Below are 71,830 nucleotides of genomic sequence, written 5' to 3'. Positions count from 1 at the left end.
GAACCTGATCAAGAATATATATACTTTATGGGTCGGAGATGTCTCCTTCACTGCGTTGCACACTTTTGACCAAAATTATAATACCCTCTGCAAGGGTATAAAAACGAAGCACGAACAAACTACCGCTCTCCACTTCGGTAAGAGTACAAGGTCATGATCTACAACACGGTCATAAAGTGTTATTAGAAATGTGGCTGTGAACTTTTAAGGCAAGGTCATGTCTCTGCCGAGGACGCTGGCGAATTGTAGTCGGGCGGGGAGAAGAAAACTCCCTTCCTCAAATCACCCCAATCCAAGGTGGAACAGCATATGCCGAGGGATGCATGTCCGGGGGATGCACGGACGTTAATATGCGGCCGACCCCTCAGTTTCAATCAGGCTTATCATGATAAGCGGGCTATGTCATGATGGACGAACCCCTTCCCGCCTACTCGTGGGTCCAAACACGAATTCTAGAAACAACACAAACAAAAATAGTGGAGAACGGAACTCCCCAAGAAAGTCCGTAAATGTGATAATGGATCCGTCAATCTCCAAGGCAGATAGAGGCCAAAGAGATGCTGGGATGGCGAAGCTCCCCACTGAGGGACAACATCCGGAGGCGAGCGGCGCCGGTGTAGGGGGAGATGCCAAGGCACCGACCCCCAAAACGGGGCCCACTATGGGACCACCGAACGGGGGGGCAAGATCCCAGGATCGAGCTTCTCTCGCACCGGCGGCACCCCTAAGGAAGGCCGCGGTCCGACGACTGCTGGCTCCCTGCAGCGGAAGGGCTCCTATAAGGATAGGAGGAGAGCGGCCTTCATCCTGATGAGGGCAGACCCATCGGCGGAATCCAATCCCGATCAGGCTGAAATAATAAAGTGGGCGAGGGAAATCCTGCCTGACTTTCAGCCAGCAAGAGCGGGGGCCAGATTGGACCCAAAGAAGCCGACAGGAGTAGGCGACTCTGCCAAGGAGAGTGCACAAATTGCGAAAAGGCAGAGGTCGACCGACGGTGGAGCGCCCCTAGCTAAGAAGAAGAAGGTGCAGACACAGCAAAGGAACAGATCCTTCGCCGAAGTTACTAAGGGCAGGACCATCATTGGGGTCGTTGATAATGGCTCCAAAGATGGCCTGATTCCCAAGGAGCTTTGGCGGAGGGTGGTGAACGAGCTGCATGGGCGCTTCATGGAGGAGATGCTCAAGAACGGAGGACCTCCACCAGACTGCGAAGACGCAGGGTGGTACCAAGGTAGCATCAAGGTGATAGCGTGCCAAGATGCGAGGTCTGTAAGCCTCTACAAGCGCATGATTGCGTCGCTTGGGGAGGTTTACCCAGGAGCCAGTCTGGAGGCGGTGGACTGGGACAAGATCCCCAGCAAACCGAGGGCCCGCGTATGGCTGACAGAGAAGCCGGCTGACCCTGCCACCATTCTGGCCATGCTCAAAATGTGTAATCCCACACTCCCTACGGCGGACTGGAGAGTCGCCAAGGTGGAGGATGCAGTGGGACTGAGAAGGCAGGTTGTCCTCACTCTAAATGAGGAGACTGCGAAGATCCTGGAGGGTGCTGGTTGCCGTATCAAATACGGGTTCATGCACGTTGCGGTGAGGATCTACAAGTCGGATGCGAAGAGTAAGCCTGGAGGCATCGACTTGGAGATGGACGCACAAGAGTTAGACTTGGGGGAACCGACCGAAGAGGTCCACCCAGAAGGAATGTCAGATGTGGAGGAGGACATTCTGGAAGGGTACACCTCAGAGGAGAGTGACCTGGCGAGGGCTCTTGGTGGCGTCGGCATGGAGGAGGACTCATTGCTGGGCTCCGACACCGAGGCGGAGGTTACTGTGGTGGAGAATCTAAAGGATGCCCCTAACATTCCTGCAGATAAACCTCCATCACAGTAAGGTGGCTTCCGCCGCCCTCCTGCTCCATCTTGCAGAGGATGGAGCTGACGTAGCCCTCATCCAAGAACCCTGGATCCACGGAGACAGGATTCTCGGTCTGGGGGCGTCGGACTTCAGGCTGTACACAGCCGATGTAACAGGTAAAAAGCGAGCATGCATACTCGCAAAGAAAAGCCTTAATACCTTCTTGCTACCAAATTTCAGCAATGAAGATCACGTAGCCGCATCGATAGAGGGCCCAGGCGGCCATCTAAGAATATGCTCGGCATATATGGGTCATGACCACTTAGGACCTCCACCGCACTCGCTACTCAGGCGGCTTGTGGAAGACAGCGAAAGAAAGGAAATCGACCTAATAATAGGATGCGATGCCAACGCTCATCACAATCAGTGGGGAAGCACTGACACAAACGAGAGGGGTGAGTCAATCTTCGATTTTATCCTCAGCTCTAAGCTTCTAGTGGGTAACAGAGGTTCAGAACCCACCTTCGTCGTCAAGAACAGAAGGGAGGTTCTTGATGTCACTTTATTCTCGCACTCCCTGGCTGATGCAATCACCAGCTGGAGAGCCCTTGACAAACACTCATTTTCAGACCATCGCTATATTGAGATAGTAGTAAATTTTGAAAACTTCACCAAGCAAGCAGTTCGAAATCCTAGAAAGGCAAACTGGGAGCTCTATAAAAAGATACTAGATAGATCCTTAGGCGAACCGCCTTCAGAGACCATCGAGACCTATGAGGGGCTTAACGCCATGGTAGATAAGCTTACTGCGACTAGCGCAAAAGCTTACCACAAGGCCTGCCCCAAGAAAAGAATAGGTAGCAACAGATCGAAGAAGCCTCCGTGGTGGACCTCGTCGTTAGCCCCCTACAAAAAAAAATACACGTAGGGCCTTCAACCACGCGCACCGTACCAACACAGACGAGGCGTGGGAAGCCTATAAAGCTGAACTTAGGCAATATAACAAAGAATTGCGCAAGGCAAAGAGGGTTGCCTGGCCCTCTGACCAACATCCAGGAGACATCAGAGGCCGCCCGCCTAAGAAAGATTCTTTCTACTACAGCCCCCATCGCAGGCTAAATTAAGAACACGGAGGGGCGCTGGACAACCTCAAGCCAGGAATCCCTGGAGACCCTCGCACACTTCCCGGGTTGCTCATCGAAAGGAACAACCCAGGTGATGCGTAGCCAGGGTCACCAGGGCCCACTCAACTACCTACTTAGTGACAGAATTCTTAAATGGGCAATAGACAGTTTTAAACCCTTCAAATCTCCGGGACCGGACGGTATTCTACCGGCTCAGTTATCCAGAGCCGGTATTAACCTAAGGAAATGGATTAAGAAAATCTTCAGCACAGTCTTCACTACTGGTATGATACCAAAGGCGTGGCTGTGAACGAAGGTTGTATTCATACCCAAGGCGGGGAAACCATCGCACTGCACCCCCAAGGACTTCAGACCTATAAGTCTGTCTTCCTTCCTCCTTAAGACTATGGAAAGACTACATCTACAACTAAACATTAACCCAAATGACATCTCATGCTCTCAGCATGCTTACAAAAGGGGCCGATCAACAGAAACAGCCCTGCACGATATCACTATGATCGCCGAACCAGCGATCAACTTTAAGGAATACGCACTTGTGGCTTTTCTAGACATAGAAGGGGCCTTCAACAACATCTTGCCGTGCTCAATAATCGACGCACTGACGGGACTTGGAATAGACAATCGATCAACTCACCTAATACGGCAGATCCTGGTTAATAGGAGTGTCGAGGCTACTCTTGGAGGTTCGACTATTCGAAGATACGTCAAGAGAGGCACCTCGAAAGGAGGTGTACTCTCACCACTACTCTGGAACGTGGCGGTTAACAGCCTACTGCGATCCTTAGAGGGTGGCGGCTGTAAGATTATTGAGAACGGGGACGATGTTGCTATTGCCTTCGTAGGGAAATTCCCACAGACGCTATGCGACCTAATGACTGGGAAGCTCGAAGTTCTGTCGGCCTGGGCGCAAAGGAACGGGCTGGGAGTCAATCCGTCCAACACAGAGCTCGTGCTGTTTACCAGGAAGTACAAAATACCTAACCTAAGACTTGCGAAGCTCCTAGGAGAAACACTAGTTCTTAGTGATAGTGCGAAGTACCTAGGCATCACACTAGACAGGAAACTGGACTAGAAGCTGAACACCGCTGATAGGACTAAGAAAGCGGCAATAGCACTCTATACCTGCCGTAAGGCGGTAGGCCTGAAATGGGGAATGTCCCCCAAGATGGTCAGATGTTTATACACAGCGATCATCAGACCAATCTTATTCTAAGGTGTTGTGGTCTGGTGGCCCGCCCTGGACAACTCCACATGCAGGGAAAAGTTCAGGAAGTCGCAGCGCATGGCGGAAGTCTGTATAACAGGCAGTCTACGCACTACGCCTAGTGATGCCCTAGACACTATCCTCGACCTACTACCAGTGGAACTGATGGGGGTAAAGACAGCCACTCTGGCCGCATTAAGACTGCGAGAGGCCAATCTATGGAGCAAGAATAGTTTCGGTCATACCAGACTGGACCTACATCATTTCATGCCTGAGGGGGGTACGATTACTGTGTGCCCGTCGACCAACCCACCACTAACAACAAAATCTTAATCCCCTCGAGGGAGGAATGGGATGCCCGGATACCGGGACCGGAGGGCTCCATTCATATCTACAGAGATGGATCAAAACTTAACGGCCAGGTGGGAGGCGGTTACTTTTGTGAGCATCTGAGCCTAAAGGAGTCATTCAGATTCCCCGACCACTGGCCATTAAGGAAGCACTGGAATCCTCAGCTCTAAGAGGCAATCGGGGTACAATATGTATCTTCTCAGATAGTCAGGCGGCGCTCAAGGCACTTGACGGACTATCATCCAACTCCAGGACAGTCAATGACTGTCGCAGATCTCTCAACGAGATGGCTGAACAGCATGACATCTACCTCATTTGGGTTCCCGGTCACAGGGGCCACGAGGGAAACTGTGCTGCAGATGAACTACCTAGGGCAGGGACTACCAACCCTCTCCTACCGGAGAAAGAACTTGTAGGCATACCCTTGGCTACTTGCAGGCTAAAGTGCAGGGAGTTTTTCGTGCTACGCTAACTCTCGTTTCACGCTAACTCTCGGTTTTCGTTTCGGGAGTTAGCGTGCCAAGATGCGAGGTCTGTAAGCCTCTACAAGCGCATGATTGCGTCGCTTGGGGAGGTTTACCCAGGAGCCAGTCTGGAGGCGGTGGACTGGGACAAGATCCCCAGCAAACCGAGGGCCCGCGTATGGCTGACAGAGAAGCCGGCTGACCCTGCCACCATTCTGGCCATGCTCAAAATGTGTAATCCCACACTCCCTACGGCGGACTGGAGAGTCGCCAAGGTGGAGGATGCAGTGGGACTGAGAAGGCAGGTTGTCCTCACTCTAAATGAGGAGACTGCGAAGATCCTGGAGGGTGCTGGTTGCCGTATCAAATACGGGTTCATGCACGTTGCGGTGAGGATCTACAAGTCGGATGCGAAGAGTAAGCCTGGAGGCATCGACTTGGAGATGGACGCACAAGAGTTAGACTTGGGGGAACCGACCGAAGAGGTCCACCCAGAAGGAATGTCAGATGTGGAGGAGGACATTCTGGAAGGGTACACCTCAGAGGAGAGTGACCTGGCGAGGGCTCTTGGTGGCGTCGGCATGGAGGAGGACTCATTGCTGGGCTCCGACACCGAGGCGGAGGTTACTGTGGTGGAGAATCTAAAGGATGCCCCTAACATTCCTGCAGATAAACCTCCATCACAGTAAGGTGGCTTCCGCCGCCCTCCTGCTCCATCTTGCAGAGGATGGAGCTGACGTAGCCCTCATCCAAGAACCCTGGATCCACGGAGACAGGATTCTCGGTCTGGGGGCGTCGGACTTCAGGCTGTACACAGCCGATGTAACAGGTAAAAAGCGAGCATGCATACTCGCAAAAAAAAGCCTTAATACCTTCTTGCTACCAAATTTCAGCAATGAAGATCACGTAGCCGCATCGATAGAGGGCCCAGGCGGCCATCTAAGAATATGCTCGGCATATATGGGTCATGACCACTTAGGACCTCCACCGCACTCGCTACTCAGGCGGCTTGTGGAAGACAGCGAAAGAAAGGAAATCGACCTAATAATAGGATGCGATGCCAACGCTCATCACAATCAGTGGGGAAGCACTGACACAAACGAGAGGGGTGAGTCAATCTTCGATTTTATCCTCAGCTCTAAGCTTCTAGTGGGTAACAGAGGTTCAGAACCCACCTTCGTCGTCAAGAACAGAAGGGAGGTTCTTGATGTCACTTTATTCTCGCACTCCCTGGCTGATGCAATCACCAGCTGGAGAGCCCTTGACAAACACTCATTTTCAGACCATCGCTATATTGAGATAGTAGTAAATTTTGAAAACTTCACCAAGCAAGCAGTTCGAAATCCTAGAAAGGCAAACTGGGAGCTCTATAAAAAGATACTAGATAGATCCTTAGGCGAACCGCCTTCAGAGACCATCGAGACCTATGAGGGGCTTAACGCCATGGTAGATAAGCTTACTGCGACTAGCGCAAAAGCTTACCACAAGGCCTGCCCCAAGAAAAGAATAGGTAGCAACAGATCGAAGAAGCCTCCGTGGTGGACCTCGTCGTTAGCCCCCTACAAAAAAAAATACACGTAGGGCCTTCAACCACGCGCACCGTACCAACACAGACGAGGCGTGGGAAGCCTATAAAGCTGAACTTAGGCAATATAACAAAGAATTGCGCAAGGCAAAGAGGGTTGCCTGGCCCTCTGACCAACATCCAGGAGACATCAGAGGCCGCCCGCCTAAGAAAGATTCTTTCTACTACAGCCCCCATCGCAGGCTAAATTAAGAACACGGAGGGGCGCTGGACAACCTCAAGCCAGGAATCCCTGGAGACCCTCGCACACTTCCCGGGTTGCTCATCGAAAGGAACAACCCAGGTGATGCGTAGCCAGGGTCACCAGGGCCCACTCAACTACCTACTTAGTGACAGAATTCTTAAATGGGCAATAGACAGTTTTAAACCCTTCAAATCTCCGGGACCGGACGGTATTCTACCGGCTCAGTTATCCAGAGCCGGTATTAACCTAAGGAAATGGATTAAGAAAATCTTCAGCACAGTCTTCACTACTGGTATGATACCAAAGGCGTGGCTGTGAACGAAGGTTGTATTCATACCCAAGGCGGGGAAACCATCGCACTGCACCCCCAAGGACTTCAGACCTATAAGTCTGTCTTCCTTCCTCCTTAAGACTATGGAAAGACTCTTAAGTCTCCATCTACAACTAAACATTAACCCAAATGACATCTCATGCTCTCAGCATGCTTACAAAAGGGGCCGATCAACAGAAACAGCCCTGCACGATATCACTATGATCGCCGAACCAGCGATCAACTTTAAGGAATACGCACTTGTGGCTTTTCTAGACATAGAAGGGGCCTTCAACAACATCTTGCCGTGCTCAATAATCGACGCACTGACGGGACTTGGAATAGACAATCGATCAACTCACCTAATACGGCAGATCCTGGTTAATAGGAGTGTCGAGGCTACTCTTGGAGGTTCGACTATTCGAAGATACGTCAAGAGAGGCACCTCGAAAGGAGGTGTACTCTCACCACTACTCTGGAACGTGGCGGTTAACAGCCTACTGCGATCCTTAGAGGGTGGCGGCTGTAAGATTATTGAGAACGGGGACGATGTTGCTATTGCCTTCGTAGGGAAATTCCCACAGACGCTATGCGACCTAATGACTGGGAAGCTCGAAGTTCTGTCGGCCTGGGCGCAAAGGAACGGGCTGGGAGTCAATCCGTCCAACACAGAGCTCGTGCTGTTTACCAGGAAGTACAAAATACCTAACCTAAGACTTGCGAAGCTCCTAGGAGAAACACTAGTTCTTAGTGATAGTGCGAAGTACCTAGGCATCACACTAGACAGGAAACTGGACTAGAAGCTGAACACCGCTGATAGGACTAAGAAAGCGGCAATAGCACTCTATACCTGCCGTAAGGCGGTAGGCCTGAAATGGGGAATGTCCCCCAAGATGGTCAGATGTTTATACACAGCGATCATCAGACCAATCTTATTCTAAGGTGTTGTGGTCTGGTGGCCCGCCCTGGACAACTCCACATGCAGGGAAAAGTTCAGGAAGTCGCAGCGCATGGCGGAAGTCTGTATAACAGGCAGTCTACGCACTACGCCTAGTGATGCCCTAGACACTATCCTCGACCTACTACCAGTGGAACTGATGGGGGTAAAGACAGCCACTCTGGCCGCATTAAGACTGCGAGAGGCCAATCTATGGAGCAAGAATAGTTTCGGTCATACCAGACTGGACCTACATCATTTCATGCCTGAGGGGGGTACGATTACTGTGTGCCCGTCGACCAACCCACCACTAACAACAAAATCTTAATCCCCTCGAGGGAGGAATGGGATGCCCGGATACCGGGACCGGAGGGCTCCATTCATATCTACAGAGATGGATCAAAACTTAACGGCCAGGTGGGAGGCGGTTACTTTTGTGAGCATCTGAGCCTAAAGGAGTCATTCAGATTCCCCGACCACTGGCCATTAAGGAAGCACTGGAATCCTCAGCTCTAAGAGGCAATCGGGGTACAATATGTATCTTCTCAGATAGTCAGGCGGCGCTCAAGGCACTTGACGGACTATCATCCAACTCCAGGACAGTCAATGACTGTCGCAGATCTCTCAACGAGATGGCTGAACAGCATGACATCTACCTCATTTGGGTTCCCGGTCACAGGGGCCACGAGGGAAACTGTGCTGCAGATGAACTACCTAGGGCAGGGACTACCAACCCTCTCCTACCGGAGAAAGAACTTGTAGGCATACCCTTGGCTACTTGCAGGCTAAAGTGCAGGGAGTTTTTCGACCTGGCAGCCAATAGGAAATGGAGTAATCTCCAGACCTGTAGAACATCACGTCTGATCTGGCCGACACGCTCTCAGAAAAGATCGGAAAAGACTTATTGCTCTCACCAGACCAGAATGCAGCCTAGCGATTGGGGCAATTACTGGGCACTGGCTGATAGGCGAACACGCGGCCCGGCTTGCAGTCCCCCACAATGATTTCTGCAGGAGCTGCAGGGATGAAGAGGAGGTAGAATCGGTAACGCACCTCTTATGCTACTGCCCGGCACTCGGACGCAGCAGACTCAAACACTTCGGGTCCGAAGAACTTTTGGACCTTAACGATCTCTCAGAGATTTCTCCACGCGGACTGGTTGCCTTCATAAAAAAGCAGGCTGGGACCATGGGCCGCCACAGGTAGTCTAGGCATATATGCATCTCGGTGAAACCCTTGCTCCAGCGGCAGCACGAGGAGCCCTAGCGGCTCAAGTGGAAGCGAGGGGGTCTTCTATGTCCCCCTTGCATCACCGCCCTAACCTAACCTAACCTAAGGTCTATAACCACAGCGGTCCAGTAGCGTAGATAGGGGGGGGATCAGGGGGATCAATCCCCCCCCTTGGGTCTGAGAATTATAAGATAATATAATCTCAAAATTGAAAAAGAAACACATTTTTACGCGATGACTGTGCAGTACAGCATTATTATTATTATTATCGCTGATTGTGGATTATTATCGCAGTGTAAAATAAAACTTACAAAAAAACAGGATATTATTCTGAGTCATATCCCCCCCCATATCAAAAAGCTATCTACGCCACTGCAGCGATCTGGTACATCCGCAACACTGATATCCACAGAGATCTTAACATCCCGTTGTTAAAAGAAGAATTGGTGCACCTACAAGTCAACTGTATAACCAAATTACCAATTCACTCAAACCATCTAGCACGCGCTTTCTGCGAAACCAGAAACCACACCCGTCCAATAACGTGTGAGGCCACTTTAACCAAATGGGTTTTATGTATGTTCGATATGTATCGGTTCACGACAGGATGACAAGTAAAGTTGGTGCAGACGGACGCATATACAGAATAATGAAGTGAGGATCATGATTTTTTATTTTTTAGCCGAAAAAGTCACTTACCATGAATTTTTACATTCTGTCACAAAATTGTTCAAGGAAGCAAGAACAACTTTATAAAAATCCTTAGTAGCATTTCTATATCATCAAAACTGAAAGAAAAATTCCAGTCCATAGGCGTGTCTGAGGCCAATGAAATCCGTTTTTTAAATCATTTGTGTCGTGCTGGACTTAAATCATCATGGTAGTGATGTACGACTAAATCATCAGGAAGCGATACAGGAAAAATTCGATTTATAGTGGAGGAAGTTTAATTTGAATTAATTTGTTTTAACGGGGTTGAGGGAAAGAAGTCCAAGTCTGTTAAAGGGTTACACGGGTTTCGCAGTTTCGAAAAATCCAAACAAATTTTTTATCAATTTAGATCCAACTAATAGGTTTGGAGATACTGCCTTGAAAAGGTGGACTCTCGCGGGCAGGTATAGGCAGAGCGCAAACCTCTCGACGCGTTTTTCTCAAAACTATGTTTTTAAAGTCGGTTGTCAAGTAACCGACTAAACCGATATTAATAAAATTGTAACCAGGTCTTCTAGATATCATTACATCGAAATTTAATGACAACTATTTAAAAAAAAAATGTCGATAAATTTTCATCAAAATTTGAATTTTTTTATAAAAACGCCTGCCAAATATCCAATTTTCATTTTTTCCCCTTCGTTCAATACCTAGTTAGTTGTTTTTTTAAACCATGTAATAAGGGGCCGTTCAAGTATTACGTGATACTTATTTCTGGTTTATTCACCTCCCTCCCCCCCTACAATGATAACGCATCACAGTCGGACTTTTCGGTGCTAGCAGCGTTTCGGTGCATTCCGGCAGGAATCTTTCGTACGTGCGTTTTGTGCAGCGTTTTTAAGCTAAATCAACCCAAATCGAAACGGTCACATAGGGTTGTTCATAGTGCGTCCCATTGGTTTATTATTGTGAAATGGTAAGTTTACTGCTCTGTTCATTCAATTATTCCTATTTTATTGTGTTGATAATGATAAACGTTATTTCATGAAACAAATATTTTCAGTTCTGGCTGTACTAGAAATTTGGACGTCTCAATATCTTTATTTGTACGAATCTTAAATAATTTGTTTTTCTTTTTAATTTATTTTCAGCTTTTTGTTATTTCTTTTTTTATCTTTTCAGTTTTATTTATTAAGATTAATAAATAATAAATATAATTAATAATAAATAAATATGACAAACAACGCATTTCGAATTTAGTAAAAATCAATGGGCATGGTTGGGAAAAACAAAAACCAAAAGCAAAGAAAAAAGCAAGGGACATTTTTTTTCAACCAGAATTTCCCTGGGTGAGATTTCACGCCGATCTCCCCTAGCCGGTAAGCTTGCGGGTAGGGGAGACCCGCCTTCTTTTTCCGATCGCCAAGCATATTGATACTCGCTCCGCTGGGTGAGAAAAGCGGCCACTCCAATCTAAATCGGAATGATGGTTTTCCGCAGATGGGACTGCGCCGCGCACTCCATTTCCTACCGCGGGATGCGCGTTTGGCGAGCGCCAGCCACGACTGGGTTAATGATCATTTTGAGAACACCCCCCCACCCCCATGAGTGTCCCGTAATACTTGAACGGACCCAGTATTTTTTTATTTTTATTACTGATGATCCTGAAAGAAGTTCTGGTGACAACGCTGAGACACCTTTTTTCCGAGGAACTGTCGAAATGGCGTCGTAATGACCGTCATATTGATTTTTTTTTTTTGAAAATTTCACAAAATGAACAATTTTTGTTTTGCTTGAGGAAACCCATGTAACCCCTTAAGTCCCTAGTACAACCATTTTGGGAATTCGGAAACAAAGATTTGTCGTCAACACATGGGAGTTAAGTAATAATAGGTATATTACATCCTCCAAGGACCAATATTTGAGCACGATAATTGATCCCTGAAAGAGAGATAACACTACCCTCAACTAAAAAGAAATAAACGGAAGAGGAATAACATTTAGGAAATAAATAAAAGAGCCCCTCGCGAATCTTAACCGCGACAAATTAAATTTCAGTTCAAGTTCACCGAGTCAACTTGGTGGAAAATATTGATTATTTGCTTAAAAACTCTAGATTTTGAATGCGCATTTTGATTTTGATTCAAATAATTTATTTTATTTTGTTAATAAAGAATTGAAGCCAGAATTAACTCGATGCTACTAAGCAATAGTGTTGGGTTTGTATCGGTACGATGGGCTGCACTTGCTAAAGCAAAGTTCCCTTTAAATGGCGGATTCTGCAATTCCGGTTTAGAAACAAAGTCCTATGTTTCTTTATTGCAGCGGAACGCCAATGGGCCGGATTTAAAATAATTCATTATTCATATCGAGCCGTGAACCAAGCCGTCTACGACTCTCGATAAACCCCACGAATATAACCTTGGATTAAACATAGGAAATTTACGTGGCTTTATGATTAAATAGAAAATGAAAAAACATTGCCCCTTCGCCAAAACTATGGTAGTTAACAATCAATAAAAAATATTTTTGTATCCTATTAAAATAAAAGTTCAATAAGAATAAAAAATTAAATGCGCCACGAAATCAGTTCTAACTTCTATGTAAGTCATTTAATTTAACAACAATGTAGAGCTTTTCTTTCACTTCAATTTGTTGAAAAGACTATGAGCAACGCAATGATCCAATTCGGCGACATAGTCAAATAATTCTTCCATGCAGGTTTCAGATGTCCTAGATCGTCCATTTACGCGATCATTGCATTCCTGGTACTTGTTGTACAAAGACTCGATATGACCCTTGGTTTGGCATTTTTCCTAATTTTAGTAGAAACAAAAACATTAACTTTTGTCTGAAAGACGTTGAGGTCTTACCCTAAGTGTTGCTTGTGGATCCACCAAGTCTTCTTCATCTTCAGCTTTCACCACAGGCAACCAGTTTTTCCAAGAGGCCATTTTTGCAGCTACAATAAGGATAAAACCAAAATTAATTAATAAAGTCAGTAAATTTATATAATGGTCAAACCTAAAGAAGTGATGCAACACAATGTAAGTTCACAATCGCTTTAAATTATAGAAATGTGGTATCGATTGTTATGTATCAAAAACTACGGAAGATGCTTTTAATATGATATTTACACTTTAGGAATGAATGATTTACATTTAGTATTTATTACGAAAAACTAATATTTTACAGTATTTTATATGATTCACTTATTTATTACATATGTAGTTTTTTCGTATCAATATATGGTAATGAACAATTAAGTGTAACCCATAGCCAAACATACGCCATACAACCCAAAATATAAAACAAAAAATATATATTTTCTTAACTTATGAGAAATAAAGTAGCATAGTTTGAGGTTCTTAAAAATTATTCTGATTCTCAAAAAAAACCTTGACACAATAAAACAACATACAACTCCTTATATTTATTATACATATAAACGAGAACGTTCCGCATCATCCAAATATAGTTTTTTTTATTCAGAATAAAGTCGGACGATCCGCAAAAAACTATTTAATATCAATTTATACGAACACTGTTACTTTAAATTTTAATTCACAAAAAATGAATTTAAAAAATAATTCTCAAACATTTTTTTTAGAAAAAAAAACACAAATTCTAAATAAATTTTCTAATTATTCAAATAGGTTACTTGCTTAGTATATTTACCGTGCATTTAGGTATCTGGAGTAAAACGCCGCTAATTTAGTTTGTTTCAAATAATTCCATCTCCTAGAATCGCGGAGGAAGTTTAAGCACATTAATTATTATTAATTTTATATTTATATTAACTTAGTTTAAATAAATATTAATAAAAATTAAAAACTTTAAAGCTCTGTTTATTTTCTCTATCTGCTAAAAACTACATATGTAGACCGCCACATGAGGTGACCCCTTAATTGAACCTTTCCGCTGTTTTTTAATATATTTTGCCTTCTATTAGACGTCAAATATTGGGATTTGGTACAAAGTCAGCATTACAATATATGTATATATTTGTACAAATATGTTCAAAACATATAAAAATGTTTTGCTTGCGAAATAATGCAATATTATACTGCTTTTAAATGGGCTTAAAGTAGTAGTGCAGTTGTTTTCGGTAGTAGAAATTTAATGATTTTTTTTGCTTAGTGTCTTGTATACATGTATATTCACATTAAAAAAGAGATACAAATTATCATGAAAATAATATTTCTATTCACTTGCGTTTATTATTTTTTAAGAAGTTATCGATATATTATCGACCGATATACGATATTTGCATCCTAAAGGCCTCGTTTTTCTGCATATTTTTGCTTCGTGTTTTCATATTTTACATTTACTTGTTAAATAGTTTCACTGATCCACATTTGCGCTATCTAAATTGCAAGTAACGACCAGTAACCTCAATATAGGTTAAGGAGATTCATTGATAAATGTTTCCTAATATAGTTAATATATTTATTTGAAAGAATTCAGAGAAATGTCCACATGAAGCAGAAATTGAAGGATGAAATAAGTGTTCTAGGTAATGTTTTAAACAGTCAATAAAATAGATTAGATTTTGTTATTTAACAATTTTTGGATTATTTCAGATATATTTTTAAAATCTGGCCTGGACACAGAAAGTCTCCAAAAACATCAATCATTAAGGAAATGCAAAACAAAGAATTTTAATGCGCCTAATACTTGTGGCCACAATCTCATGTCCGGCAGATTTAGTACAATCGTGACAATAGCATCACATGCTTAATTAATCTGTTATTGACGTCCCAAGCAAAAATGCACCGTAACTTTAAACTTTTAGCAGACCCACAATTGGTAAAATGCGGTGCTAAGCTGTATCGTTACGATGGGGTTGTACCAGGAGATCCGACTTATCCAACAATAACGCCAAGGGACCCCCGAAATCCTCTTATACGTATTCGTGCGAGACCAGTTGATCCACTTCTGCTTCTTATACCTAGGTATGGATGAACATCTTTTAAAATATATATTAATTTTGAATACCTCACAGATTTGTGATCGACTCCGACTACGTTGGTCAACCACCGGCTATTGAAGTTACTGTTGTCAACCTAAATGACAATATCGACAAGCAGTTTCTGTCCAGCATGTTGGACAAATGTGGGACATTCGATGAAATCCAAATTTATCATCATCCAGTTACAAACAAACATTTGGGCATTGCCCGGATTGTTTTTGAAAGCACAAAAGGAGCGAGACAATTTGTTGAAAAATACAACGAAAAATCAGTAATGGGAAAGGTATGTTTTATCGGTTGTTTTCTTGTATTATTATGTTTATTATTAAGAAGCTTTTTCTTTGCCGTTACTATTTATAGGGGGATACGTATACATATGCGTGTAATTTAAAACAAAATGAAAATTTTCAGAAAACGATCTACGCTAATGACAAAGTTTCAATTATATTCGTATTCCTTTGCAAAGTAATCTCTTTGGGTACAAAGAAAATTCATTACGGTCCATGGGAGACCAAACTTTGACGCAAATCCTTGCCCCATATCTGTTAAACTTGTTTTATTAGTGATTTTAACACTCGTATATAGGATCAGTTCCCGAATAAACTTTTGGACTGGTATTCTCCGAAAACAAGAAAAGAAAGCTAGATTCGGGTGGCACCAATGTTTATATATCCTTGCAGCTGAGTGATTTTTGTAATTTCCAGTTCCAATTATATCCAGGTTGCTCACAGAAATCGCCAACGGAACAGATTAGGCTGAAATAAATTTTTTATCGAAAATTTCAGCGGTCATACAGGATTTCTGAAATTTTGCCATGTCACAAAACTTTTTTAATATCTCTGTTCATGAACATCTCTATTAATGAAGGATTTAATATTTTGTTACAATTTAATAGCAAAGTTAATTGAATTTAAACTCCACAATTAGCATTCCCAGCGGAATGTCGTTTTCTTTGTGTTCATTCATTTGTCTATTGTGATCTATTGGAAATATCGCATTGACCAAAAGTTTCCCCACCCGCAGGCTTGAGTAAATTTCGGAATTCTGTGTGAAGCTAGGGCTGACAGCTCCGAGATGTCGATTAAATATCTTTTGTCTATATATGACAATTTGAGATGTTATTTTCTGTTTCCAAACGACCAATGCATTTTAGAAGTATCACTGTGGACGAAAGTCCACGAGGTGACGACCTGCATGCCTAGGCGTGCGCGAGGAAACTCTATATATAGCCGAAGAATTAAAAATTTTCTGTAGGCAACCGATCTAAATGAATGATATACCAATCGAAAGGTATTGTTTCAATTAGATAATTTTTGTCGAAACATATTCCAAAAGTTATTTGGTTTGGGAGAAATTAGGGTGTGGGAAAGTGGGGCTAGTGGACACATTTTAGTCCCCAGATAGTTTTTATATATTCGCATTCTAGAGCTAAATACGCGTCGATTGGTACCTCGATTGGTGCATATAAAAAATATTCTTGTTCGGCACGTGACTGATTTTTTTTTGTTTTTCTTGCACGTGCCGAACAAGAATATTTTTTATATGCAATTTTGTACACCTATATAGCATATTTTCGTCACTAAAATTGATATCAGATATTTTGGGTTTCGCATGCAGGTTCGTCACCGGTACTTTACCTCGTCAAGAGGTTTTTTATATGATTCTATATACAGTTTTTCGTTTTTTCACAGTGTCGAATTTTAACGTTATTTATAATTTTTTTTTCCCGAAATATTGAAATTAAATTTAATCTATTAAATTGGTCAATTCTATCAAGGAAAAAAGTAAACTTTTATTGAATGACAACATGCGAGTCGACAAAAGTACCAATAAAACAAGAAAGGGCGGAGCCGAAGTTGATATACCCTTGCAGAAAGGTAGCAGCTTATATTATTATACATATATATGTCGGGAAATGGTGTTGGTTTTTCTCAGCCATTTTCTATTTCACCACGCGCAGCGAGTCGCAATGATATACTTTTACGTTTGTTCACTTCTTATGGCTGTTCTTGATTTCCTTCCCTTTCCTCTTCCTTCTTTCCATCATTGCGCCACGCTCAGCAGGGCTTTACTCTCCTTCCCTACCGCGCTCTTATTCAAATAAGCTTCTCTCTCTTCATTTTCAATGCTCATTTATTTCCTTTTAGACTATACACATAACTTATAATTAATCAGTAAATATTATTTGAAATTAAATCCAACTTATCTCCGACATATGCAATTACCATTTTCCCATATCCCGTAACATTAAAAGATCTTAGCAGGAACTTAACAAAAATGACAGGACATTGTATACGGTTTATAAAAAATTTTGCTAAACAGGAAAAGTTACCTTTGTTTACCTCTCACTTACGTATTGCAACAAAAATGACAGGACATTGTATACGGTTTATAAAAAATTTTGGTAAACAGGAAAAGTTACCTTTGTTTACCTCTCACTGAATTACAAATATTGGTTAGAAGTAAATTACAAATATTGGTTAGCTGATTGTGTAATATTATAAAACTATGTAAGTCTACCAATTTACCAAAATACTCAATAATATACTTAAATATTCAAAATTTAATTTTGATTATTAAATACTCAAACGTCTCTAGAATTTTTATACCCGGTACTCTTAAAGTACAAGGATGTATTCATAAGCATCTAAAGCCAAGTCGACATAGCCATGTCCGTCTGTTCGTATAAACACGAGGATCTCTGAGACTATAAGAGATAGAGCTATAAGATTTAACATAAAGCTCTAAGATTCGAAGACTCCTGTGAATGAAGCCACTGTGCAGGCTAGCTGCCTTGGTCCTCAAAACTTTAAACCAATGATCGACACACTATAGGTCTATTGATATGATTGCATTGAAAAAGTATTAGTAACTGCAAACGAAACTGGAATAGGACTTTACTGAACACTGCCTTAAACGCGTTTCTCTCGAACCAACATTTTTAGCAGGAGTTCATGATACATTAAATTTGTAAATGAACGATTGTTTGTTTTGAATTTTAACTGTAAGTTTAAAACAGGAAAGGAAAGCTAACTTCGGGCGGAGCCGAAGTTGATATACCCTTGCAGTGAAATTTGGCAAATCAGATTATTTTGTCCAAAATAGAATCTGTACCAAGTCCAATCTTTCTAACTTAAAAAACACCAAAGTTGTGGCATTTCCGATCAATCAGTTATATGGCAGCTTAAGGATATAGTCAACCGATCCCGGCTGTTTCGACTTATGTACTACCTGCAAGAAAAAGAAGGATGTGTGTAAAGTTTCAACTCGAAAAACTGTCAGCTCTAAAACTGAGAAACTAGTTTGCGTAGATACCGACAGACAGACGGACATGCTTATATCGACTCAGGAGGTGATCCTGATCAAGAATATATATACTTTATAGGGTCGGAGATGTCTCCTTTACTGCGTTGCACACTTTGGACCAAAATTATAATACCCTCTGCAAGGGTATAATAAAATTTTGGCCAAATCGCACTGCATGCCATAATAAGTTCCATGTATATTCCGAAAAATGCACTACAATTTGTTCTCTATATGCCATTCTATATCTGTATTAATGAAACACTGAATGGTCAGAAACTTCTTTAGGTCTAGAACTTTTTTTATACCCTTATAAAATTTCATAAGGATTTGGCCGACTATATCCAATAGCTGTCATATTACGATTGGAATTGGCATAACTTTTTTGTTTTTTAAGTTAGAAAGATGGAATTTGGTAGAGATTCTCTTTTGGGTAACCCCAAGTAGTAAAAGTAACCCGATTTGCCAAATTTCAGAAGGATCGGCCGATTAAATTCTAAAGCTGCCATATAACTGAACGATCGGAATTGGCATAACTTTGGTGATTTTTAAGCTAAAATGATGGGACTTTCTACGGATCCCATTTTGAGCAATATAATCCGACCTGCCAAATTTCATATCGGCCGGCTATATCCCATAGACGCCATATATCTGAACGATCGGAAGTGGAAAAACCTTAACTGCAAGGGTATATAAACTTCGGCTCCGCCTGAAGTTAGCTTTTCTAACAAAAAGGAAAGCTATCTTCGGAACCAATGTTAATATACCCTTTGTTGGGACTTGTGCCAGCATCAAAAATCATAATTATTTCTATTTCTATTCTCTCAGTGTAACCAGCCGCAGCGGTCCACTAATTGCCCGTTATCAGCTGCTCCATATTCTTTGTTTCTCCCAGATTCGCATGCGCTTTGTTGTTCTTTTGTAGCGCATGCAGTTTGGGAGCTTTGGTGGAGCTTCTGCGCAAGCTCTTAGGTTTTAGCACTTGTAATTCGGCATTGTTGGGATCGGCCGCTGCCGTTGTTTTGGGGTTAAATTGACCCAATAAAATTATTGAAATTAAATTGTGGACTCTTTATTAATTCGGTCGCTATCAAAACGCTGATAGCTCAACATTGGTGACCCCGACGTGATCGCGCTCTAATTGATTTGTGATCATTAAAGTGCTTAAAGGAAACCTTGCAAAGGAAAACTTGTTGCTGTTGTTTCCATTGCATTGCACCTTGCACAAAAACAAATTGCATAATGGAGTCTGGAGATGTAGCTAGTGCCTCGGTTCCTGCAAGCAGGGAAAGGCTTTTGCGGCGAAGAGCAGAGGTGACCTACCAGGAGATGGAAGCCCTGCATAACAAGGTCAAGGCTGCAGTTCAGAAGGAAGATTTGACCATCATGGTACTGGAGCCGTTGGAAATTGCGTTGCGCAAGAAATTTACCACACTCCAGGATGAGTTAGAGCGATTGAGCTCTGTTGAAGTTGGGAGTGAATTATGCTGGAAGTTCTCCCAGCTTGCCGCTGATGTGCGCTTTGACATTCAGGTGGGAATGGCAAAGCACTCCATGAGGGTACCTGCACACTCCACTTGTCTCGACGGCCCCAATGGTCCCACTGCTTCGTCAATGGCAGAACCAACCATAGCGGTGGTGAAGGTGCAGGATGGTCTGTTGGAAAAGCGTCGCTCATGCAGTCAGGATTACCCGCTGGACTGCGACATCCAATCGGGTTCTCAGGTTTTTAAATTGGAGCGAAACCTGAACAAGGATCACGATATCCAGGACGTGTCCAATTGCGTCTCATCAGTGCCCCTGCTATCCACCGCTCCCCCCGTGGTCGCTATTTCAACGTCGCATCTGGCAGTTGTCTGCGATGGATTTTCTGAAGCTGCTGAACTTAATCCCTCATCTGGCTCGGGATTTGGATTATTGTCACCGTTGCCGATTAAGTCAGCACCCAGGTCTGACTCCATTCGGAACTCTAGCCTGCACCCTTCCAATGGGGGGAGGTCGTCCGCATCGCTGCTGCCGCCGTTTGCAGCTGCCAAGGTGGCTGCTGCTCCAGCCGTGAAGGCTCCCGATCCTGCAATCGAAAGGTGCGCCTACGCGCAATTTCGGAAAGATGTTTCCTTCCACTCTCGCCACTCTGTTGACGCTTGGCTCGAGCGCTCTCTGGATCTGGATGGACACGGCAGCCTGCAACTGAGAATTATGGACCTTGAGATCATCAGCAATATTATGTGATGAAGCTGCCCCATGCCCCTAAGGATTTTTTGTTGAAAGATGGAATTCAACGGGGGGAGGATGTTGGGACTTGTGCCAGCATCAAAAATCATAATTATTTCTATTTCTATTCTCTCAGTGTAACCAGCCGCAGCGGTCCACTAATTGCCCGTTATCAGCTGCTCCATATTCTTTGTTTCTCCCAGATTCGCATGCGCTTTGTTGTTCTTTTGTAGCGCATGCAGTTTGGGAGCTTTGGTGGAGCTTCTGCGCAAGCTCTTAGGTTTTAGCACTTGTAATTCGGCATTGTTGGGATCGGCCGCTGCCGTTGTTTTGGGGTTAAATTGACCCAATAAAATTATTGAAATTAAATTGTGGATTCTTTATTAATTCGGTCGCTATCAAAACGCTGATAGCTCAACACCCTTTCTGAAAAATGTATGTTTTTTTTTATTTCCGATCAATAAATAATATGCCAGCTTTAGTATAGCCGATACTGCCGTTCCAACTTATATTGTGCCTACAAATAAATAATGGATGTGTGAAGTTTAAAGTGGATAGCGATAGAAATTTACAACAATTTCACACCACGTTTCATACTTCTGACCAAAATTATTATATTCTCTAAAAGTAAAGCTACCAGTTTTTTTTTATAGCATCCGAATTAAACAACCAAAATTTCCGTGTTTGCTTGATTATGCGATTAAACTGATCTTAATATATGTACATATGTACATATATGCGTGTTCACACATTCACATACACGGGTATGTGTGCGTCTGATTTCGTTTCTAAGCCAGCTAGAATTTTTGTAACTTTAAGTTTGATACCCTAACAAAATGGGAGTATTCATTATTAGTTCAATAAAGAATAATGTAATATTTAAGTTATATTATATTTTTGAATAACAGAATACGATTCATATTTGTTCAGAAACACGATTAAATTTTTTTTAAAATAAATTCTACAGAATCTTGAAAATATTCTGCCAAATTTTCAAGTCGATTCGAATAAAAGTCCTGAAAAGGGGCACACTCGAGGTCAGGTAAAGGCAGTGCGCAAACTTTAAGCGCGTTTTTCTCAAAACTGTGTTTTTGAAGTCGGTTGTCAAGATTTCTCGGAAATTACTCAACCGATCTTGATACAATTTTGCACAGGCCTTCGAGATACGATTATCTAGAATTTGAACGAAGGATTTTTTTTCGTTGAAAAAAGTATTAAAAAAAAAAACAAAAAAGGAAAGCTAACTTCGGGCGGAGCCGAAGTTTATATACCCTTGCAGTTGCATCTTAAATTTGGCATATCGAATTATTTTGCCCAAAGAGGAATCTATTGAAACTCCCATCCTTCTAACTTGAAAAACAACCAAGTTGGCATTTCCGATCAATCAGTTATATGGTATCTATAGGATATTGACGGACGATCCTTATGAAATTTAGCACATCGGATAAGTTTGCCCAAATTATAATGCATAGTGTTCGTCCGTAGAGCGTCATGCGGCAACTACGTCAAACTTGAACTCGCGGGAGTAGCGGTAGGTCCCGGAGTCGTAGTCAAAGACCGTAAATAGTCTGACTAAATTTACCTGGATTCTGCAAGGGACTGCTCGGGTTGACCAGGCGCTTGCTGTGATCAGGCTGGAGTTGATGTGGGGTGCTTGAAGTCCTGGGCTGGTTTTCCTCAAGTACCGGTGGTATGGTGGGTCGGCTGATTCCTTATCGGCCGGTCCTACTGGCGGTCCGTTTCACGGGAGCAACACTCGAAGTAGGTTAGGTAACGCGGGGTCTACTGGTGGTCCGTTTTACGGGAGCAATACTCGAAATAGACTGGTATGCCGCGGGATCTCCTCGTGGTCCGTTTCACGGGAGCAACACTTGAAGTAGACTGGTATGCCGCGGATTCTACTTGTGGTCCGTTTACACTGGAGCCACGCGAAGTAGATAGTTTTTAGAGAGTCCTACTTTGTGAATCGTTTTACACAGGATCACATGATGTAGGTCAATTTTAAGTGCCGTAGTTTCAGCACTGAGGAACGAGACTATTGACTCTGATCTCGCAACTATCTTTATTTCAGAAGAACCATTCTTATATAAGATGACCTTCTACGGAAGGTCAATGTTATGGACGTGCTCAAACTAATGTTAATGCCAGGGTCACCCACCTCTGAGTCTGCTGACTCAGATTGCTTGTTTATGCATTGCTAGCACATGCTTGGGTTTTACTTGGTTTTTGATCAGTCGGTCATTCTTCTTGCTGATAATGCTGATTTCTGCTTCTGGCGCCGTCTACTAGTACTGGGTTATTAGGTTGGATATCGTTTATGCTTATTGCTAATAGGTTAGTGGTTTTGTATATTGCAACATGCTGATGCATATTGATTGGATCAAATTACAAGTGCATATAGGGTAGTAGGTCTTGGCTTTAGGTGCCAACATTCTCTCCCCCAACCCCAAAAAAATTTTTGAATCATGTGGGTGAGATGTCCAACATTTATAAGATACCAGCGATAATTCTATCCGACCTGTTGTCTCCTTCGCCTTGTTGCGCGCCTTCGTAACCATTCTCTTTGGGCATCCCATGAAGTACTAGACCTTCTTTCTGGTTGGTCAGTGCGCATACAGGACTCTTGGTCCTCTCTTGACCTTGCTTCTTGCTCCCTTTTGAAGCTGGATGTTACCCATGCCAGATAGGAGGTGACTTCTATTTCTTGAATTTCCATGGTTGCTGGCCCTTGCACTCTGTGCTCTTCAGTTGTGAGTTGACAACCTTGGGCTTGTGGTTCGGGGTCCGTCTGCGGCTCTCCTTGTTGATCCGCAATGAGTGGGGACTATGTAATCTTCCGGATTTTACTATTTGCTCCTTGCCGATGCATGCAATCAAACTTTGTCGTGGCTTGTTAGCTTCCGGTGTCCAAGCCGTCGTATTACCGACGACTTGCTCTGCCTTGATATTAGGAGCTGATTCCGGTCGTACTGGCCACATCACAATCCATCCAAGCGCGGTATTTTTTAGTAGTGGCTATCCTTCTCCCAAATATTCCTGTTGTGGCCTCATAAGCTGGGAGAGGATTTCGGCGCCCAACAACAGATCAATATTCTGGGGCTGCGTAAAGTCAGGATCGACTAAGCGCAACTGAGGTGAGATATTTCTTGGCGCTTGAATAGGGTGGGATGGTTGATTGGGCATTATTTCCGGTAGTACAACGACGTTGACTTGATCTTCGAAGTCAGTGGTTAATGATGATAGGGTCACCACAGCCTTTTTTCGTGACCTTTTAGTTGTTCCCCCAGTGCAGCGATGTTTAGGGTTGATGGCTCCAATTGTAGTCCAATTGTCAGCCATCCTTCTGGTGACGGATGTTAATCTGTGATCCAGAATCTAGGAGTGTGCGGCATTGATGAGGGGTTCCGGCTGGTCCATGTATTGCCACTTGGGCGGTTGGTAACAGAACGGTGGGCTTATCTGTAAGCAGGGCTGTGGCTGAAAACACCAATCGTGATGAACTGGATCGAAGTGGAGCAGCCGATGTATTTTTATGCATTGTTACTTGACTGGTTGCCTGACGCTCAAGGTTTTCTAACACCTGCTTCAGAGATTGTCGATTGGTTGGATCGGTGACGGCTAGTTCTAGAGATGACAGCGTGTGTGGGTCCAATCTTTCCTCAATGATGTGTATCAAGATTGGCTCCCAGTTGTCTGTTGACATCTTGAGTGCGTTGAGAGTGGCGATCGTTCGGAGCACGGTATGATGTAGGCTGCGCAGCTGGTCCGCTGATCCATTTGTTCTGGGGTATCCAAAAAGGTCTTGGATCGCGAATTTAATCAACAGCCGTTCATTTTGGTATCGATTCTTTAGTCGTTGCCAGGCATCCTGGTAACTGGTTTGTCCGCCAATTGACGTTGAGATTAAGTTTTTTGCTTCACCTGTTACATGATTCTCCAAATGACGGAATTTTACTGCATCGCTGTAGTCTTGATTGTGGATGCATTCCGTAAAAATTTCGTAGAATCGTAGCCAATGTCGGTAATCTCCGTCAAACTTTGGTATTTCTACTGGTGGTATTACAAGCGGAGGTGCGATCGCAGGTTTTTGTGTTGATGCTGAAGCCGATTCTTCGCTCAGAAACGAAAAGTATTCTGCTCGTACCACCTGAAATCTGTCATCGGTGTGTCCATCATTTTTATGGCTGGTTCCAGGTCGATGAGATCATGGTATCCCGTGACGATTTCCTTCCATAGCTCCTTCATTTGTTGTCTGACGTGTGTGGACACTTCCCGTCTTTCGGTGCGGTTGCACAGAAAGTCTTCCATATCGTCTAATCGTCCTTCATGTCTTCGTTTTAATGATGTTAATCGAAGGTCTTCTCCTTCGTTTCCTCGTGATGTTTCCTCGGGGCCTTTGTGACGGGACTGACACTGATGGGATTCCATCCGAAAATATTGCTTCATATTTTTTCACAAGCTCTTCTAGCGCTTTGGCCTTTGTGAAATACTCATTCTCAGGACTTAGTGCTAGCTCATGGAGCTTGGTATCATTTTTTTTAAACTGGGTCCATGAGTGAGTGAGCTGTCTGAGTCTCTCCTCGAAGTATCCTTCCTTGAGTTTACGCTCTGCGGAGTCCTTAGTGAAGTTTCTTATTAGCCTTTGAGTGGCTATGTTGCCTTCAATTTGATCATCAATGAGCATTTGGACTGCGGGGTCTGATTCTGATCCCATTGTTGTTTCTCCGTTGAGTTAAATTGCGTTGAGGCTTGTGTTCAAGTTGTGATCCTAAAGGATCACGCCGGGGTCACCAAATGTTCGTCCGTAGAGCGTTATGCGGCAACTACGTCAAACTTGAACTCGCGGGAGTAGCGGTAGGTCCCGGAGTCGTAGTCAAAGACCGTAAATAGTCTGACTAAATTTACCTGGATTCTGCAAGGGACTGCTCGGGTTGACCAGGCGCTTGCTGTGATCAGGCTGGAGTTGATGTGGGGTGCTTGAAGTCCTGGGCTGGTTTTCCTCAAGTACCGGTGGTATGGTGGGTCGGCTGATTCCTTATCGGCCGGTCCTACTGGCGGTCCGTTTCACGGGAGCAACACTCGAAGTAGGTTAGGTAACGCGGGGTCTACTGGTGGTCCGTTTTACGGGAGCAATACTCGAAATAGACTGGTATGCCGCGGGATCTCCTCGTGGTCCGTTTCACGGGAGCAACACTTGAAGTAGACTGGTATGCCGCGGATTCTACTTGTGGTCCGTTTACACTGGAGCCACGCGAAGTAGATAGTTTTTAGAGAGTCCTACTTTGTGAATCGTTTTACACAGGATCACATGATGTAGGTCAATTTTAAGTGCCGTAGTTTCAGCACTGAGGAACGAGACTATTGACTCTGATCTCGCAACTATCTTTATTTCAGAAGAACAATTCTTATATAAGATGCTAAATTATACATACTTAAATCTACGGAAGGTCAATGTTATGGACGTGCTCAAACTAATGTTAATGCCAGGGTCACCCACCTCTGAGTCTGCTGACTCAGATTGCTTGTTTATGCATTGCTAGCACATGCTTGGGTTTTACTTGGTTTTTGATCAGTCGGTCATTCTTCTTGCTGATAATGCTGATTTCTGCTTCGGGCGCCGTCTACTGGTACTGGGTTATTAGGTTGGATATTGTTTATGCTTATTGCTAATAGGTTAGTGGGTTTGTATATTGCAACATGCTGATGCATATTGATTGGATCAAATTACTAAGTGTGCATATAGGGTAGTAGGTCTTGGCACTAGGTGCCAACACATAGAAAGTCCCATCCTTCTAACTTGAATAATAACGAAGTTATGGCATTTCCGATCAATCAGGTATATGGCAGCTATAGGATATGGTCGACCGATCCCTGCCGATCCGACTTATATACTGCCTAAAAACAAAAGAAGGATGTGTGCAAAGTTGCAACGCGATAGCTTTAAAACTGAGACACTATTTTGCGTAGAAACAGACAGACAGACGGACATGCTCATATCGACTCAGGAGGTGATCCTGATCAAGAATATACAGTACTGGCCAAAATAATAAGTACACGCTTATAAGATTTCTTCTATGTTACGTAAATCTTTTTTTATTTCCGTAACGAACCAATTCTAATTTCTTTTAGTTTTCTGGCATAATGTTGATTATAAAAATACTTAACATAACAATATTTCACGAAATCTGTAGAATTTATTGTGGATTAAACCTAAAAAACAAAAAAAAGGGTTGGTCAAAAAATAAGTACAGCAATTCTTCAAAGCCTCTAACTTAAAAATAAAAAACATTTTCTCAATTTTTTTTTTTTAGTAATCTTATGCTAATACCTAGTATATCCCCCTTATTTTGTATAACTTTTGTTATCTGTTTTGGCATGCTGGGCATTTAATTTATGGCACGTCTCCAAACCTTGTCTTTTCTTCGAATTGCTGCAATTCTTCTTTATTTTGAAATGTGTTTGTGCCAATCCGACGATTAAGCTCTCCCCATAGGTTTTCTATTGGGTTTAAGTCTGCAGTTTGACTTGGCCACTTCATAATGTCCACGTTGTTTTCGGTGAACTAAGCCTTGACCAGCTTTGATGTGTGTTTTGGGTCGTTGTCCTGTAGAAAGACCCATAGCAAGGGCATGTCTTCCTCAGCATTATGTCAGACAATATATTTTTATACCCAAATCGGGTCATAGTATCGGTAATCCGATGAATCGGGACAACTCCATGCCAAGAAAAACAGTCCCAAATCATATTCTTTCCGTTTCCGTGTTTAACGGAGTACCTTCTATTTCGAGTACCGGGCGTCGAATTCTTTGCCTTTGGGTCGACAAAACAAGTCGCACATTCTTTCTGGAGTCGTTACCAAATAGATTTATTTTTGTTTCGTCACTCCATAGGACATTATTTTGTGACGGAGAGGAACTTTTGTGGCGATGCGTCCTTGTAAGCCAGCATTAGTAAGTCTACGACGAACTGATCTAGACCATATTTTATGGTCAATATGAGCAGCAAAGACCCGAAGTACAATTCGGGTGTCGGTCGTTTGACAGGATTTCTTCTTCCGAACTCGAGTTTCGAATTGAACCTTGAATTCGAGGTCATTCTGGAACAAAAATAATGACGGCCCAAGTCTTTTAGCGATTTCCAGAAGACTTTATCCTTCCTTTTGCAGAATTAAAGCAATTTTTCTTTTTTCTGTTGTACAATTCTTTTTTTTGCCACAACTATAGAGTTTTTTTTCCTGGGATATCCTTAAATATGCTAGGAAATAATAAAAACAAACATATCTTAACTCGAATCTAGCTTTAATCCTTTAAAATTTATCAAATACACAGGTGTACTTATTATTTTGACCAGACCAAAATGATCGCCCACCCAGCAGAAAATTAAGCTTAGTATTGAATACACGAGGTTCCCATATTTTATTCTTGCTTTAGAAATTGTGTAACACGTGCATTGCATAAAAATCGAGTTATATCGAAACAAATAAACACTATATCTGTGTACTTATTATTTTGGCCAGTAGTGTACATACTTTATAGGGTCGGAGATGTCTCCTTCACTGCGTTGCACACTTTTGACCAAAATTATAATACCTTCTGCAAGGGTATAAAATGTTTAATAATAATAATAATAATAATAATAATAATAATAATAATAATAATAATAATAATAATAATAATAATAATAATAATAATAATAATAATAATAATAATAATAATAATAATAATAATAATAATAATAATAATAATAATAATAATAATAATAAATAATAATAAAATGTCCCAAAAATCCAATTTTCACTTTTTTTCCGTTGTTAAGTTTCTAGTTGTAGGTCTGTACTTATAAAAAATAATTAGTCTTTTCACTTCGGGTGATTCTGTCAGGAATGGTGCTGTCAACGCAAAAGCACCTTTTTTCCAAGGGGTCATGGGAAATGACGTGTCAATGGCCTGTTTAATATTTTTTTCAGAAAATTTCTCAAATTCTTTTTTAAATATATATATTTAAGAAACTTAAAAGATTCAAAAAAATGTTTCATTTTTTATATAAAAAAAAAATTTTTGAAAATAGTCAATTTTTTGGCCGCGCAAACCCACCGTTAGGTTGGTTAACCCCTTAAGATATTATAAAATTCGAGATCGAGATTTTCAACACTTTTTTCCAAGGTTATATCAAATTTGACTCTGTAAATGCGAATATACATTTTTTTTCAACAGAATATAAATATATTTTTATACCCTTGCAGAGGGTATTATAATTTCGGTCAAAAGTGTGAAACGCAGTAAAGGAGACATCTCCGACCCAATAAAATATATATATTCTTGATCAGGATCACCTCCGGAGTCGATATGAGCATGTCCGTCTGTCCGTCTGTCTGTCGGTTTCTACGCAAACTTGTCTCTCAGTTTTAAAGCTATCGAGTTGAAACTTTGCACACATCCTTCTCATCCATCCATCCGCGCTGAAAATCGTGGCTAAATCAGGTCGCATTCATGACCCAAAATCAAAGAAAAAAAATTTCCCCTTACAATCTCCTAATTTGATAATCATTTTTTTAAATATATTCCTTAAAAATTACTGTTAATTTATTTTGAAAACTAAATTAATATGTTAAGTAAGATTACATTATTAATATTGCAAACTATATTTAATTATTACTCACCCTGGGATTTGAACCTTAGTGCTTTTGTATACTGGACCGATATGCATGCCTCTAAGCTATAAAGGAATCGCGCGTACTTTTGTAACAGACTATAATATACCTCTAAAAATGTGCATGTTTAAAACAATCTCAATTAAGAATCCCCATTTAAAAAAATATATTGAATACAACAGTTTGTGTAAATTAAATTTTTATGCAATTTAAAAACAAAAATTAAACTAAACAGAAATCAATTCATAATAAAGATTTTTCTGCTTGGAATCGAACCCACGACCTTACGATTAACAGGCAGATACCTTAATCATTGAACCTTGGGGTCAAAGTTTTCCACGCAAAATATTTAGAATGTCAAGAAAATATTAGTAATTAATAACTAATATCGAATATGCGTAATTTCGAACTCTAGCAGCAGCAGAGGACCGGCAGAATTACTTTGTTTTGACGTTCGAAGAGCAAACCTTATTAAGGGGGCAGGATGGTTTGAGACTTCAACAATTTTTTTTTTCAGAAATTTTTTAATTAAAAGAACATTATCTCAGGAATATTCTGTGCAAGTTTCATGTTGATCGGACTAAAACTTGCTGAGATACCGATTTTCTAGTTTCTTTCTATCCATATACTTTCAATTGCTTTTAAAACTTTAGACGCGTTTTTCTCAAAACAACTTTTTTAAGTCGGTGCGTAACGTAACTCAAAAAGTAATGCTCGAATCAAAATAAAATTTTTCACACATCTTAAATACAATAAATTCTTGCGGATGAATAATGGGCTAATTTTTATGTAAAAATGGTACCTCCGACTTTACAACCGCGGCAGAATTTATCCGGCCGACTGCCCGTCACGGGATAAATAATAATTATTTCTTAATAAAAAAATTCCTAGATACTCTCCAAATATAGCCATGTATCGTGTAAAAAAATTAAATAATTATATTCACTCAGAAATGAAAAAAAAAATCGCAAAAATCTGTTTTTTTTTCAGCCTTTGAAACCATCCTGCCCCCTTAAATTGTTTTTGTTTGTCGAACGTAATTTGACATTACGGCCGGAAAAGGCGATGCCAGGAATTTCAGTACTGCTGGGACATTATAATTAGAAATGTATCGGTGAATTTTTATCTATATCTATAAAAAAAAAGAAAAAAATTATTACCGTTCTGTACAAATGGTTTAAATTTAGTGAAGTTTTTTACCTTTCGACAATCGGCTTTAGCCGATTTATTTTAGAGATTTCCTTTTTTATTAATAACTATCCGTTTTTAAATTTACGATTTAGATTTTAAATGTCTTCTGCGATCCTTTTGGTGCCATATTAAAAAAAACCATTGAAAATATTACAAATCCCATCGTTACAAAACAAGGTTTTATTTTGAAAGGTCAAAAAATCTCTTCTATGCAACAAGTGCAAGGAACCTGCCAAGACGGTGATTTTGCCGACAGTAACTTAGAAAAAGATACCTTGGATAATATAGGTGTTGGATATAGAACTACAGATTTAAGTTCTGATATTGAACGCAGCAATGATCGTTACTGGGATCGTATTAGAGAACGTGAAGGAGATCGATATTTTAAAGAACACACAAGTCGTCATTCATCAGAGAGAAATTATGATCGTGAACAAGGAAACCACGACAAGTTCTTAAACACTTCAAGGCAAAGTCGAAATTTTTATAGGCACCGCTCCAGGGATAAAAGCTCAGAAGTTTCTAGAGAAATATTATTTACTGGAAGTGATAAACGTAGAGATTCAAATGTTAAGTCACGGGACTACCATCGCTTAAGAGAACGTGATCATTTTCGAGATGGAAAATCACAAGACCATTCAAGAGAAAAAAGAGATTACCGATATAATTCATCAAAAGAAAGAGACTACCGAGAAAGAGACCACGACCGTTCATCGGATAGAGCTCGAAGGGATCGTTCATCGTTTAAATACACTAAACGATATCAGAGTCATGAATATATTAAAAGTGATATTGACAACCATGAAAACTCAAAACATCATCATTACTATTCAACTGTGCCATTATCTGGATTGTCTCTTTTAAATTACGGGTACAATAATTATAATTACTCTTCAACTGAAGGTGTGCCTACATGGTACGAGGATAAGAATTGGAAAGCCCCTCAACCTGAATTTCAACCTCAACCACCTCCCCCGCCACCCCCTGAAGAAGAAGAGAATTGGGATGAATTGGAGCTTAAAATTGATAAAAAAGATAGCCAGATACTTTTAGAATCCGCCAGCGCAAAACCTCAATCACCCCCTGAAAACCTAAATATTGAGAATAAACCTACAAAAATAATTGAATCAAATATAGAGATTGGAAATGTAGATTTAGATACTCGTATTGCCTTAATATTTAAAGGAAGAACTTTTGGAAACGCACCGCCTTTCCTTCAAATGGAGAGTAGCGACTCTGAAACCGAAAAAGGAAAACCCGATAAATCCCATGAAAATTATTCCGATTCAAATAATTCAGTTGATGGAAAAACACTTGAGAAAAAGAAATCAGTATCAGATCCTCATGGAGCTAGTGACATCTCAAGTGATGAGGAAATAGTGGTTCAAAAAGATCCATCAAAAAACAGTATTATCAGTGCGAAGGACGGAAATGATGATAATATGTCTCTATCATCCTTGTCCTCTCACGAGGATACAGTGCAGAATTTAACGGCTTTCAGTGGTTCTGTAAATAAAAAATCCTCAGTACCCTCTTATATGTATCAAAGTACATCAAACCAAAATCCATACTATTACCAAACAACTTCCTATGGACATTATCTTTCAAATATACATACAAACTCCAGCTTAAATAATCCTTATTTTTCAAACTCTGCCTATATGCAATCTGGTTATTTGTCAGGTGTAGGAACTATTGATTTTGATACTTATGTACAATCATATGACGCTCAATATGCTTTTACAGATCAAAATGATGAAATAAGGCAAAGAGTAAAAAAAGTAATAAACTACATTGTTGATGAGCTGAAGCAGATTCTTAAGCGAGATGTTAATAAGCGTATGATTGAAATAACTGCTTTTAAAAATTTCGAAGCCTGGTGGGATGATCATTCATTAAAGGCTCGTTCCAAACCCTTTGTTGAAGCGGTAGAATCATCTATAAGTTCGACGAATTTACTAACAGATAACACTTATAACGATAAGGCGCCAGACAATAATACATTTCTTAATTCACAAAGGGAAATTCCGGAATTTCAATCATTTTCAAGTATTGGTATACGAGCGGCAATGCCTAAATTACCATCTTTTCGACGATTACGCAAACGTTCTAGCCCTATTCCTAACCAAAGACAATCATTAGAAAGAGATCTAAGTGATCAAGAGGAAATGGTACAACGTTCTGACTCGGAGAAGGAGGATTCAAATATGGGAAGTTCAGATTTGTCACGTTCGAATCTTAAAAGAAGGCTTTTAAATCAAACTGTTAAGCTCCGAACTTCCCCTTCAGATACAAATTCAAAAAGGAAAGGAAGCGCATCGAGTTTTTTTTCTTCATCCTCTTCTTCATCGTCTTCTGAAGTTGAAAACGAAAACAATGAATGCGTTGAAAATGAAAGAAGCAGTGAGGATGATAGTTTAGAAGACGTGCAGCAACAAAAAAATATGTGTCAACAGAAAAAACATTTTCAAAACCGAAGATGTGTGAGCTTTAAATCACATGAATATAATAACATTAACAATATATATTCCGACTCCGAAGAGGAGAAAAAAATGAAATTCCCCGACGAATCAAAAAAAGATCAATCAACAAAAAATCATATTTATTCAGATACGGATGATGATAATGCAAATACTGAAGAGGCAGTATTGCTTCCTCGAATACGCGAGAAATTGTTTTCATCTATACCTTCTGATCTGGAAGATATCAGCAAAGATAGTAGTTTTGGATTGGCCGAAGATGACATAGATGATACATTTGTTCTACGTACTACATTAAAACTTAATAATGAATCACGACGCTCTCTGACACCAGTACCACCACCAGACTACGATGAAGAGACAATTCACAGAAATTCAGATTTTTGCAAGGAGAAGCCTAAGTTCGATTATGGTCGAATCTATAGTGACTCGGACGAAGAACGCGAGTATCAAGAAAAAAGAAGGCGAAATACAGAGTACATGGCACAGATTGAAAGGGAATTTTTAGAGGAGCAGGAAAAGAAAAGCAAAAACTCTCCATCAGAAATTTTAATAAGCTTCGATTCAACACGTGAAAACAAAATGTCAGATGACCATGAAATTTTTAATTCTGCCAATATATCAAAGACGTCAATTCACTCTATGATTGGCCCAAAAATTGATATTAACGAAGGTGCAGCGATAAAATCCGAACACATAATAGAAAATATAAGTAACGATGAAAATATGAAAACGGAAAATAATGATATGGGAGAATTTGAAAAACCCAGTGCTAATAACTTTTCTAATACTGCATTAAGAGGATCTAACCAAGCCTGTGGGATTTTAAAAATCGAAACAAAGGAATCCCAATCACCCGCTTCTTCTGAAGGTGGATACAGCCAAGCTTCACAGGCTAGTCAAGTCGCCTTAGAACATTGTTATTCTTTGCCCCCACATTCACAATGTATTTCTTTGAATGATACTTCAAATAATATTGATACTCATAAAATGAGTTCAGATGGTCATAATATTGCCGGTCAATTACCAAAAACGGGTCCCGGTAGGCCCCGCAAGGATACCATTCGTACACAAAAAAAAAAGAAAGATTCAGTTCCACGTCAGTCTAAGAACAAATTGGTTTCGGCTAAAAAAGCATTAGCTGAATTGGCCCGACAAACCATTAATTTTGTTCCATATGATATGTATGGTGCACGTGATCAAAATGAGGAAATGGTTATATTGTATACTTTTCTTACGAAAGGCATTGACGCCGAAGATATAAGGTATATAAATATGAGCTATTCAGAGCATTTACAAAAGGAGCCATACGCGTAAGTATTAATCAAAATATGTGTACATATTATTTTCAAGTATTATACAGATACCTACCAATTGCCCCCTCTAATAAACTAAAAATTAGGTCTAACTTATAGGGTATTATTTGCTTTACGGGTTAGGATAATCTTATTAATTTCTAATGGGCTTTTATTACAACAATGACACTTTCTGTCTTATTCGTAATGGAAACTTATTTTGGTTAGACTTCTTTCTTTTAATACAATTTACAGTAGCGGACAATGACATCCGGTGAGGTAAAAAATAATACTAATTAAATTTTGTCCATCCATTTGGAAATAAAACGTATGGTATTATTTTTCCATTTGGAAAAATAAACGTAACATTTACAACAAGAAAGGAAAGCTAACTTCGGGTGGAGCCGATGTTTATATATCCTTGCAGTTAGGTAGCAGCTTAAATCACGATATATATACATACATATATCTGATCGTATATAGTTTTCCGATTCTTCTTCAAGAATACACTTATAGGGTCGGATATATCTCCTTCACTGCTTATTTTGACCAAAATTATAATACCCTCTACAAGGGTATAAAAATGTAGGAAAACAAAATTCTGATGTTTATATTCCGTTTCTCTACCTAAAATTTATTCATCGAATCATTTACATTTCGGCCCTCCGAATATCATTTTTTCTGGATCATTTTTTCGCAAAACTGTTTTTTTCGCTGGTCGCCGGGCATAAAGTCCTGCCTTCTCAAGGCGAATTCTAACGATTCGAATGCTTATTTCGACTCTTTTCGATTGACAAAAATCACTGCTTACATCTTCCGCAGATTTGAAACGATCAGTCATGCTTAAATGTGTAAGGATTCGATCCTCGTGGTCGTTGGTCTTTTTCTTTCCTGAGCCAGGCTTACTCTTTAGGGTTCTGGTTTTCTCCAAGTTTTTCCCCGGCAAGTCCCCGGCAGAAGAATTACTAAATCCAACTTCAGCGCTTTTTTTCACGGAATCTGAAGTTTTCCGATCGTAAGTCCAATACGTCATATTTTATACAACTTAAGCCTAAAAGGCTTTCAGATCAGCAACGCTTATTACTTCCGGGACTATGACGTCAGTTTCAACTCGAAAAAATTACCTAGGCACCTGACACACTAAAGCAAAGGTAACATTTAGTGCCAGTACATGGAAATGTCCGGATTTCAATATCCGCTACTGTTATTCCTTTCAAATTCATTCCAAAATAAATATTTTGTTTAATTGATCCATTTGATAGTTCTACATTTTATTGTACCAAGAAATCCGGGCTAGTATCTCAGACCACTTGTTAAAGTTGCACCTAAGATCTTATTATTTTGGCGCATACATGAGACTCTTCTTTCTAGTTACCTTAATAGGTTAGATTGTTGGTAAGGTTTTCATATAATTAGTCTAGTAAGTGATTAAAAAAAACAATATAGAGGCCCATATTTTTAGTGTTTTTTACGCCCACCAAGTTTCCTATTCAAGTTGAGTTTTAATGTATTTGCAATGAAATTATAAAATACTTTCATGAATTCATGAATTCAAATATTTTTGCCATTTTTGTGCAGTCTAAAGATAAGGCTTTGTCTGATCTACAATAATAGTAAATTCCCTTTAAAAACATTGTTTTTTTTTTGTATATACATACATATGAATTGTAGATTTGAAGATAGTTATAATAATTAATGATTTTGATTCATACAGCTATATATGTATGTATATGATCATAAATATTTTTTTATATTTATTTTTTTAGTATGTTTTTAAACAATACACATTGGGTAGATCATTGTACGACTGATCGTACTTTTTGGCCTCCACCATCTAAAAAAAGAAGAAAAGAAGATGATCTAATGCGTCATAAGACTGGATGTGCTAGAACAGAAGGTTTTTATAAATTGGATGTTCGAGAAAAGGCTAAACATAAATACCACCATGCAAAAGCTAATGCTGATGATTTGCTTAATGAAGACCGTTGTGACGATCCCACTGCACTTACCAACCACCATCATAATAAGTTAATATCTAAAATGCAAGGAATTTCGCGAGAAGCGCGGTCAAATCAGCGACGACTCTTGACCGCGTTTGGTTCCATTGGAGAGTCTGAACTTTTAAAATTTAATCAACTCAAATTCAGGAAGAAACAGCTTAAGTTTGCCAAATCTGCCATACATGACTGGGGATTATTTGCGATGGAACCCATCGCTGCAGATGAAATGGTCATTGAATACGTCGGCCAAATGATTCGCCCAGTGGTGGCAGATCTAAGGGAGTCCAAATACGAAGCTATTGGAATTGGAAGTTCTTATCTGTTCCGTATAGATATGGAAACTATTATAGATGCTACGAAATGTGGTAACTTGGCTAGATTCATAAATCATAGCTGCAATGTAAGTAGTTTTAACTTAATTAAAAGTTTTAAAGTAATGTACTTATTTTATATTTTAGCCGAATTGCTATGCTAAGGTTATTACCATAGAGTCTGAAAAGAAAATAGTTATTTACTCAAAGCAACCCATTGGTATTAACGAGGAAATAACATACGACTACAAATTCCCTTTGGAGGATGAAAAGATTCCGTGTCTATGTGCGGCGCAAGGATGCCGTGGTACTCTTAATTGAAGCTTTGTATTTTTATCAGTGCGTGTAAGGTTTTGTCGAAATAATTGAATTTAAAATTGGTGTGCTAATAATTTAGAATGTAAAAAAAAACAAAAATCCTATGTAAATATAAAACAAATATATCTTTATATTGTGTAAAATCTTGGCCCTTTCCAAGTAAGTCTAATTCGCCAAATACTAAGCTTAATAGTAAAAAATTGGTAGAGTTGTTTGATTTATAAATTTATACTTAATTTAAAACATACCTTTCTAAGACAAATGATAACACTAGTTTAAAAATTTAAGGGTAATCGAGTGAACCTTAAAATTGTTTGATGATTGTTTTATAATAATTTGGGATCGGAGAACACGAAAATTACATCCGTTTATTTTGCTTAAGAACAGTTTTAGAGATATTTTTGAAAATCATGTTTTTGTGGTCTTTTTTCCTTTTTGGTAATAAAAAAGGGATATGATCGAAAGGTATTGAAGTGATGTTTATGTGAATGTATAACAACTACACAAATAGTGTAATTTTCGACCAATTTTGAAAATTTTAATTTTTTAACACTTCAAGAAATTCATGCTCTCCGACCTGAGTAGTACAAGTTTATGTTAAAAATTAAAACTTTAAGTAAACCATTTAAATATATTACTACTGAGTATATATGTTAAGTATACACATTTTATTTTTTCTAATTCTTAAACGCCTATTAATAAATAGGAAAAAATGTATATAATTGGAAAGTGTGAGTGAGTAGATTAATAAAATAATACAATTTTTATAAAAAATAACTAGTAAAATCAGTCTTAGGAGACGTTAAGTTACTTCTATGAAAATAAACTATTATAAAGAAATATAATTTTTTTATTGAAAACTTTGCTTAATTGATATTTGCATATCTAGTTGAGCTTGGGCAATATTTTCCAAAGCAGATTGAATTTTTTCAAGTAATAGCTCTCCCTTTTGGACAACCTCCTCCAGTTCGACTGCCGTTTCCTGATTTTCATTCTCTAGTTTCTTAAGGCTGGAATTTTGGAGCTCAATCGAACTGTCTTCGTTTGGCAACGATTCAATCAATGTGTCAATATCTTTGGCGCATCGAGCAATAAGTTGTGCAAATAACTGCGCATAATCCTCTGGTTGAGTTGATTGAGTAGCATTAGGAGTTTGAGAACCTGTTCTGTCGAAGTTCAAAAATTTACTTGGAAACGATGTTTGTTGTATAACTCCAATTGCATTGCAGAAGTGCTCGGCTTGCTGTTAATGAAAAAAGGAAAACATAATTATGACAATAATGTGATAACGTGACAAATATTAGAAAAAAGTTTTGAAGTAATAAACCGGGCGGATTCCATTTTTTAAAAAGAGTGGAAAATACTTTCTTATAAAAATGTTGGAAGCAGCCCCAAGCGTCTTTAAAAATAGCAAGGTTAGCAAATACAACAAGATAAGCCAATTCCGATCGCCACATTTATATGGCAGCTATAGGATATAGTCAGTTGATCCTTGTGAAATTGGGTAGATCGGATTACATTGCCCAAAATGGACCAAGTCCATCTTTCTAACTAAGGGGGCAGGATGGTTTGAGACTTCAAAAAAATTTTTTTTTCAGAAATTGTTTATATAATAGAATATTATCTCAGGAATATCCTGTGCAAGTTTCATGTCGATCGGACTAAAGCTCGCTGAGATATCGATTTTCTAGTTTCTTTCTATGCATATACTTTCAATTGCTTTTAAAACTTTAGACGCGTTTTTCTCAAAGCAACTATTTTAAGTCGGTGCACAACGTAACTCAAAAAGTAATGCTCGGAAATAAAATTTTTCACACATCTATAATACAATAAATACTTGCGGATGAACGGACGTTTTTTTTTAAATTTTGTTTACCATTTTTACGGGCCGACTTTACAACCGCGGCAGAAAATTCAAAAGCGCATATTTTTATACCCATGCGGAGGGTATTATAATTTGGGTCAAAAGTGTGCAACGCAGTGAAGGAGAGATCTCCGACCCTATAAAGTATATATATTCTTGATCAGGATCACCTCCTGAGTCGATATGAGCATGTCAGTCTGTCCGTCTGTCTGTTTCTACGCAAACTAGTCTCTCAGTTTTAAAACTATCGAGTTGAAACTTTGCACACACCCTTCTTTCCTTTGCAGGCAGTATATAAGTTGGAACGGCCGGGATCGGTTGACTATATCCTATAGCTGCCATATAACTGATTGATCGGAAATGCTATAACTTCGTTGTCAAGTTAGAAGGATGGGAGTTTCAATGGATTCCTCTTTTGGCAAAATAATTCGATATGCCAAATTTCATAAGGATCGGCCGACTATATACGATCCTCTATATATCTAATAATATAAGATGCGTGGCGCCACCTAGCGGACTGCGACTTAACTGCAAGGGTATATCACTTCGGCTCCGCCCGAAGTTAGCTTTCCTTTCTTGTTATTTCTAACATAGTTAAAAAAAAGTAGTTTTGAACGGGAATCTCAAAATTAAAATAAAATTTATTGATTTTTTTAACATTTTTACGTTTGGTCTAAAAAAATTTACTTTCAAACGACGTAAACTTTGCAATGTAAAATTAAAGGTTTTTTCTTTTACAAAGTTTTTTTTTTTAACGTAATCTTAAGAATAGACGGAATGTATGAATAAAACATCTATCTTGCTCTATTTTCTTTAATAAATTTTGAACTATCTGATCGGGATGGTTGAGGTGTCAATGGTTTTTAAAGAGTTTAATTAAACATAAGTATATATAAAAATTATATTATTACATATATTTTGTCTTGTGACTCCAATAATTGCTACAATTTAGTGAATAAGAATTGTTTCACTGTCACGCAAATGACGTTTGGCAAATGTTTCGATAAAAATGGCTTAATAATATTTAAATAATATCATGGATTGGCGCCTCACCTTTTTAAATGGGAAAACATTTAAATTAAACACAGCAAATTTTAAAATTTTCAGCTATATTTACCTCTTAAAATTTCATTGCTTCATAACCTCCCCTGAACAAACAAACATACATATGTACATATGTATTTTCATGGTTTCCGTGGTACACCTAAATTTTGGGTCTGAAATTTCAGCAACTTACGTTGACCACCATTATTTTTAGTACATATATGTATGTACATATGTATATACATATAATAAAGGTATATTTTATAAAAATTTAATTTCAACCTTATATGAACCGTCCCCAAAACTAGACGTGCCCTATAAGTCCCATTTACATACATGTACATTCATATGTAATAATCATCCACAAAATTTATGTTTTCATAATCTTCTTTTTCATTTTCATTACCTGATTAACTGTATCTTGCAACTGCGTAAGCCTATCAGCCATATTTTTAAAATCTTCAGAAATTGAAATATATTCCTTTAGTCTTTTCTTTTAGTTTCTTCTTTTTAAATATTCTTATAGTCCGAAGATAAATGTACAGGGAAAACAAATTTCATATATATCTGAGGGAAAAAGTGTTACCATATTGTCCATACTAAAAAATGCACTAATAAATATTAAAATATTAGAAATATTTTTCTCTATAGCTTTTTTGGACTGGTCGTACCTTGTAGTCACATCTGTCCGTCAAGTTAGCGTTAAAGTGGAACGATGTAATCGGAACACGTCATCGCATTTTTTTTATTTTTCTGCTTTGGCACTAATATGAACAAAATAAAGTCTATAATTGCTCCCCTAATAAAGGGTGCCCCATTGCACGGTATACCTTTGTAAAGCAAATTTTTTACTGAATCGAATGAGATTTCTATCAAAATCGCTCCCAACGATTCGATGGAATCTCCCTTGAAAATGCATGTGGTTGACCAATACTCGGTTTCAACAGCATCACATGTTTTGACGCTGAACAGCACGACTGCAGGCATGATCGATTTTGATATTCCCCATTATTTCTTCTTATAGAGGATATCCCATTTTTGACGGTGTACTACGAGAATGATTATTTTTGGCTAAATCAAATGTCGGTATTTCAATCAAAATTGCTCCCTACGATTCTATGGAATCTCCTCTTGAAAAGTTCTGAGCCCGATTGACCAATAATGACCTGGCAATGCTTTCGAAATAAAAAGTATGGAAAAAAGGCTACTTCTTCAATGAAAGCACGTCTGGTACAATATCCTGCCACTGCCAATCCTTCTCCTGTAGATGAAGAGGAATGGCAATCTCTTGGAACTTTTGACAAAAGCTCGACATTGGATCCTAAAATTAAAGGATTTAAAAAAATAAACAAATTAAACCAAAAATCCAAAAACAGCCACACAGCCACACAAAAAAAATATATTTTTTCGGGTCTGGAGGTCAGATCATGTTTACTATATGGGGTCACTGAAACCGAATCCGAGGTCCGAAAACCCCCAGCAAGTCAGGGTTCTGACGTAACCTCAAAAAACCTCATACAAAATTATATTCGAGTCCGGGGGTCCATGTTTATTATATGTTTTCGGGGTCGCTGAATCCGAATCCGAGGTTCAAAAAACCCCATCACGTCAGGATTCTGACATAACCTCAAAAAACCTCATACAAAATTATATTCGAGGGGGTCAGACCATGTTTAATATGTGTTTTCGGGGTCGCTGAATCCGAATCCGAGGTCCCTCATACAAAATTATAATTATAGGTTATGTCAGAACCCTGACCCGCAGGTGTTTTTTGGGTGAGCTGTTGCGAGGTAATAAACTATAATGAAAGAAAATCTGGACTTATCGTCGTTAACTGCCGCATGGGATCAATGATATTGCCGAAGTGGTTCTGTGGCAGTAATGGAGGACGTAGTGGCGGCAGCAATTACTGTGGATATATAAGTAGACTTTTCCTCGTTCAACCGCTGGTATTCGCTCCACCACTTGAAGTCAAAAGTCTTGATGAAGCCAATCAGTTTTTTGTGCAATGGCACTATGATCCGGCCGCGAAAATTCTGGGCAGGGTTTTACACCCTGCCGAACGACTCCATGTTGGCAGGAATCAACATCACCTCAACCTTGCTTGGCAACCGAAAGTTTTCCAGACTGTCTATAGGAAATGCAGGATGAGTTAGAAACTGGTTCTTCGGTCGAAAGAATTTGTAGCATGACTCCAAAGATGCCTAGCTCAGGGCTACCGAATGGGTCGCAGGTTGCTGATAGCGTATGGCCTTTTCAGTAATGCACATATTTGAGCTTAAAAGCATTCATTCACTTAAAAAAAAATTATTTGAATAATTTTTTTCTATTATTTTGGAAAGTAGTCTTAGAGGGTTTAGGTTAGCTCTGAATAAAATGAAGGATCATATAGCTGGACCCTCCTCGGGGATTCTCCACGCAACTAAACAGCCCCGGACAGCTATCGGGTATCCGCGCCGAAGGCGGTGCCAAAGATGCGCTTGTGTTTCCGCCTCTAATAAGTAGCCTCACAAATTTCCCCCTCCTACACTACAATACCCATCCCAAAACACCATCTCACACCGGGCCGGACTAAGGTGTCACTCGACCCGTGCCGAGAGTCACCCTGGCTAGGGGTATACAAACTCCGCCCAGTCTTAAACGGAGGGCTCAGGGTACATGACGACCCCCGTGCAGGGAGGACCATTAGTAAAGCGGTTGCGCACATAGTGTTCACCGCAGAAATCGCGAAAAGCCGCGTTCTGCTCGGGGTTATCGACAGGGATAACCCCGACGGCAAAATCTTAAGGGAGATGGGTAGAAGCAGTCCTAGCAGCTAAATGCTTTAAGCTCCTGGTCAAGGAACCAGGCACCCCTCCTATCTGCAAAGACGCGGGGTGGTTCCAAGGCAGTGACTATGAGAGGTCCGCAGAGCTATATAAGACGGCGTTGGCAGAGCTAGAAGAGGTCTACGAGGGTGCCAAGCTTGTTGCGCTGAGCTGGAGGGACGTTCCAAGTAGACTCAGAGAAGGGATCTGGATCCCGGCCTCCATAAGGGAACCAAGCCAGTTCCTAACTGTTGTTTTGTCTAATGTGGAGTTGCCTTTAAACGACTCCCCACAAACGTAGGTCCAATGAAAGAAGATGGCCGTGGCAGACGGGCGTTTTATTCTGAAATTTCTCAACTAGTTTCACAATACAGAATCTTAATCTAAATCTTATTCTTACCGCAGTGTGCCCTCCTACAATAAACAAAACAATGAGAAGGCACTTTTTCGGCGGCATTCACTTTTCCAAAATCAGTATGCCCGTACTTCAGAGGGACAAGCTATCGGATACTTAAAAAATACTAGATCCTACCAATACTAACTCTACCTATCGATCACAATGTTTGACCGTCGACATCCCCGACCCCGTGATGAACCGCTTCACTTAAATCCAAAGCTGCAAGTTTCGAGACGGGCCGCAACATTGTCCGAGATAGGCCATTATCGTGAGGACTCCATCAGCTCCGCTGTAGACCTCCTCCACGATACCCTTGCGCCACTCTCGTCTGGGCAAGGCAGGATCGCAGACGAAGACCATATCGCCCTGGCGGATGGGCTCCGTTCTCCGGCACCACTTCTCGTGGCTCAGCACCTCGCGGATCAGCACCAGGTGGAACATCTCCTCGATGTCACCGCAGACGCCGACTGCTCCTTCCCTGAAGTGGAAGAGTACGGCTGGCAAGGGCTTGTAGTGCTGAGGCCCCTTGTCCAGCGCCGAATTTAACGAGGTTCGTCCAACCTTGGCTGCAGCATCAAATACAAGCCGGACCTTCCCTGGCTTGTTCGGGTTCTCGACACCAAAATGTGGCAAGTACCATAGCTTGTCGCTCTTCACCGCGACCTCATCCGGTTGCAGCTTCCTTGCATATCCTTTGAACACGTAATCCTTGATGATCCGATCGTATTCCAGCGCCATTTGCCCTCCACAAATTGGACAACATCCATGCCGATCATCCCGCTGCTCGCCTCCGTTCTGGTCGACGCTCGCGTGTAGAACTCAACTCCTCGGCTCCTTTCCCTCGCAATCCAAAATCGTACACACGAAGTTTGCGTACTCCTGTAGCCATGCGCTGAAGTGAGCTACAGTGGGAAAGGGCACGATCGATGCAGCGTGCCTGGCTTAATCGACTCGCTTGCTCGTTGGAAGCTTTGCCACAAGCTCCTCCATGAGGGTGGGGTTCCCCAAATGCTGCTCCGCCTTCGCCGACTGCAAGAAGGCGGTGAGGTTACTTACTCATTTTGCGAAGAGAACGATCCTCGCCAGGTGCTGCTCCGAAATCGGCGGCACCTCTCGCACGCTGTTCAGCTGGCTGAATATAAGCTACTCCGGTCGGCCAAACCTAAAGCGCAGTTGCTCCAGCCGACGATTGCAGGGTGAATCAGCAGCGACTTCACTGTCTCGCGTGCTTCATACTTCAGCGCCTTCAACAACCTCACAATTAAAGATGGGCCACTCCTCGGGCTGCCCTCCAAATACAGGCAAGTCCGGGAGCCTCCTTGGCCCATTCGCTCCTTGGGAACCATTCGGCGTCATCGATGCATGGGATGCAACATATGGCGATGCAGTTGCCGCATTGTGGATGCTTCCGTTCGGTAGCACGAATCCATGCGCTGTCTGCGCAGCACTTGTAGCACTTGTGGGCCTCACCGCTCGATGTGGCTAATGGCGGTCCACTCCAAGATGGCGGCTGTCTCGACGCTCCACTGATGGCGCCATTTGCGCTTGGGCCAACTGCGATTACCGCGCGATCGGCGGTACTCACATTATTTAAGGCTTTAACCTTCCTCAGCTCGTTCTCCAACGACGTGATCCTTTCCAGCAGGTACAACGTGAGTGGCTGGCCCACCTCCGGCTCCGAACTCGCAGCAGTATTCCTTGGTTGGGACGCTACTGTAGTCACCGTTGTGGCTGGGCGAGAAAAATCCGCCGCCGTGGTTATATTCACCTGCGGCCGGTTTCCTGCTCCACCCTCTCGCTGGCTGCTGATCCGCACGCGTTGTTGTAGGGGTGGCTTCCCCTCCGTTCAGCCGGGAACTCCTCCTGGGGGAATGCTGCATCTCCGAATGGTCCAAATATGGCGCTGCCCCAGCGCTCCAAAATAGCGGACCTGTGCCTTCTGGCCGCTGGCTGCGGCCGCTGATACTTGGCGCTCCATGCGCCCCCTGATCGCTGGCTGCGGTCTCCTCAACTGACGCTGGCTGCGTCTCCCTGATGCTGGTGCGGTTTTTTCCATCCTAAGTAGATGTGATGTTCTTTTTTTCGACATTTAAAATTTAGGGATATTTCGATGTACATGTGGCCGAAGAAGGAGTGTTCCTCTAGCACCCTTCAGAGAGTTACGTGACTCAGTACCTTTTTCGATACTAGCATATTGTCAATGGATTCCTTGCAATTTGCATCCTATAAGGCCTAAGTTAAGCCTTTTCGTTGTCTTGTCCTAGCTTTTCCACTAGCTCGTCTGAGAGTTCCAGCCTTTCGTAGGCCATTACCCGGATTTGAGTCGTTTAAGACTCCACGGTAGCTACCGCGTTTTCTGCGTCACTGTATTTAAGGAGCAAAAAAAGTCCTTTTAACTAAAATGCAGGCTCTAATTTTACCTTTAGATCTAGCTACTAGTTGCTTGTAGTCGCTGGACCAGAAACCTTTCCTCCTGCTATCCATGGTTCCTGGACTAGGGCTACAATATGATCTCGGTCTCTTTGACGATGACTCGACTCGGAGCTTAACCATCTTTGTTTATTATTAAGGCCTCCTGATTGGTCGGCTCTTCCATCTCTTCTACCTTCGCCACACACCATTCCGTCATGGAAAGAAGTTGGTTGCATCTATGCAACATGGTTAGTGTCGACGGTCAAACATTGTGATCGATAGGTAGAGTTAGTATTGGTAGGATCTAGTATTTTTTAAGTATCCGATAGCTTGGCCCTTTGAAGAACGGGCCTACTGATTTTGGAAAGTGAATGCCGCCGAAAAAGTGCCTTCTCATTGTTTTGTTTATTGTAGGATTTAGATTAAGATTCTGTATTGTAAAACTAATTGAGAAATTTCATAATAAAATGCCCGTCTGCCACGGCCATAGGCCCTTGAAGCATCTTATTTCATTGGACCTACGTTTGTGTGGAGCCGTTTAAAGGCAACTCCACATTAGACAAAACAACATCTTTTATTCGCAGTCCTAGGGAGACTGTAATGGCAACTTGCGTTGGAGGACGGCTTGACGACCAGCTAAAGAGTTGCCAGGAGCAGCGATGCAGCCAGAGGGCGCAGCCAGCGCCGAACACCGTACGGACGGAGTCGCAGCCAGCGACAGGGAGACGCAGCCAGCGGCAGGGAGACGCAGCCAGCGGCAGGGAGACGCAGCCAGCGACAGGGAGACGCAGACAGCGTCAGGGAGACGCAGCCAGCGTATGGCTATAAGAGTCATAACGGGGCACTGGCTAGTGGGAACACATGCTTTACCAGGGACGAAGAAGTGGATGCAGGGACGTACAAGTGGACCTGGGTGACAGGTTCCTCAATAACATCTGATTGATGTCAGAAATATATCCCAACAGGAGAGAAAGATTCACCAAAGTCTTAGAGTGGGGGAACTGCTGGACCATAAGCCCTTACTCTGCGAATAAAGGAAATTTAGATAATTTAGGATTTAGGTATCACAAGGGACCGAATACGGTCTAAGTGTGGTAGCCGCCATCACATTGTCCTTACCTTTTCGGTGTTCGATGTTGAATTTGTAAGGTTGCGCTAGGAACCATCTACCAGATTCATAAACGAAATGAGTCATTGAGCCCCACAACGTCGCTAAAAAGAAGGTAATTGTACGTTTCGCTCCCTTGTCGTCCTTCGGAAAAAGCTCCGCTCCAATACCCACGTGGCTGGCATCGCACTGCATTCAAAAGAGTCTTCAGAAATCAGGTTGGATTATCACTGGAGCACAGGTCAGCGCTTGTTTCAACCACTGAAATGCTACTTCCGCTGCTAGTGTCCATTATAACCCTTTTTCCTTTTGCAGACAATCCGTCAAGAAAGCACTTATCTCCGAAAAATTTTTGTGGAACTCCGTATCCAACTTCATCAACGATTCGACCATAGGCGCGACGTGGAACTTTCTTCAAAAGTCTACTCTTAGGTATAGCTATTGCTTCAAGGAGGGGCAAAGAAGGATGCACCTCGCCGCCTTACCGTGTTTTGCATCGCCGTGTTATTAAAGTTCATGCCTTTTCTAGTTTCAACCCAAATTTATTTCTCATAATTCCACGATCGCAATTGGCCTATTATCGCAGCTCGCCGCGGATTTATATACGTCGCGGATCGGCGCGCATAGCCTTTACTCTTGGGTCTACGTTGCTACTTCTTTGTTGTGCATTTCTTTCTAGGGTCTGCGCATCGGCCTCTACCATGACGAAAATGGGTTAGAGCGTGACCCCTTGGCCCGGGCATGCTACTTCCCCCGTTTCCCGTATGGCACATTGGGCATTTCAGCAGTACAACTCCGGGAGTCCCACATTTGCAACAAAATATGTTACACACCATCGACTCATATTGCCAAAATAGATGTCCTCGCTCGACGCAGTTCCACCAATTTAATTTCGAGTTGTCAATCGATTTATCGCAGTGTCGGAAAAAAGCTTCGACCTCTCCCTTTTCATTCCAGTCCTCCTCCTTCTCTTGTTGATCCTGGCCCAGCTCTTCCTTCCTCTTTTGTTTCCTCTCCCGCAGCTTATATTGCCTCTCGATGTTGGATCGATTCTTTCTCTTGTGTTCTTTTTTATTATTTTTATCAGATCAAAATCCGACACCGATGTTTCCAATCTCACCTGCGACGTAAACGTGACCTGGATGTACTTATCCACGCTCTCTCCGGATTTTACTGGATTCCTTGCTGTGAGTACGTATGCCGCGCCCCATTCCGGATCCATCTGTAGTGATAACGCCTGCATGGGCTGCCTAACTTCCCGCTCTTCCTAGGTTTGTTCGAACGATTCGTACGATTCCTCTAAGCTTTCCACATATCATTTTTATGCCAAACCAAACTATTATTCTTGGCCATCAATCACCAATTATTTTCTAATCCTTCTCTTTTGAGTTTAAGGCTACTCTCGGACGGGCAACAATATACTTAATAACACTTATTCAACACACATCGAGCTGCTGGATTTTACTTTATTTTACTTTACTTTAAACTGGATTCTATGATCCAGCCACAGTTCCAGCTTCCGAGAATCCTTTGACCCTTTAAGGTCCTTCTTCCATTGGGCGCCATTTGTAAGTGTCTGCCTATCGTTTCATAGGGATTTCCCACTACGCTAAAAAAATAACGCAGTTATGGTATTAACGATCAATCAGTTATAAGCAGCTATATAATATAGTCGACCAGTCTCGGCCGTTCCGACTTATATACTTGTGTGCAAAGTTTTAAGTCAGACAAGACTGACATGCTTATATCGACTCAGGAGGTCGATCCTGTTCGATTCTGATCAATAATATGTATACTTTATAGGGTCGGAGATGTCTCCTTCACTGAGTTGTACAGCTTTGACCAAAATGATAATACCCTCTGCCAGGGTGTAACAAGAAACGAATTTCAAATAACAGTTTTTACTAAAAGCTTTTTAGTTTAGATAACTGTTTGTTATCTATATCAGTATACCAATAGTAATCGGACAAAAAAAATACATTTTCTATGACCATATATAAGTTAAGGTGTCCTTCCATGGTTCACCTGATGAAAAGCTGTTGGTTCATGATTCAATGTTGATTGGAATACAATTTATTGTTCGTGTCACTTAGATTAACAATTGATTTGGTTCTTATTTGTTGAAAGTTCTTATTTAATGAAAAGGGAAAGTTGGTTTTAGTGTAACGATTGGGAATATTTGGAGTAGATTCAGCTCGGATGGTTCCGTGGTCAAAAGTAGACTGACTTCCCAGAGTTGTGACCCTCCGGTCGATAGTTCGATATCGGCCGATCTCCCACTCCAACTCTATGTGTGGTGTCAGCGTGTGCGGTGTCGGCATGTGTGGTATCAGCGGGTGTAGTGTCAGCTATCCGGAGTCAAGAGTCAGCGTAACACTCAGGGTGTGTGTCAGCTTTCCCGCAACATTCTAGTCAGCGTACATAGTTGCACACTTGTGCAACTATCCGGATGTACTTGAACCCACAGTACTTGAATATCGGGAATTGCTTATGCTGTGGATTGGGGTTTAAGAGTCTGGGGTCGAGTTCGAGACGTAGTCGTAGTAGGGGGCGAATAGTGCTGAGCAAGGGGGGCCGAAAGTAACGGGTGTTAACTCCTCCCCCTTTAAAAGTCTGCGTCCCGCATATCAATTGGCAGAATGGTGAGCTGTTGTCGACATCCTCTTTGGGTTTTCCAGGTCCTCGATTATAACCCTCTTGGTTGGTATTCCTTTGGTGGAGGTCAACTTCCTCCAGATGATGAACAGGATCGAGAAGACCACTACTGTCAGCGAAAACTCCAAGACAAAGGATACGCCTCGTGAAACGCCAGACATTAGCTGAATATTTTGGGCGTTGACGTCATCGACGTATCCAAGTGAAGGTCTATAGCAAGTTACTGTTATGTTGGTCAGTACTGGTGGTAAGGCCATTGGGAGATTTGCGGAATAGGCGGTGAAGTTTTTGTCCCGGACTGTGATGACTTCGTTGTTAAACTGGACAATGTACGTCCCTTCCTTGGTAGTCTCTTTCGGGTGTCGTTATTGATCCATTATAATTGGAGAGGAATAATGTCCCATCCTTGACCATCTGCACGACTTCTTCATTGCTCCGAAGGTATGAGCAGGATGCATGGCCACCCTTCAGGAGCCGTGGAATGCATGAGTTTTCTTCTAGAGCCATTAAATCCTTTTCTGGGCAGACTGTGATGTTACCGATGGAGGCACAGCTGCCCACTACTGCATATGTCTCTTCTCCATTTAGTGCGAGCTTCTGGTGTTCGAGCACTATTTGTTTCCCGCCTGATACCGTTGGATAAAGGTGTACAAGTTCGTATCTCCTATTAGATACCTTGGGCAGGGCTAAGATGTACAGTAGTGTCGTGCCATTGGAGAGTACAGTTGGCCGGGAAAATTCCTCTGCTTCCACAGCGTTTTGATACGGGAGATCGTTGACTTTTGTGAGTATAGCTTCAATTTCTTCATGATCCAGGAGGTTCGTATTTGCCACTCCAGTTTTGGCAAGTTGGCATGCCCTTGTGACTTCCGCTACTTGGTCAGCCAAAATGATTGCCTTGTGTAGCGTTGTCGTAACTGCATGAAGGTCGCCGTCTGTCGCATTGACTCTCGCTACCACATCATTCAGTTGTTGGATTGGTTTATGGCTGGCGTCGAAGAGTCGAGCGTTGATCCGAATTTGCTGGTCGCCGTTTTCGACGATCATCTTTTCCGAGTTGAGTATCGCATTCCAGTCCTCCGCGTCTGGTGATCCTGCAATCCATTTCCAGGCTGAACCCAGCCAGTTTATTGCTCGAGTTCTGCGTGATGATGGCCTCATCACTCTGTTTATTCCCTCCGCTGCTTGCTCCAGGTAGTGTCTCGTTATTGTGCTAACACGTTGGTCCATTAGGGTTGCCGCGTCCCGGCTGGTGTCGTCTACTAGTTGCATCATCCTTGATTGGTCGATGACATGTACCAGTTTAAACACTCCGTTGATCCGCCATACTGCTCCTTGTTGCAGGGGAACCACGGGTGCGTCATACTTGAATATGCGCGCGGCTGATGTGAGGCCGATGATTGTGAGACTTGTGGAGCATCGTGATCGAGAAGGAAAGAAAAGCTCGTGTATATACTATTCATACTTATAATATCTGTGTGTATAATATTTGTGTATTCATGCTTATATTATTTGTGTAATATGTTTAATTTTTTGTGTGTGTGTTAAAATAGACAAATATTTTATGTGTATGTTATGTGTAAAAAATTGAGAGGTTCATAAAGCGCTCTTCAATTCCTCAAGTCTGATTTATGCAAAATTTTCCCTGATCTATTTTTAATCGTCACTCCGCGATTCTCTTGGACCTCCTCCGGTCTGAAACTTTGTTTTTCTTTAGTTTTAATTTGCTTATTAGCGACGAAAACCTTATCTTATGGAAGAATGGGGTCTTGAGTACTAGTACGTATTTCGGTTTACTAAGCAATGCGTGATTCTAACATTGTCAGCAGCAGATTCAACGTAAAAGGGAGTAGGTAATGGGGTGGAGCCGGCGGAGTGTTTTTGGCTAACAAAGTTCTTACTCACGCCGGTGTCGATAAGAAACCTTAACTTGTTGCCATTCCTCGCGTTGTATTCTATGTATGGCACGCTGGATAGGCGTCCGTCATAAAATTTTCCTCATCGCTAGCGTTCTCGTTGTCGGCCTTATGGTGTGGGACATCATACTCGAGGCTCGTGTCGTGGGCGCTCACCGCTTCGTCTTCGTTAGTAGTCTGACAAGCGGAATTTTGCGTTTTCAGGCATTGTCACCACGCTAGATGGAACCGCCGTCATGTGGTGCAATCGTTGTGCCTTCCTGAAGGGATTCGAACCAGGCAAAGTATTTTGGGACCTCTCCAAACCTGGCGTACGCCAAAGCCGGACTGATAAGACTGGCCAGACCGGTTTGACTCTATCTTAATGGCTGGTCGTGGCCCTTGAAATCTATTAAAACCTCGCGAGTTACCGGATGAACTATCGTTAAAGTTCATGCCCGCCGGTGCCCTTATTGGTGGTTGGAATGAAGACGAATACCGTGGGGATGCTATTGGAGGCGCATAGCACAATGCGCTTGTCGGGTAATGGGGTTGAAGAAATGGGGTGAACCTATTCGCGTGTTCCACACGTGCATTTCCCCTGACCGATACATTCTGCAGCTCTAGGCAAAAGGAATATGCCTCAGGCAAATTTTTTGGGCCTCGAATAATGAGTAACTAAAAGGCATCGCCGTTGAGCCCCCTTATGAAAAATCCAGCGCCTTGTCCCTTTACATCTCAATTAGGGCGCTGGCTCAAGGAAATCAAGGAAAAGTGATTATTGACCTCATTATAGAATTGTTCCAGAGTTCTACCTGCTTGGGTCAATTGGCTCAGTTGATATTCAAGGGTTCGGACTTCTCGCTTATCGGCGTAGTGAAGCGAGAGATACCGCTTAATTTCCGACCAATTATCATCTTCTACATTGTAAGAAGAAAACGCCAAATCTGCGTCGCCTCATATTTTCTGCCTAATATAGAGAATGATGGTCCTATACAAGGGCCTATAATGATCTCATAGTTATTAACCAGGACACAAATTTCCCGGGCTCCCCCTCAAAAGTCTGAAGTTCCTTCACACAATCTGGCAGAGTAGACGTTTCTTTTAATTCGTATTCGGTGCGCGGACGGACCAAAGGAACGGGTTGGGTTACCGTATGGTTACGATTTTCGTGTTCTTGTTCCAGCGTGGCTACCCTTGTCCCGACTTTCTTAATATCTTCTTTTACTCCTATAACCTAGTCTAATAGGGTCTTAAGGCTCTCGTCGAATTTTTGTAGGGTAGATTTGAGTTCTTCCATTTTAAGAGGGAGGGAAAAATATTATATTCGGAAAAAATTGTATAGAAACTGTGCTAAGGGGCCACAAGAGAATGACGTGTAAAGTCTTATAAAAATAATAGGTATGTAAGTAATTCAATTCTTTAAACTCTTGCAATATAGTTTAGTATTTGTAATTTTAATGATTATGGTTATAATAAAAGAGAATTTTCAATTTTTATTTGACTTGAGGAGAAAGGGAGGAAGCGCTTTACTCACCCTTTACAAGCATAAGTGTATCAATATTGTAGAGTTCGTGTTGGTCTTCTTTAAATTCTTCTGATGATGAGAAAAAAGAAAATTTTTTAAATATGTGGAATAACAGAATTCAATATTATTTAATTATAACAGGGTGTAAAGTGAACGTGTATTACGGGTGTTGCTTTGTTTGCATATTTCGCATATTTTGTTATATTCTTTTTATTCTTTCTGTTGCAAAAGGGCAGTATATGTTCATTGCAACCTGCCAATGTGGCTTTATGGTATACAAATTTGGGGGATCGCAGCCAAATCGAACTATACCATACCATAACAGGCTGTCCCTGGTACGTGCGCGGCTCCACGCTTCATAGATACCTTAATGTACAAATTATTTAGTTGCTTGTGCCGGCTGGCTGTGCCTCCGTGGCAGGGGTAGAGCCGGCTGGTTGAAGATCAGTGGCAGGGGTCAGCGGTAGGTTGCTGCCGCTGGTGGACCTCGTCGCTATAGCTCCCAAGGCTCCCAAGGTTCGGATAGTGGTGACCACCAAGGTTGGCAGCCACTGGAGAATCGAGTGCTTTCGGGCTCGTTAGGCTGGATCCAACTTAAGGTGGACCACACAAGAGTGTGTTAATAATAGTAATGAAAATGATTAATAATAAAAATGATTAACATTAATAAGAATGGATAATTATTGGATAAGAATTGGCCTGCTCAGCCTACGCTGGGAGTTGGTTGTTAACTACTCCCCCCTTAAATTGGACGCCGTCCTCGGTGACAGCCAATTCGTCCATGGACCTTTGTAACTGGGACGTCTCTCGTTTGCGCCTGCAGTGTTGTAGGAGGATTATTATTCCGTCGAACTCAATTGTAAGGGGTTCCAGGTTGCTGGGCCGCGTCCGGCTTGTAGCCGCCCCGCCTGCATGTAAATGCCTGGCGCACGTGTCGTGGGACGCCTTTTTGAAAAATGTGGGCAAGTTGGTAGAAGCGCAATCAGCGATTGCTAGGATTCCATCATAACATTCCGCCACGATGTTGTCTTCTGTTTGTAGCATAGTATGGCAGTGTGCGACAAGAAAAACAGGACTTTCTTACAAATAAGCTTAACTCTAGGATACTGAACTATGACATGTTTGATGACATTAGATTGGAAAATTTTAATCTTAGATACATCCATTAGGCTAACTATGGGGACCTCTGTGAGCTGTTCGTCAAAAATAGCCTTTAGGTCATTACGGTTGAAAATAATAGGGTTTATGATGTTGTTTTTAGCGAGTGTAATAGTGAGCATACAATTTGGGATTTCGGATATTAGCATTCTATTTCTGGCGAGGAGTGTTTCGAACAAATGACCTGAGTCGACAAGCCCGTCCCTTTTCTCCTTGATGATCCAATTTACTGTCTGTGAACAAATTGTTTCTGTGTCTCTGTGTTAACAAAAACCTGTCTATTGTTGGCCTCGATAAGCGATGCTTGATTGGTTTTAATTCTACTAAGATCATCAGCGTCGGGTGTACCCGCTACGATCTTAAGGACTGAGCCCAAAAAATTGAGGCTCCTGGCCATTCTATGGGATATCTTAAGCTCATCCAAAAAGTTCTGGGCGTGTTCGATGTCAACTTTCAGCAGCTTCCTCATGTGGGATTGTGGGAACAATTCCAGCATTCCGACCGTGGAGTCAATTATGCTAGCATACTCGGACAGATTTGTCGAGTGCCTGGGATGTATTTTGCATGCGAGAAGTCGGTGATTCTCGCGCTTGCGGTAGACCGCAGTATGATGGGTATAATGGTAAACCTGTGGCGAAGCCTTAAATAAGGGCGAATGTGGCAGGCCTATCTGATGTTGTCCTTATGGACCACCCTCCCCTTAATGAGAACAGATGTTCCCAGATCTGCTTCCACACGCTCTTCTGAATAAAGCGGTGTCAATTTGTTCCCTAGTCTCTTGTTGTTGCGCAGGTGTACTCTTTCACCGAAAAATGTCGATATGCAACATTTCTCCAACATATGACGGAATAGGTGTAGTTCCCAATTACTGCTTCTTGGGATGGCGGTCGTATTTAGCTTTATTGCAGACCTTACAATTTGCGACCACTTCGCTAGCTAACTTAGACATGTTCGGGAAGTAGTAATCCCGGAGAATTTGCTTTGCGTTCTCCTGTGCAGCCCTATGAGCGCGATTGTGCTCGGCGTTAGCGATTTCAAGCTGTTCGTTAGCGTTGGTGATGTCGCTGACGAAGTTTTTACAATGCCAAAACTTCGTCGCAGGAAATTCCTGCCTCAAGGCATGTTGGATACGAGCCAGTGTAGGGAAATCACAATGAATCGCATTCACAAAGTTGGCGTTGATGATTTCCTTAACAGATTCAACAAGCGAGTCCTTATTATTAAAATCAACGATATGGCGGGTTTTATTTCCGAAGATTATGAAGTCCCGCCGAAGCGGTTCGCTTGCTTCTTCCAAAATGATTTGGTTTCAAAAGCAATTAAGAGGTTTGTCTGTAGTTTCTGTGGTGTATGAGAGCGAACGCTCACTATGCACCGTGGCCGCATCGGACTGGGCCTCAGCCTCTAGGTTATTAAGGGGTTGCCTCGATAGCTGACGCTACCAGGTTTTGCTTCCCGGGTGTGCCTATTGCCTATTGCACTTTCCCGTTGTTCTCATCAATAAATGCTTTCCATCGCTTAATCTTAGCGTTGGTGTTTTTGTCGGATACCGCATATGTGAGGGGCTGGTGGTCTGTAAAGATCCGTACCCCCTTGTTACCGTATAGGAAGTTTTGGAGTTTGCCTATTGCCCAGACTATCGCCAATAATTCTCTTTCGTTGGTGGCGTAGTTCAGTTCGCAGTCTTTTAGCGTGCGTGAAATCATGATAATAGGTCTTTTATTCTGGGACAGTACCGCGCCTGTTCCACTCGCTGAGGCGTCGGTGGTTAAGTCAAACGGCAATTTGAAATCAAGGTATGTCAATATGACATCTTCCGATGCCAAAATGTTACGAAGGTGATCGAATGCATTTCGCTGGGTTTCATCAAACCTGACAGCTACTTTTTTCGACATATTCTTGCTGACCGTCCCGTTTTCCCCTTTGAGGATGGCGGTAAGAGGTCTAGCAATAGAGGCAAAATTCTTTACAAAGCTCCTGTAATAACTCGCCAGGCCGAGGAAAGACCTGAGGCTAAACAGATTTCTTGGCTCTGGGAACTCTTTTATTGCCCTGACTTTTTCTGGGTCTGTTTTTGTCCCTCTTCTGGTGACAATAAATCCTAAAAATTCAACGCTCTCTTTAAAGAACTTTGTCTTTTCCCGTGCCACCCTCATGTTGGCATCGAGTAGGCGCCCAAGCACTGTGTCAAGGTGCTTGACATGATCCGTTTCATTTTCGGAAAAGATAATAACGTCGTCAACGTAGACGTAGCACATTTTGCCGATTTCTTCCCGCAGCACATCGTCGATGGCTCTTTGGTAAATACTCCCAGCGTTCTTTAGACCGAAGAGTAGTCGGCAAAATTCGTATTTCCCACCATTGACTGAGAACGAGGTCTTCTCTCGGTCCTTTTCAGCCAGGTATATTTGATGGTACCCTGACCTTAAGTCTAGGGTAAAGAATTTAGCTTTCCCCAAGTTCGCTAGAATCATGGGTATGCTTGGCATGGGGTAGCGATCGGCGATTGTTCGCTCGTTCAGCTTCCTGAAGTCGATTACTAATCGCTTCTTCTTGATGCCATTATCGTCGGTCCCTTTTTTGTCAACCACCCAGGTAGGGCTGTTGTATGGGGATCTGGACGGCCTAATTATGCCATTTTGCAGCAGCTCTTTGATTTCTTTGTTTACAAAGTCCGCTGCCCCCATAGGATAGGGGTATAACTTGGAGTAGACAGGTTCGTCACTCGTCGTTCGAATATTAGCGATGACCGAAGTGTTAAAGGTGAGCGCCTCGTTAGAGGTCGAAAACACCTTAATTCTTGTCAGAATAATTTTTTTGAATTCGGCTTTAGCCAAATTTTGGCACCACTATATCATCGATTTTTGTGAAATTGACATTCTGGCAGTCAAAAAATTTGAGCTTTTCAATGACGCTTGCGTATTTTATTACGCTGTTGCCTAGGTCCAATGCTACTCCTGCTCGCGTTAGCGAATCGAAGCCTATTATAGCGTCGAACGTGCTCAGTGTATCCAAGAGGAAAAATGGGACGTCTAGCCAAAGATGCGCATTACGCACTTGTTTTGGACGTCACTGGAGACGTGAAAAGAGCTCACAGTGAAAGGGGTCTCGACCGGCATTACGTTTCTTAGCTCCTTTACGGGCTTCACGTGATTTTTTGCCGCCGCCGTGTCGATGAGAATTTTTACTGTTTTGCCAGCCAACTGTCGCTCGACGAACGGCAGTCGAGAGCGCTCCCTAAAAAATGGAGGAGGTCGTTAAGCTCCGCGGTATCGCTATCTTCCTCAATGGTGGCCTCAGCCTCAGCTGTGGCGGCATATTCTGTTTCCTCCTGTTGGGGCTGGGCTATATTATTGACGCGTTGGCGTCTTTGGCCCGATTGTCTCTGGGACGAGTTCTGCCTTTTAGAATTGTTATTACTTTGCGGTTTCCCCTAGCTTGTTTCTTGTCTGAATTTAGCCGTTGAGGGGTCTACCTCCATGGGCTGAATTTTATTCTGGTCTAAGGTCTCAGGATCTCTGCGCTTTGGCCAGGAATTGTCCTCATGAGGCCTACCTTGGTTTTGCTTAGGAATGAAGTGCGGATTTTTGTCCTCACCTCTCCATTGCTTTCCCTGAGGGGGCCTTGTCTTCCATAGCTTTCGCGTACGATGCCGCGAACGCACTTCTTTCGATGCTGTTCTCGGCTTCTCGCGCTAACGCTAGTGCAGACGGAAGGTCTTTAGGTTGTGCTGGTAGCACAAGTGACCTGAGTGGTCTTTTAAGCCCTGCAATGAATGCATGAAGGGCGTCATCCCTAACCTCCTTATTTAGGATGGTTGCCGTGTCCGAGTTGTTTGACATGACTATTTTGTTGGTGACGAGCGTGATTTTCCTCTCGACCTCGTCATAGTAGGCCATAAGGTCGGCATCTCCTTGCCGAACCATTTCCAATTTTGCCGTAGCACTCTTAGGGACGTTTTGTCCGCGTATGTGCAACCTAGTCTGGCCAGGATTGCATCGAAATTCAGCACGGTGTTGTGGGACGTGAGGAGCCACCGAGCGGGACCGCAAATTTTGTTTTTAATGATAACAACGGCCTCGTAGTGGGCTTCGCTGCCGTCGTATTTTTTGAATACTTCGTATGCATCTAATGCAGCCTGCCTCCACGAAACGTACTCATCGTGGCTTCCATTGAACGTCGGCAGAGATTTTACTATGTCTAACTTGACATCGCATTTTATTTCAGGGTTCGGCACTGCTCTTTTATAGATTTCTTCTCGCGGCGCTTGCACTATCAGCGCGCTAACCTGTGTTCTAACTGCTTCTAATTCTGTGGCGAATTGGCTTCTCAAACGCTCTTCCTGATCGGCGAGAGCGGTGCTGACCGCATTTGCGACAAGCGCTTGGATCATGTCCGCGTTCATTTCTGGTTGATGTATGTTCCTAACTTCGGGGCGGAACCCTACTTCTTCGTTATCGTCGCTATCAATTTCCTGTTTCACTTCCCTATACTCCCAACTCATTGGCAGCTAAGGGAGCTGGGTAGGTTAGCGGTGTTTATACTGGGCAGATACGAGGTGTTTAACGATTGGACACCAGGCAAAAGGTTTCGATGGGTCATTTTTTTGGGATATAAAAGCAGAAAAAAAAATTTTTAGCGAAAAATACTGGATTGTTACCTAAAACGCAAAAATGTTGGATTAATTTGTCCCAAAACACACGAGAGCGAACCAACAGGTATTGGTCAATTCGACTGGGTGTATTATTAGCACAGACACCCTGGATAACTTCAGTATAAAATTCAATATAGCACAGTGGATAAAATAGTAGCGGAATACAAGGAGAAAAGCGACTGGCAACCTCTAAATGTGTATAGAGACCAACACTAATAAAGAAATAAAATATTTATTTGCATTATTAATTCATGTAAATATTGATTGCCTTGGCGCCAGTGTGCGTTACTGGAGTTATTTAATTTCCTTTATTTCCAGTGCACTCGAAAAACTCCACATGGAACAAAATTAATTAAATCAACTCCAAGAATACGAGTGTACGTAACTTGAGTTGTATGTTTTTTTTATTTTTGTAACGTACTTAAAAAACAATCTGAACCAGAAATCGAGTCACTTTTAATTATTCGTAAAAAATTCCTATTGCCGGGCATAGGAATTTATATGCACTGTTTAATGAGTATGTGTGTAAGTGTAGACCTTGGCTATTGTTGGCGCTCAGCTACTTACATGTTGTAAAACTTCAGGGGTAGAGTTCGAATATTAATAGTAATATTAATCCATTGGGCGTCAATTATTTAATTGCTTGTGCCGGCTGGCTGTGCCTCCGTGGCAGGGGTAGAGCCAGCTGGTTGAAGATCAGTGGCAGGGGTCAGCGGTAGGTTGCTGCCGCTGGTGGCCCTCGTCGCTATAGCTCCCAAGGCTCCCAAGGATCGGGTACTGGTGACCACCAAGGTTGGCAGCCACTGGAGAATCGAGTGGTCGCTTCGACTTGCTTCCTTCTTCGGAAGTTTACGGTGGGAGATACTTTTCTCCGTTGTCACGGCCCTTAAGGCACGATAACCAAATTTAATAAATGTGACGGCTAAAGCCGGAGTTTCATAATCGAGCTAGTGCTCTTTATTCCAAATCCAATTTAAAACTAAACTTAAGAATTGACAAAAGCTAAAGCCTGGCCTGATGCCCGTGGCAGACCGCTGACCTTGCACATTTTGCAGAAGTCATACGATCGGTGTCCACCAATCAGACAAAGCCACATCAGACAAAGCCGCAAACTGCACATAACGGTCCAACATGCAGGCTAAGCTTTCGGGCCCGTTAGGCTGGATCAAACTTAAGGTGGACCACACAAGAGTGTGTTAATAATAGTAATGAAAATGATTAATAATACAAATGGTTAACATTAATAAGAATGGATAATTATTGGATAAGAATTGGCCTGCTCAGCCTACGCTGGGAGTTGGTTGTTAACTTACATACTGTGGAAGAACAGATAAATAGACACACAAGCCGTTACAGCGACAAACTTCTAAGACATCGCTGCCTACTGGCTAGAAATTTACTTCCAGCTAGACCATTGAGGCGTCTTAAACGTCTAGGTTTTGCTAAGACACTTAATTAGAACATAAATCAGACATTAGAAATCCATATATATGTATTATATTTTGGTTAGGCTTACATTGTATATACACTTCATGTGATGTTAAGGTACTTATTTGATGTACAGATTCTTCACTTAATAAAATAAAACAAAAAAAAAAATTCTTCCTGTTGCATACTTTTTAATTTTTCTTTTGTGTTGCATACTTTTAATTTTTCTTTTGTGTTGCATACTTTTAGTTTTTCTTTTGTGTGTTGTATATTTTTAGTTTTGGATTTTTATACCCTTGCAGAGGGTATTATAATTTTGGTCAAAAGTGTGCAACGCAGTGAAGGAGACATCTCCGACCCTATAAAGTATATATATTCTTGATCAGGATCACCTCCTGAGTTGATATGAGCATGTCCGTCTGTCCGTCTGTCTGTCTGTCTGTCTGTCTGTCGGTTTCTACGCAAACTAGTCTCTCAGTTTTGGAGCTATCGAGTTGAAACTTTGCACACATACTTTTTTTCCTTGCAGGTAGTATATAAGTCGCAACGGCCGGGATCGGTCGACTATATCCTATAGCTGCCATATAACTGATTGATCGGAAATGCCATAACTTTTGTGTTTTTTAAGTTAGAGGGTTGGGACTTTCCATTCATGTTATATTTGGCAAAAACATCTTATCTACAAAGTTTCATAAGGATCGGCCAACTATATCCTATATCTGTCATAGAAGGATCGGAATTGACATAATTTTGGTGTTTTTTAAGTTAGTTGCTTATGGTGAAGATTTATAAATTTTATTCGAAATTTTATAAATTCTCTATATATAAAATATACTATTTTTTTAAACTAATTAAAACAAAGGATTGATGCTGGTTTCCGTGATGTTTATTATGAATCCTCACATACTCAGCCCCCTCACCACGACAAGGTCTCAATCCACGAGAGGGAAATAAATAACTTAATCTATGTATATTGCACTTTTTTAAATAAATAATTTATCTAAATCTACAATCATATTACTGATTTCTATAAATATTTTCAATTTATGTTAATGAATTTAATAAATAAATTAATAATAAATATGATAAATAAATAAATTAATAACTAAAGAAAATTCCATCATGATGACTGTAGATTGTTTTGTACGTAATAGCTACAGCATTCCTCAGCTCATTTTCAGCAAATATCCAATCAATTTGCTTTAAATGTTTTGTAGTTGCAATATTATTGATTGGACTAAGGGTATGTTCCCTTAAAGCCTCTTCAAGTTGATCAGTGCTCCTGGATCTGCATATATTAAAATGTCTTAATATTACCAATTTGCTATTATTATCTAATCTGCGTATTCTTTCTACATCCGCCATAACTTCATTTCGAAATTGTGTTATAGGATACGCAGGATTCCTATAAATAACAATAAAAGATGTATCAAGATATTTAAAGGCAATTGATTGATATATGGTTCTGGGATTTAAAGACTTGTTTGTCTGAAACAAAAACACTACATTTTCAGAAATGTTTTGCTTGGCATAAATAATTATTCCATTTTTCCCAAAACCATTTAATCGATTGCTATCAATTCTTTTTATAATATCGAAATCTTGCAAAGAGAAATCTTCGGTGGGAAGAGTCCAAGTTTCGACAAAACAAAGAACATTTGCAGAACAAATAATAGGGTCGTTAAAAATATCTTCGCGATGGCTTCGAAGAGATTCAACATTATGGTAATATAGGCAGCTTGCTTCGTTTCTTTTAACCACAAGCTCGTAATGCGTAGAACTTTTCCTCTCTTAAATTTTGAAGTTCGGCTTGGACATTATCTTGTTGGAGGAACAAAGTCGCCTATAAGGAAAAGTCCCGATGCGCTTTTGGGTCTACTGCATCCAACATATAGCGAAGCTCGTTTAATGCCTCTTTTAATGCGACTTTGCTATATGTTGCTCCTTGGCTTTTATGGATGGTAATAGCCTCAGGAGGAACAATTGGGAATTGTTTTCTGTCAACAGAAGCATGCTCTGATCTTCCACACTGAAAAACTCGAGAGGCTTTTATTATAGGAGTCCATTCGGGATCTGGACTATTTCGAACTTTTGATCTGGCGATTGCACAAACCATGGGCTCGAAAAAATGAATCCAAAGTCGCGTTATTAAATTTTAGCCATTAGGTTAGGTTAGGTTAGGGCGGTGATGCAAGGGGGCATAGAATACCCCCTCGCTTCCACTTGAGCCGCTAGGGCTCCTTGTGCTGCCGCTGGAGCAAGGGTTTCACCGAGATGCTAACCCAGATGAGGTAGATGTCAAGCTGTTCAGCCATCTCGTTGATAGATCTGCGACAGTCATTGACTGTCCTGGAGTTGGATGAGAATCCGTCAAGTGCCTTGAGCGCTGCTTGACTATCTGAGAAGATACATATCGTACCCCGATTGCCCCTTAGAGCTGAGGATTCAAGTGCTTCCTTAATGGCTACTACTTCAGCCTGGAACACACTGCAGTGGTCAGGGAGTCTGAAGGACTCCTTTAGGCTCAGATGCTCGCAAAAGTAACCGCCTCCCACCTGGCCGTTAAGTTTTGATCCATCTGTATAGATATGAATGGAGCCCTCCGGTCCCGGTATCCGGGCATCCCATTCCTCCCTCGAGGGGATTAAGACTTTGTAGTTAGTGGTGGGTTGGTTGACGGGCCCACAGTAATCCGTACCCCCCTCAGGCATGAAATGTTGTAGGTATGACCGAAACTATTTTTGCTCCATAGGTTTGCCTCCCGCAGTCTTATTGCTGCCAGAGTGGCTGTCTTAACCCCCATCAGTTCAACTGGTAGTAGGTCAAGTATAGTGTCTAGGGCATCACTAGGCGTAGTGTGTAGACTGCCTGTTATACAGACTTCCGCCATGCGCTGCATCTTCCTGAACTTTTCCCTGCATGTGGAGTTGTCTAGGGCGGGCCACCAGACAACAACACCATAGAATAGAATTGGTCTGATGATCGCTGTGTATAGCCATCTGACCATCTTCGGGGACATTCCCCATTTCAGGCCTACCGCCTTGCGGCAGGTATAGAGTGCTATTGCCGCTTTCTTAGTCCTATCAGCGGTGTTCAGCTTCCAGTCCAGTTTCCTGTCTAGTGTGATACCTAGGTACTTCGCACTATCACTAAGAACTAGTGTTTCTCCTAGGAGCTTCGGAAGTCTTAGGTTAGGTATTTTGTACTTTCTGGTGAACAGCACGAGCTCTGTCTTGGACGGGTTGACTCCCAGCCCGTTCTTTTGCGCCCAGGCCGACAGAACTTCGAGCTTCCCTGTCATTAGGTCGCATAGCGTCTGTGGGAATTTCCCCACGAAGGCAATAGCAACATCGTCCACGTACGCAATGATCTTACATCCGCCACCCTCTAAGGATCGTAGTAGGCTGTTAACCGCCACGTTCCATAGTAGTGGTGAGAGTACACCTCCTTGCGGGGTGCCCCTCCTGACGTATCTTCGAATAGTCGAACCTCCAAGTGTAGCCTCGACACTCCTGTTAACCAGGATCTGCCGTATTAGGTGAGTTGATCGATTGTCTATTCCAAGTCCCGTCAGTGCGTCGATTATTGAGCACGGTAAGATGTTGTTGAAGGCCCCTTCTATGTCTAGAAAAGCCACAAGTGCGTATTCCTTGAAATTAATCGCTCGTTCGGCGATCATAGTGATATCGTGCAGGGCTGTTTCTGTTGATCGGCCCCTTTTGTAAGCATGCTGAGAGCATGAGATGTCGTTTGGGTTAATGTTAAGTTGTAGATGGAGACTTAAGAGTCTTTCCATAGTCTTAAGGAGAAAGGAAGACAGACTTATAGGTCTGAAGTCCTTGGGGGTACAGTGGGATGGTTTCCCCGCTTTGGGTATGAATACAACCTTCGTGCACAGCCATGCCTTTGGTATCATACCAGTAGTGAAGACTGTGCTGAAGATTTTCTTAATCCATTTCCTTAGGCTAATACCGGCTCTGGATAACTGAGCTGGTAGAATACCGTCCGGTCCCGGAGATTTGAAGGGTTTAAAACTGTCTATTGCCCATTTCAGGTTTCTTTCACTAAGTAGGTAGTTGAGCGAGCCCTGGTGACCCTGGCTACGCATCACCTGGGTTGTTCCTTCCGAAGAGCAACCCGGGAAGTGTGCGTTGATAAGGGTCTCCAGGGTTTCCAGGCTTGAGGTTGTCCAGCACCCCTCCGTGTTCTTAATGTATCCTGCGATGGGGGCTGTAGTAGAGAGAATCTTTCTTAGGCGGGCGGCCTCTGATGTCTCCTGAATGTTGGTGCAGAAATTGGCCCAGGCAACCCTCTTTGCCTTGCGCAATTCTTTGTTATATTGCCTAAGTTCAGCTTTATAGGCTTCCCACGCCTCGTCTGTGTTGGTACGGTGCGCGTGGTTGAAGGCCCTACGTGCATTTTTTTTGTATGGGGCTAAAGACGAGGTCCACCACGGAGGCTTCTTCGATCTGTTGCTACCTATTCTTTTTTTGGGGCAGGCCTTGTGGTAAGCTTTTGCACTAGTCGCAATAAGCTTGTTTACCATGGCGTTGAGCCCCTCATAGGTCTCAATGGTCTCGAAGGCGGTTCGCCTAAGGATCTATCTAGTATATTTTTATAGAGCTCCCAGTTTGCCTTTCTAGGATTTCATACTGCTTGCTTGGTGAAGTTTTCAAAATTTACTACTATCTCAATATAGCGATGGTCTGAAAATGAGTGTTTGTCAAGGACTCTCCAGCTGGTGATTGCATCAGCCAGGGAGTGCGAGAATAATGTGACATCAAGAACCTCCCTTCTGTTCTTGACTACGAAGGTGGGTTCTGAACCTCTGTTACCCACTAGAAGCTTAGAGCTGAGGATAAAATCGAAGATTGACTCACCCCTCTCGTTTGTGTCAGTGCTTCCCCACTGATTGTGATGAGCGTTGGCATCGCATCCTATTATTAGGTCGATGTCCTTCCTTTCGCTGTCTTCCACAAGCCGCCTGAGTAGCGAATGGGGTGGAGGTCCTTGGTGGTCGTGACCCATATATGCCGAGCATATTCTTAGATGGCCGTCTGGGCCCTCTATCGATGCAGCTACGTGATCTTCATTGCTGAAATTTGGTAGCAAGAAGGTATTAAGGCTTTTCTTTGCGAGTATGCATGCTCGCTTTTTACCTGTTACATCGGCTGTGTACAGCCTGAAGTCCGACGCCCCCAGACCGAGAATCCTGTCTCCGTGGATCCAGGGTTCTTGGATGAGGGCTACGTCAGCTCCATCCTCTGCAAGATGGAGCAGGAGGGCGGCGGAAGCCACCTTACTGTGATGGAGGTTTATCTGCAGGAATGTTAGGGGCATCCTTTAGATTCTCCACCACAGTAACCTCCGCCTCGGTGTCGGAGCCCAGCAATGAGTCCTCCTCCATGCCGACGCCACCAAGAGCCCTCGCCAGGTCACTCTCCTCTGAGGTGTACCCTTCCAGAATGTCCTCCTCCACATCTGACATTCCTTCTGGGCGGACCTCTTCGGTTGGTTCCCCCGAGTCTAGCTCCTGTGCGTCCATCTCCAAGTCGATGCCTCCAGGTTTACTCTTCGCATCCGACTTGTAGATCCTCACCGCAACGTGCTCGAACCCGTATTTGATACGGCTACCGGCACTCTCCAGGATCTTCGCAGTCTCCTCATTTAGAGTGAGGACAACCTGCCTTCTCAGTCCCACTGCTTCCTCCACCTTGGCGACTCTCCAGTCCGCCGTAGGGAGTGTGGGATTACACATTTTGAGCATGGCCAGAATGGTGGCAGGGTCCGCCAGCTTCTCTGTCAGCCATACGCGGGCCCTCGGTTTGCTGGGGATCTTGTCCCAGTCCACCGCCTCCAGTCTGGCTCCTGGGTAGACCTCCCCAAGCGACGCAATCATTCGCTTGTAGAGGCTTACAGACCTCGCATTTTGGCACGCTATCACCTTGATGCTACCCTGGTACCACACTGCGTCTTCGCAGTCCGGTGGAGGTCCTCCGCTCTTGAGCATCTCCTCCATGAAGCGCCCATGCAGCTCATTCACTACCTTACGCCAAAGCTCCTTGGGGATCAGGCCATCTTTGGAGCCATTATCAATGACCCCAATGATGGTCCTGCCCTTGGTAACTTCGGCGAAGGATCTGCTACTCTGTGTCTGCACCTTCTTCTTCTTAGCTAGGGGCGCTCCACCGTCGGTCGACCTCTGCCTTTTCGCACTCTGTGCACTCTCCTTGGCAGAGTCACCTACTCCTGTCGGCTTCTTTGGGTCCAATCTGGCTCCCGCTCTTGCTGGCTGAAAGTCAGGCAGGATTTCCCTCGCCCACTTTATTATTTCAGCCTGATCGGGATTGGACTCCGCCGATGGGTCTGCCCTCATCAGGATGAAGGCCGCTCTCCTCCTATCTTTATAGGAGCCCTTCCGCTGCAGGGGGCCAGCAGTCGTCGGACCGGGGCCTTCCTTAGGGGTGCCGCCGGTGTGAAAGGAGCTCGATTCAGGGATCTTACCCCCCACACCGTTCGGTGGTCCCATAGTGGGCCCCGTTTTGGGGGTCGGTGCCTTGGCATCTCCCCCTACACCGGCGCCGCTCGCCTCCGGATGTTGTCCCTCAGTGGGGAGCTTCGCCATCCCAGCATCTCTTTGGCCTCTATCTGCCTTGGAGATTGACGGATCCGAGATCCCATTTCCGGACTTTCTTAGGGAGTTCCGTTCTCCACTGTTTGTTTTTTTTTTTAAATTGTTATCGTTCATTTTTTGGACCCACGAGTAGGCGGGAAGGGGTTCGTCCATCATGACATATCCCGCTTGTCATGATAAGCCTGGTTAAAACTGAGGGGTCGGCCGGTCCCCCAGAGTCCGCATATTAACGTCCGTGCATCCCCCGGACATGCATCCCTCGGCTGTTCCACCTTGGATTGGGGTGATTTGAGGAAGGGAGTTTTCTTCTCCCCGCCCGACTACAATTAGCCAGCATCCTCGGCAGAGATATGACCTTACCGGGACCTGTTACCAGCCGCCCTCACGTGGAGAGTATAGTCGCACTACCGGTGTACACAGTTACGGCACATGAGCTCATGCGTTTCTCCCCCTGTTGTACCCGATTGGCTGACGGCCATTTGAGCCATTAACTACTCAATGGTCAATTTGCTTTAGCTGACCAGTTGCTCCATTTACAACTCCGTCATTTGTGTCAATATTAACGGTAACCATATATTTAGCAGTTGTTTTGAGATGAAGAACATATGGTAAACCCTGAGTTTCAGAGGTTTTCATATTTTGAGCATATCTTAACGTATTTTCTCTATTTCGTGCAGATTTGTTCGCAGTTTTCACTGTATCAACTGCAGTGGAAACCAACTCTTCCGTCCCAATTTGCGCTAATTAAATGGAATTGAAATGGTTTACTTCTTCGTTAGAAGAAAATAAATGAATGGCATCATCTGGAACTTCGCTGGGTGAAACAACTCTTTGTTTTAGGAGCTCTGCAATTGTCATACAAGCCTCAGATAAATTATTTAAGGCTTGTGCAAATGCATGATCGCCTCTTTGGCGCATTATTTCTGTGGGCTCAAAATTTACTTACTTAAAGTTGCTCCATAGGCTATTTCCTGCTAAAACGCTATAAGGATTATTGGTCCTTTCCGAAAATATCCAACTGTCTCCAACTGGGGAAAGCTGCTTTAGGTCTCCAAAAACTGTAATTGATTTTCCCCCAAAACATAAGTCTGGGCATCGGAAAATTTGACGAAGCCTTTGATCCAAAAATGAAAGCATTTTTGAGCCAACCATGGAAATTTCATCAATTATAATTAATTGGAGATCTATCAATTTGCAATGAATTGTATTTAAACTATCATACAATTATTAATTGGAAGTAATTGGAATTATTAATTGGCCTGATTAATTGGAAGAGAAAACACTGAATGAAGAGTTAATCCTCCAATCCCAAAAGCAGCTTTTCCAGTTGGAGCACATAATAAAACTTTTGCTGAATCCGTAGCACCAGGAAGCTTATTGGCTCGCCAAGTCACAGACTGATATATGGTTGAAATCAGTCTGCTTTTCCCTACACCGGCCCCTCCACCAACATATTCGTAAAATATATTTTTACAAACAACATTATGCATTACATGTGCATAATATTGTCTTTTTTTGTAGTTGAGGGACCGAGTTAGCGAGCAAAGGTCATCATTGGAAACTAACGGGGGGAGTCTAATTAATTGACGTTCGCCATCTTCTTCAGGATTATTCGTTGCGTTGTCATCCTGAAGAATATTTACGTTCCGCTCTATATTAGGCACTGCTAAAGCTCTAAATTCTTCGTCTAAAAATTGGGACGCAGGTTCTTTCAAATTGGGATTATTATCCCCCCTATCCTCTTGCAAATCTTCAAGAACTCTTTCTAACTCCATATCATCAAACACATCATAGTTTCTTTTCATGATCCTAATAGATTCACGATTATTTCTGAATGTGTTTTCAACGTCGTTGGAAAGAAGTTCAGCTTCTTCATTTCGCCAAGAATAGAAGAGCATTAAATGCTCTCGGAAATAATCCGATGGTGAAGAGTTAATGCTAAAGCGAACCCATCTAAGAATCAGGGGATGCTTACGTTTCTTAACGTAACCAGACCCGTCCATCAGTGGATAGTTTTGCTCAGCAACTTCGTCTTCAACATCAACCTCCAAATCATTTGCTTCATCATAGTCTTCACCATGATTAGCGGCAGATCGTGTATTGCGCTTATGGAATTTATACCAAGCTGCAAAATCTGCTAAACAAATTCCTTCCATCTGCTCATGCCTTTACACATATCGGTCAAGAATATGACGCTCAAAAATATCCACCGAGTTGTTTGGTAGTCGCTCTAATTCTTCATTTGAGCGAGCCAATCGAACTCGGTTGTGTGGATGGCAAGTGTTTATAAAAATTGTGCCTTCACTTGCCTCCGACATATGCAGGCCCAAAATATTGTATGATGCTTCTTGGGCTGATATTTCTGTAGCGTTAATAAACTTGTTCCCTAGGTGCTGCAATTTCCTTTTAATAGATATATTCCCATGGAAACGCCTCTGTATGATTTGTTTATGTAGTTAATGATATAACTACAACAGGCGTAGGCATCTAGGATAAATTGAATATCCATATTAGCTCTGTGTAAGCCTAGAATATCTCTATTATAAGCATTGAGCAGTCGGTCGGAAAATTGTCTGCGAAGGAAAATTTGTGGCTTTTTCAAGCTGGAACGTAAGGCTAATTTGTAGGCTTCAAAATTAGTATCAAGGTGGGACAGAAAATATTCCAAATTATTAAATAAAGCTGCGTCTTCATTAGGAATGGTTCTTAAAGTTTCCTTAATTTTTTTGTACAAAGTTTTATGTTCTTCAACATTTACTTCGTTTTCTTATGTTCGTTATGTACAAAAGACTCATCTCGGAGATTACCAGCTGTAACTGCTCCGGATTTTTTGCGTAAAGCAATGGAAATTGAATTTTGTATACGCTGCATTTCGTAAAATTTATACATATACAAAACTTTAGGAACCACAGCGCAACGACGGTCGTACAAACGGATTTGGGATCTGGCTTTTTTTGCATAGGTTGTATTTCCTTTAAATATTTCTCCGCAAGAAATAGTGTTGCAAAAATTATATTTGCCGGACGGACTGGGAAATTTTCTCGAAAAATAGAAAGCGTTGCCAACGTTTAGGAGGGGAAATTTAGAGGAGATAGCAAGGATGTATAATCCACTTACCTGCGAACGGAACCACGTTCCTCCACAGCAGACACAAATTTCCGTTGGTCCTTCCTTTATGTTCCTGTGATAAAGATCCCTCGCCGATGATCGAATCCTATGACGCTGTAGTTCCCGTTCCTGTTCCAGCTCATCCTCAGAAAGGGCTGCTCTTGCGTCCATGTTCCTTTGTGACTGCCTTTGGGAGGCATCCAGTCGGTTTTGGGGGTCCATTCTAAAGTTGATTAGCCGATCCTCTGCCATTTGTCGAATTTGTTCCTCCCGAATCCTCCGCTGTTGTCGTGTTTCCCGCCGTTGAGATGTGTTCATCCGTTGCTCCTGCGATCTTGCGATGGGATTGCTCCTGGTTGCTCTCCTGTTATTGGCGTCCATTTCCCGTTCTCGCTGTCTCTCTTCCGGATTCCTTCGTCGTTGTCGGTGCTCCTCAGTATTTCTCTTCTGTTCCCTTGCATGTTCCTCCGAGTCCTGCCGATGATAAGCTCGCGCTGCGGCATCCCGAATTCGTTCAGGAATTCGGTGCTCCGGATCGGTCCTCCGAGCGGCATGGTCAGCAGTATTTTGCACCGTCTGCGCTCTTCGGAGTCCTCTCGGCGGGTCGCGCGTGCCTCCATATCCCGAATCCGTTCGGGAATGCGGTACTCCGGAATGGTCCTCCGAATGGCATGCTCAGCAGTATTTTGCACCTGCTCTCGTCTGCACTCCTCGGAGTCCTCTCGGCGGGTCCGAAGAGCAACCCGGGAAGTGTGCGTTGATAAGGGTCTCCAGGGTTTCCAGGCTTGAGGTTGTCCAGCACCCCTCCGTGTTCTTAATGTATCCTGCGATGGGGGCTGTAGTAGAGAGAATCTTTCTTAGGCGGGCGGCCTCTAATGTCTCCTGAATGTTGGTGCAGAAATTGGCCCAGGCAACCCTCTTTGCACCTGCTCTCGTCTGCGCTCCTCGGAGTCCTCTCGGCGGGTCCGAAGAGCAACCCGGGAAGTGTGCGTTGATAAGGGTCTCCAGGGTTTCCTTACTGTGATGGAGGTTTATCTGCAGGAATGTTAGGGGCATCCTTTAGATTCTCCACCACAGTAACCTCCGCCTCGGTGTCGGAGCCCAGCAATGAGTCCTCCTCCATGCCGACGCCACCAAGAGCCCTCGCCAGGTCACTCTCCTCTGAGGTGTACCCTTCCAGAATGTCCTCCTCCACATCTGACATTCCTTCTGGGCGGACCTCTTCGGTTGGTTCCCCCGAGTCTAGCTCCTGTGCGTCCATCTCCAAGTCGATGCCTCCAGGTTTACTCTTCGCATCCGACTTGTAGATCCTCACCGCAACGTGCTCGAACCCGTATTTGATACGGCTACCGGCACTCTCCAGGATCTTCGCAGTCTCCTCATTTAGAGTGAGGACAACCTGCCTTCTCAGTCCCACTGCTTCCTCCACCTTGGCGACTCTCCAGTCCGCCGTAGGGAGTGTGGGATTACACATTTTGAGCATGGCCAGAATGGTGGAAGGGTCCGCCAGCTTCTCTGTCAGCCATACGCGGGCCCTCGGTTTGCTGGGGATCTTGTCCCAGTCCACCGCCTCCAGTCTGGCTCCTGGGTAGACCTCCCCAAGCGACGCAATCATTCGCTTGTAGAGGCTTACAGACCTCGCATTTTGGCACGCTATCACCTTGATGCTACCCTGGTACCACACTGCGTCTTCGCAGTCCGGTGGAGGTCCTCCGCTCTTGAGCATCTCCTCCATGAAGCGCCCATGCAGCTCATTCACTACCTTACGCCAAAGCTCCTTGGGGATCAGGCCATCTTTGGAGCCATTATCAATGACCCCAATGATGGTCCTGCCCTTGGTAACTTCGGCGAAGGATCTGTTACTCTGTGTCTGCACCTTCTTCTTCTTAGCTAGGGGCGCTCCACCGTCGGTCGACCTCTGCCTTTTCGCACTCTGTGCACTCTCCTTGGCAGAGTCGCCTACTCCTGTCGGCTTCTTTGGGTCCAATCTGGCTCCCGCTCTTGCTGGCTGAAAGTCAGGCAGGATTTCCCTCGCCCACTTTATTATTTCAGCCTGATCGGGATTGGACTCCGCCGATGGGTCTGCCCTCATCAGGATGAAGGCCGCTCTCCTCCTATCTTTATAGGAGCCCTTCCGCTGCAGGGGGCCAGCAGTCGTCGGACCGGGGCCTTCCTTAGGGGTGCCGCCGGTGTGAAAGGAGCTCGATTCAGGGATCTTACCCCCCACACCGTTCGGTGGTCCCATAGTGGGCCCCGTTTTGGGGGTCGGTGCCTTGGCATCTCCCCCTACACCGGCGCCGCTCGCCTCCGGATGTTGTCCCTCAGTGGGGAGCTTCGCCATCCCAGCATCTCTTTGGCCTCTATCTGCCTTGGAGATTGACGGATCCGAGATCCCATTTCCGGACTTTCTTAGGGAGTTCCGTTCTCCACTGTTTGTTTTTTTTTTTAAATTGTTATCGTTCATTTTTTGGACCCACGAGTAGGCGGGA

At 42.6% G+C, this 71,830-nt stretch overlaps 3 protein-coding genes across 6 annotated transcripts; 1 reads left to right on the top strand and 2 right to left on the bottom strand.

The window, feature by feature from the left end:
* Positions 1 to 12,501: 12,501 nt before the first annotated feature.
* On the bottom strand, positions 12,502 to 14,127 carry LOC6505745 (cytochrome b-c1 complex subunit 6, mitochondrial). 2 transcript variants are annotated; one of them, XM_044714123.1, is made up of 4 exons: positions 14,080 to 14,127; positions 13,594 to 13,656; positions 12,789 to 12,877; positions 12,502 to 12,731 (listed from the first exon to the last, which is right to left on the bottom strand). In XM_044714123.1, exons 2-4 carry the CDS (start codon positions 13,598 to 13,600, stop codon positions 12,558 to 12,560), a joined length of 270 nt encoding a protein of 89 aa, XP_044570058.1. In that variant the 5' UTR covers positions 13,601 to 13,656; positions 14,080 to 14,127; the 3' UTR covers positions 12,502 to 12,557. The 2 variants fall into 2 exon arrangements, with proteins under 2 accessions (XP_044570058.1, XP_001964346.1); XM_001964310.4 differs by lacking the exons at positions 13,594 to 13,656; positions 14,080 to 14,127 and adding an exon at positions 12,940 to 13,034.
* A 33-nt stretch (positions 14,128 to 14,160) lies between these two features.
* Positions 14,161 to 37,489, top strand: LOC6505769 (histone-lysine N-methyltransferase SETD1). Of its 2 annotated transcripts, XM_001964311.4 has the most exons (6): positions 14,161 to 14,431; positions 14,499 to 14,870; positions 14,921 to 15,170; positions 30,338 to 34,038; positions 35,787 to 36,420; positions 36,479 to 37,489. In XM_001964311.4, exons 2-6 carry the CDS (start codon positions 14,686 to 14,688, stop codon positions 36,650 to 36,652), a joined length of 4,944 nt encoding a protein of 1,647 aa, XP_001964347.3. In that variant the 5' UTR covers positions 14,161 to 14,431; positions 14,499 to 14,685; the 3' UTR covers positions 36,653 to 37,489. The 2 variants fall into 2 exon arrangements, with proteins under 2 accessions (XP_001964347.3, XP_032305647.1); XM_032449756.2 differs by lacking the exons at positions 30,338 to 34,038; positions 36,479 to 37,489 and having other exon boundaries at positions 35,787 to 35,916.
* On the bottom strand, positions 37,479 to 40,188 carry LOC26515043 (mediator of RNA polymerase II transcription subunit 21). 2 transcript variants are annotated; one of them, XM_014905448.3, is made up of 2 exons: positions 39,964 to 40,188; positions 37,479 to 37,892 (listed from the first exon to the last, which is right to left on the bottom strand). In XM_014905448.3, the coding sequence occupies exons 1-2, from the start codon at positions 40,003 to 40,005 to the stop codon at positions 37,500 to 37,502; spliced, it is 435 nt and encodes a 144-aa protein (XP_014760934.1). In that variant the 5' UTR covers positions 40,006 to 40,188; the 3' UTR covers positions 37,479 to 37,499. The 2 variants fall into 2 exon arrangements, with proteins under 2 accessions (XP_014760934.1, XP_044570057.1); XM_044714122.1 differs by having other exon boundaries at positions 40,144 to 40,170.
* Between the last annotated feature and the right edge of the window lie 31,642 nt (positions 40,189 to 71,830).

This window comes from Drosophila ananassae, chromosome 2L (assembly GCF_017639315.1).
Source record: "Drosophila ananassae strain 14024-0371.13 chromosome 2L, ASM1763931v2, whole genome shotgun sequence".
In the NCBI taxonomy this organism is placed as follows: Eukaryota; Metazoa; Arthropoda; class Insecta; order Diptera; family Drosophilidae; genus Drosophila; species Drosophila ananassae.
Note: the sequence above shows the minus strand (reverse complement) of the source record. Positions and strands in the feature narration are given on the sequence as shown.

Coding starts and splice junctions, on each gene's coding strand:
- LOC26515043 (XM_014905448.3), bottom strand. CDS start 40,005: ATGGCTGATAGGCTTACGCAGTTGCAAGATACAGTTAATCAG. Junction 37,893..39,963: donor TGCAAGATACAGTTAATCAG/GTAATGAAAATG, acceptor TTTCATTAACAG/CAAGCCGAGCACTTCTGCAA.
- LOC6505745 (XM_044714123.1), bottom strand. Junction 12,732..12,788: donor ATCCACAAGCAACACTTAGG/GTAAGACCTCAA, acceptor TACTAAAATTAG/GAAAAATGCCAAACCAAGGG.
- LOC6505769 (XM_001964311.4), top strand. CDS start 14,686: ATGCACCGTAACTTTAAACTTTTAGCAGACCCACAATTGGTAAAATGC. Junction 15,171..30,337: donor AAAAATCAGTAATGGGAAAG/GTATGTTTTATC, acceptor TTTACGATTTAG/ATTTTAAATGTCTTCTGCGA. Junction 36,421..36,478: donor TCATAAATCATAGCTGCAAT/GTAAGTAGTTTT, acceptor TTTATATTTTAG/CCGAATTGCTATGCTAAGGT.